This window comes from Nicotiana tabacum, chromosome 4 (assembly GCF_000715075.1).
Source record: "Nicotiana tabacum cultivar K326 chromosome 4, ASM71507v2, whole genome shotgun sequence".
Classification (NCBI taxonomy): Eukaryota; Viridiplantae; Streptophyta; class Magnoliopsida; order Solanales; family Solanaceae; genus Nicotiana; species Nicotiana tabacum.
The window spans coordinates 141676226-141748314 of record NC_134083.1 but is presented as its reverse complement, the minus strand read 5'-3'; the positions used below and the strand labels follow the sequence as shown (position 1 = coordinate 141748314).

The following is a 72089-nucleotide window of genomic DNA, read 5'->3' as shown; positions in this document are numbered from 1 at the left end:
ATGGGTGTTCAAATTTTGTAATTTTGGTCAGGTTCCGAGATGCGGGCCCTGTTTGACTTTTTGAGTTGACTTTATATTTTTTTGTAAAGATCATAACTTTATTGTTCGGAATAGTTTCCTATAGTTTATATTAATGGAATGAATTTATTTTGGCTAGATTCGAGCCGTTCGAAATTGGATAATCTAGGGAAAAGCTTACTAGTGGATTAAGTTAGCTTGTTTTGAGGTAAGTGTCTTGCTTAACTTTGTGTGGGGGAAACTTCCCCTTAGGATTGGTGTTGTTTTGCGTTAATTATGATATGTGAAAGCCGTGTATGCAAGGTGACGAGTGTGTACATACGCTAAATGTGGAAATTTATCTGTTTTAATTATGTAGTTTCCTTTCATGCCTTAATAGAGTTACCTTAACATGTTATAACCATAATCCTTAGTCTATCTTCACATGCTCTACTTGTCTTATCTCTTTCTTGTTAATTGCCTTTACATGATTAGTTGAAGTATTGTTTCCTCGATTCCTTATTCATTATTTAATCGTTGGGTTCCTTACTTGAAGTTGTTATTTTTGGAATATCTTGTTGTTGAAATTGGTATTGAGTTATAAAGGCCGTGATTTACATTGAGAAAAAGTTGTAAAGTTGTGAAATATTATTCTTGTTGAGTTATTCACTTCCAGTTGTTATTGTGAGACTCTTGTGCATATTGTGGTTGAGCCATGGGCTATTTGTTGTGAAAACACTATTATTGTTGGTTTCTTGGCAAGTTGTGATATTGGGTACTTGAGGTGCGCTTTGTGATACTTTGTGATATTGATACGCATGCGGTGGTATAAGGCTTGGTGTTGAAACGCATGCGGTGAAATAAGGTGGGCTTGATACGCATGTTGCTAGTAGGGAAACTATTGAAGTCACGCGGTGTGATAAGGTGAGCTAAACGCGGGAAGTTATTTCGAAAAAATTAATTTTCAAAACTAAATGCAAGGCTCCCGCGGTGATATAAAGAAAGATTGTGAAATGTTTTGTTATTTGAGACTACGAGGCGGTACCTCAGTAGTGATTCTTGTTGATACATTTCTATTACTTCACTTGTGTTTTGTTGCTTTGTTCCGTGTCATAGCATTCCTTGTTTTTCTTTTGTGATGCATTATTTGCCTTAGTTCAGTGTAGCTAATCTCGGTGTGTTTCTTTATCGTCTCATTTCTATTGTTATCATTATTTTATTGTTATATACCTGTTCAGTTTCTTATTTATTCTAGTAGGGCCTTGACCTGACCTCGTCACTACTCTACCGAGGTTAGGCTTGGTAATTACTGGGTACCGTTGTGGTGTACTCATGCTACACTTTTGTACATCGTTTTGTGCATATCCAAGTAACTCCTACCAATCCAGGCACCAGTGAGACGAGCCCAGTTTCAGAGATTCAAGGTATACCTACCGGCGTCCGCAAGCCTCGGAGTCACCCTCTATCTAGTCTATTTTTCTTTTCTTGTCCTTTATAGACACTGAGGTATAGGAATGCTCAGTATCATCTTATAGAGCTTGTGACTTGTTATCACCATATTTTGGGAAGTTTGCTTATGGTTAGTTGCAAAGTTTTCCTTATAATAGTTGTTGAGTATTTGAGAGTTTTATCGTTATTTCAGTTATATTCCGCAATCATGTTAGGATTACCTAGTCTTAGAGACTAGGTACCATCACGACATCCTACAGAGGAAAATTGGGATCGTGATAAATTGGTATCAGAACTCTAAGTTCATAGGTGTTATAAGTCACAAGCAAGTTTAGTAGAGTCTCGCGGATTAGTACGGAGATGTCTGTACTTATCTTTGAGAGGTTATGGAACTGTTAGGAAGAGCTTCACTTCTTTGATTCCTTATCGTGCGAATTTGTTGACTTCGAAATTCTAAATCTCTATCTTTCTATTCTCTCACAGATGGTGAGGATACGCTAAACTGGATTTGATGATCAAACACCCGTGCCCCTGCTAGAGCCGCGAGAGGCCGGGGCTGGGGCCGGGACCGGGACCGGGGCAGAGGCCAAGGATGGGCCTGTGGTGCAACCAGAGCACCTGCTCGAGCTACGACAGAGGAGCCACCAGTAGCTCCAATTGAGGGCAGACACCTGAGATGCCTGTTACTGCCCCTACACTTCAGGAGACCCTCGCCCGATATTTGAGCATGTTTGGCACTCCAACTCAGGTGGGGTTGATTTCACTTGCTCCTGCCACATCTCAGGCCGGGGGAGGAGCACAGACTCTCATAGCCTGTACCCCAGAGCAACGGGTCCAGGTTGACTAGGTCTTAGAGGTCATACCAGTGCAGCTAGTTGTCCCAGTACAACTTGAGATTAGGGCAGCAACTTCGGAGGGGGAGCAGTTCTGGCTCGAGAGGTATAAGAAGTATCACCCTCCTACTTTCAGCGGTTTGGCTTCAGAGGATGCTCAAGGTTTTCTTGAGGAGTGCCACCGTATTCTCCGTACTATGGGCATTGTGGAGATGAGTGGAGTTGCTTTCACTATGTTCCAGCTTAAGGGAGCGGCTTATCAGTGGTGGCGAGCGTACAAGTTGGGTAGCCTAGACGAGGTAGCTTCGCTCATATGGTCTCCCTTTTCAGAGATGTTTATGAGAGAGTTTGTTCCCCACAACCTTCGTGATGCATGGCACGTGGAGTTTGAGCAGTCATACTAGGGTGCTATGACCGTGTCAGAGTATGCTGTCAGGTTGAGCGAGTTGTCCAGATATGCACCAGCCTTAGTCTCCACAGTCAAGGAGCGAGTCTGTCGATTTATCGAAGGGCTCAACCACAATATTAGATTCAGCATGGCTCGAGAGTTGTAGAGTGATACCCCATACCAGCAGGTTGTGGAGATCGCTCAGAGATTGGAGGGTATGTGGGGCCGGGAGAGAGAGGAGAGGGAGGCCAAGAGGCCTCGAGATTCTGGCATATATAGTGGTCCTTGTGCCCCAATTTCAGTATGTCATGGCAGAGGCTACGTGAGTCGTCCTGTTCATTCAGCACTCCCAGCTTCTAGTGGTATTTCGGCCACTTCGAGGTCTCAAGTTTCCCATTATGCACCGCCACTTTCTAGTGCACCTCCTGCACGGGGTGCTTTCAGCGGTCAGTCCAGCAGACCAGGCCCGAGCTAGTCTCAGCAGCCACATCCTCCGAAAGCTTGTTTTGAGTATGCTGACACTCTTCATATGGTGAGTGACTTCCCCAGACTCAGGAGGGGTGCACCTCCACAGGCTACTCAGGATCCGTGTATTCCACAGGAGCCCCAGCTTATCAAGCTGTGGTTATCGCACCAATTGTCACTCCACTTGCCCAACCGGCTAGAGGTGGAGGTCAGGTGAGTAGGGGTCACCCTAGAGAGGGAGGTCAAGCCATATGTTATGCTCTTCCGACTAAGAGGGACATAGTTGCATCTTACTCAGTTATCTCATGTATTGTTCCTGTTTGTCATAAAGATGTATCAGTCTTATTTGATCCAGGCTCCACTTATTTCTATGTATTATCTTACTTTGCTCTATATTTGGGTATATCCTGTGATTCGTTGAGTTCTCCTGTTTATATGTCCACGCATGTGGGAGATTCTATTATTGTTGTCCGTGTATATCAGTCATGTTTAGTTGTTCTTGGTCGTTTCGAGACCAGAGCTGATCTATTGTTGCTTAACATGGTAGACTTTGATTTTATTTTAGGCATGGACTGGTTGTCGCCCTATCATGCTATTCTCGATTGTCACGCTAAGATGGTAATGTTGGCTATGCTAGGTTTGCCGCGGTTGGAGTGGAGGGGTACTTTGAATTATATTCCTAGCAGGGTGGTGTCCTTCCTTAAGGAACAACGATGGTTGGGAAGGGATGTGATGCATATCTAGCCTATGTGAGGGATGTTAGTGTTGATACTCCTACCGTTGAGTCAGCTCGGTAGTGAGAGAGTATCTAGATGTATTTCCAGCAGATCTTCTGAGCATTCCGCTCGATAAGGATATCGATTTTAGTATTAACTTATTGTCGTGCACTCAGCCCATTTCTATTCCACCATGCCGTATGGACCCAGTGGAGTTGAAGGAGTTAAATGAGCAGTTACAATAGTTGCTTGATAAGGGCTTCATTCGGCCTAGTGTATCACCTTGGGGTGCTCTGGTCTTGTTTGTAAAGAAGAAGGATGGTTCTATGCACATGTCTATTAATTATCGACAGTTAAATAAGGTTATAATGAAGAACAGGTATCCATTGCCACGCATTGATGACCTATTTGATCAGCTACATGATTCTAGAGTGTTTTCAAAGATTTATTTATGGTCAGGCTATCATCAGTTGAAGATTCGTGATCCGGATATTTCAAAGTCTGCCTTCAGGATTCGGTATGGTCATTATGAGTTTCTTGTGATGTCATGCGGAATGCCCCAGCAACATTCATGCACATGATAAATAATGTATTCTAGCGCTATCTTGATCATTCATCATTGTGTTTATTGACGACATATTGGTGTACTCCCAGAGCCGGGAAGATCACGAGCATCACCTAAGGATCGTGCTTCAGACCTTGAGGGAAAAGAAGTTGTATGCAAAATTTCAAAGTATGAATTCTATCTTGATTCGGTTGCATTTTTGGGCCATATAGTTTCGTGCGAGAGGATCAAGGTAGATCCGAAAAAGATTGAAGCAGTGCATAATTGGCCCAGATAGTCTTTAGCTACTAAGATCTGGAGTTTTCTTGGTTTGGCAAGGTATTATCATCGATTCGTTGAGGGTTTCGCATCTATTGCTGCACCTATGACCAGATTGACCCAGAAGGATGCTCCGTTCAGGTGGACCGAGGAGTGTGAGGAGAGCTTTTAAAAGATCAAGACTGCTTTGATTTCAGCCCCAGTATTAGTGTTGCCTATGGGGTCAGGGTCTTACACTACGTACTGTGATGCGTCACGTGTTGGCCTCAAGTCAGTGTTGATGCAAGACGGTAGGGTGATTGCCTACATATCTAGACAGTTGAAGGTACATGAGAAGAACTATCTTGTCCACGACCTTGAGTTAGCAGCTATTGTTCATGCCTTGAAGATTTGGCGGTACTATTTGTACGGTGTCCCTTGTGAGGTCTATACCGATCACTAAAGTTTGCAGCATCTGTTCAAACAGAAGGATCTTAACTTGCGGTAGCAGAGATGGTTAAGTTGCTTAAGGACTATTATATCACCATCCTATATCATCTCGGGAAGGATAATATGGTGGCCGATGCCTTGAGTCGTAAGGTAGAGAGCTTGGGAAGTTTAGAATATCTACCGGCAGCGGAGAGGACATTAGCATTGGATGTTCAGGCCTTGGCCAACCAGTGTTAGATTGGATATTTCGGAGCCGAGTCGAGTTTTGACTTGTATGGTGTCTCGGTCTTCCCTATATGATCGTATCATAGAGCGTCAGTATGAAGACCCACATTTGCTTATCCTCAAGGACATAAATCAGCACGGCGATGCCAAGGAGGTTACTATTGGGGATGATAGTGTTTTACGGATGCAGGGTCGGCTATGTGTACCCAACGTTGATGGTTTGCGCAAGTTGATTCTTCAGGAGGCCCATAGCTCGCGGTACTCCATTCATTCGGGTTCCGCCAAGATGTATCAGGACTTGAGGCAACACTATTGGTGGAAGAGAATGAAGAAAGACATAGTGGAGTAAGTAGCTCGGTGCAAAAATTGTCAACAGGTAAAGTATGAGCATCAGCGGCCAGATGGATTGCTTCAGAGGCTAGAGATTCCTGAGTGGAAATGGGAGTGAGTTACCACAGATTTTGTTGTTGGGCTCCCATGAACTCAGAAGAAATTTGAAGCAGTATGGGTGATTGTTGATAGGTTGACTAAGTCGGCTCATTTCATTCCAGTGGTAACTACTTATTCTTCATAGTAGCTGGCTCAGGTCTATATTCGCGAGATTGACCGACTTCATGTCGTGCCGGTATTCATCATCTCTGATCGGGGTACGCAGTTTACATCGCGATTATGGAAGACCGTATAGCTATAGTTGGGCACACGGGTTGAGTTGAGTAGATCATTCAACGCTCAGATGGACGGACAATCTGAACACACTACTCAGATATTGAAGGATATGCTTCGTTCATGTGTGATGGAGTTCGGGGTTTCTTGGGATTAGTTCTTGCCGCTTGCGGAGTTTGTTTACAACAACATCTACCAATCAAGAATTTAGATGGCTCCGTATGAGGCCTTGTATGGGAGGCGGTGTCAGTTTCCGGGAGGTTGGTTTGAGCTGGGCGAGGCTAGGCTATTAGGTACTGACCTGGTTCAGGATACTTTGGAAAAGGTTAAATTGATTCAAGATCGGCTTCACACAGCCCAATCTAGGAAGAAGAGTTATGTGGATCGGAAGGTTCGCGACATTGCATTCATGGTTGGGGAGCGGGTCTTGCTCCGGGTTTCGCCCATCAAGGGTGTTATGAGGTTCGGGAAGAAGGGCAAGTTGAGCACTAAGTATATCAAACTTTTTGAGATTCTTGAGAGGATTGGAGAGGTGGCCTACAAGCTTGCACTTCCACCTAGTCTAGCTGCAGTTCATCTAGTATTCCATATTTCTATGCTCCGGAAGTATCACTGTGATCCGTCTCATGTGTTGGATTTCAGCTCGGTCCAATTGGACAAGGATTTGTCTTATGTTGAGGAGCTGGTGGCCATTTTGGAGCAGGTCCGAAAGTTGAGGTCGAAGAACATTGCTTTAGTGAAGGTTCAGTGGAGGGGTCAACCACTCTAGGAGATGACTTGGGAGACCGAGCATGATATGAGTAGCCGTTATCCTCATCTTTTCACGACTTCAGGTATGTCTCTATACTCGTTTGAGGACGGACGTTTGTTTTAAGAGGGGAGGATATAACGACCCGACTGGTTGATTTGAGTATTTTAGCCCGGATTCCCTATTTATTACCTCCTCTATATTGTATTATGGTTATGTGACTTGCCATGGGTGTTTGGTTTTGGTTTCGGGTGAGTTTCAAGGTGAAATGGGGCACTTAGTCCCTAAGTTGGAGCCTTAAGCTGAAAGAGTTGACCGTAGTGTGACTTTTGTGTAGACGACTTCAGAATAGAGTTTTGATGGTTCCAATAGCTATGTATGGTGATTTGGGACTTATGAGCGTGTCCGTATGTTGATTTGGAGGTCCGTAGGTCGTTTCGTATTGAATTGGCGAAAGTTAGAAAGTTGAAGGTTTGGAAGGTTGGAAAGTTTGACCTAGAGTTGACTTTATTGATATCAGGGTAAGATTCTGATTCCGGAAGTTGGAATAGGTCTGTCATGTCATTTATGACTCATGTGCAAAATTTGAGGTCAATCGAAGTTGGTTCGGTATGAATCGACATTAGTTTTGGAATTAGGAAGTTCATAGTTTCAATATGCTTGAATTAGTTTGCGATTCGTATAATCGATGTTGTTTGATGTGATTTTTGGCCTCGAGTAGGTCCATTATGTTTACTGGAACTTGTTGGTATGTTCAGATGGGGTCTCGGGGGCTCCGGATGTGATTCGAGTTGAATCCGGAACAATTTTGCACTGAATGCATTGTTGAAGCACTGTTGTTCTGGTGTCATCGAACCTGCAGAGGGTTTGGCCACAGGTGCGGATATGCAAATGCGAGAGGCTGATCGCAGAAGCGAATTGTGGCTTGCCCAGCTGGGACCACATATGCGGTTAGAGTTCCGCAGAAGCGGACTTGCAGGAGCGAGTGAGGGAGCGTAAAAGCAGATATGGCTCGCCAAGCCTGGGGTGGTTACAGAAACGAAGCGCGAGAGCGCAGATGCGCCCATGTTCCACAGGAGCAGATGCGCAGGTGCGTGATTTGGTCCGCAGAAGCGGAGGATGCTGGGTTTAGTGAAAACCACACCTGCAATGGAAATTCTGCTGGTGCAAAGCCGCAAATGCAGCTGTGGGTTCGCATATGCGGCTATGGGTTCGCAGATGCAAATTCACTTGGCAGAAAAGTGCTAAGTTCGAGGGTTTGATTTCATTATTCATTTTAGGACCTAGAGAGCTCGGTTTGTGGAGATATTTCGAGAGATTTTCAAGAAATTCATTGTGGTAAGAGATTCTAACTCGATTTGTTGATTATATTACACGAATCCACTGTTATTTTTATCATTTAATTAGTGATTTGAGTTGGAAATTTGGGAACAATTTGTGAAAACTTCTTAGGCTAAAGTTTTGGGATTTGAAAGGTGGTTTGAGGTCGGATTTGAGTAATTCTTGTATGGTGGACTCGTTATTGAATGAGTGTTCGGATTTTGCAATTTTGGCCGAGTTCCGAGACGCGGGCTCGGGTTGTCATTTTGAGTTGACTTTTTGTTTCTTTGTAAAGATCGTAACTTTATTGTTCGGAATAATTTTCTATAGTTTATATTTAGGGAATGAATTTGTTTTGGATATATTCAAGCCATTCAGAATTGAATAATCGATGGAAAGGCTTACTAGTGGATTGAATTAGCATGTTTTGAGGTAGTGTCTTGCCTAACTTTATGTGGGGAAAACTTTCCCTTAGGATTGGTATTGTTTTGCATTAATTGTGATATGTGAAAACTGTGTACGCAAGGTGACGAGTGTGTACACGGGTTAAATGTGAAAATATATTGGTTTTAGTTATGTAGTTTTCTTTCATGCCTTAATAGAGTTACCTTAACATGTTATAACCATCATCTTTAGTCTATCTTCACATGCTCTACTTGTCTTATCTTTTACTTGTTAATTGCCTTTACATGATTAGTTGAAGTATTGTTTCCTCTATTCTTTATTCATTATTTAACCGTTAAGTTCCTTACTGAAGTTGTTATTTTTGGAATTCTTTATTTAGTATTGTTTACATTGAGGCACAATTATAAAGTTGTGAAATACTATTCTTGTTGAGTTGTTCACTTCCGGTTGTTATTGTGATATTCGTGTGCATATTGTGGTTGAGCCATGGGCTATTTATTGTGAAAACACTATTGTTATTGGTTTCTTGGCAAGTTATGATATTGGACACTTGAGGTGCGATTTTTGATACATTGTAATAATTGATACGCATGCGGTGGTATAAGGCTTGGGTTGAAATGCATGCGGTAAGATAAGGTCGGCATGATATGCATGTTGCTAGTATGGGAACTACTTGAAGCCACGCGGTGTGATAAGGTGGGCTAAAACACGGGAAGCTATTTTGGGAAAAATAATTTTCAAAACTAAATGCAAGGCTCCCGCGGCGATATAAGAAAAGATTGTGAAATGTTTGGTGATTTGAGACTACGAGGCGGTACCTCAGTAGTGATTATTGTTAATACATTTCTGTTACTTCACTTGTGTTTTGTTGCTTTGTTCCGTGTCATTGCATTCCTTGTTTTTCTTCTGTGATGCATTATTTGCCTTACTTCAGTGTAGAAAATCTAGGTGTATTTCGTTATTGTCTCATTTCTATTGTTATCATTATTTCATTGCTATATACCTGTTCAGTTTCTTATTTATTCCAGTAGGGCCTTGACCTGACCTCGTCACTGCTCTACCGAGGTTAGGCTTGGTACGTACTGGGTAGCTGTAACGACTCGACCGGTCGTTTTGAGCATTTACGTTCCTTTCAAATATTTGAAGTCTTTAATAACTTCCTACGAGGTATTATGAATTGTGTGAATTATCGGTTTTGGTTTAAAGGTATTTCAGAGTTAGCTTGGAAGAATGAATTTTCATGTTGGAAGCTTAAGTTGAAATAGTTGACCGGATATTGACTTATGTGTAAACGACCTCGAAATTTAATTTTGATGATTTCAATAGCTCCGTATGGTGATTTTGGACTTAGGAGCATGTCTGAAATTGTTTTTGGAATTCCGTAGTTAAACTAGGCTTGAAATGGCTAAAATAGAAATTTAAATTGGAAGTTTGACCGAAAAGTTAACTTTTTGATATCGGGACCGGAATCCGATTCTGAAAATTAAAATACCTCCATTATGTCATTTATGACTTGTGTGTAAAATTAGAGGTCAATCAGACTTGAATTGCTAGGTTTCGGCATCGAATGTAGAATGTTCCGATGTCGTTTCTTCGAGAATAAGTGATATCAAATTAAGCAAATGAGCACTAAATTCATATTTTATTGAAACATTAGACATGTATTGAAATTTCGGAGCCATAGCAAAAAGAATCGTTGAATTCGGACATCGTATGAGAGAGTTATGCCCATTTCCGTGTCGGAAACAATTTCCCATCGCCGCGAGCGCCCAGGGTAGCGTGACGCTGGGAATTTTTGGGATACTAGAAATGGCACCAAAGGCAGCGCCCCACGCTACCTGTGGCGCTCGAAAACGTTAGAGGCTCTATAAATGGGTTTTTTGGCCATTTTTAACAGAAAAATAGTTGGGGAGCTCGGTTTGAGCGATTTTCAGAGGCAAACTTCACAAATTGGACTGGGGTAAGTGATCTTAACTTGATTTTGTCCATTATTCATGAATCTAATATTATTTCCAGCACTTATTTCATGATATGAGGGATTATAATAGAAATTTTCCAAAACTTGATTTGAAGGTTTGAAGGCCGAATCGAAGTCGGAATTTAGAAAATTTTATATGGTTGGACTCGTGGTTGAATGGGCGTTCATATTTTATAACTTTTGTCGGGTTCCGATACATGGGCCCCACTGTTATTTTTGAGTTAATTTCGGATTTATTTGTAAAATTTAGCATTTTCATATGGAATTGATTCCTACACCTCGTGTTGATTGTATCGAATTATTTTGACTAAGATTCGAGGCGTTTGGAGGACGAATCCCGAGGAAAAGGCTTATTGGAATAAAGAATTGCTCGGATTGATGTAAGTAACACTTCTAAACTTGGTTCTGAGGGTATGAATCCCCGAATTTGGTATGATATAAATTGTTTGGAGGTGACACACTCGATATGTGACGAGCATGTGGACGTGCACCATATAAATTGTGTCTTGAATAAATTATGTGTAGTTGTAAGATTAATGAATCATGTTATTATCTGAACATTCTCTACGTGCTAGAGAAATTGAGCCGAGGCTCCTATTAAAAATCATATTTAGGCTATGTGTAAATATTTTGGGACCCATGGGGTCGTGTTGCTGTTGAATTAATTGTTCAAAAATATATATTTCACACTCAGTAATATTTGTCCACTGTGAGGATATTTATGAGATTGAGTTGCGCGACGCAGCAGACCATAATGGCTTTATACATTACTATTTTATGGATTGGGGTTGCCAGCCTGCAGCAGGCCTTATTGGCTTTATTATTAAATGGATCGGGGCTGCCCGCCTGCAGCAGGCCTTATTGGCTTTATTATTATACGGATCGGGACTGCCCACCTGCAGTAGGCCATATCGACTTTATATAGCGCTTGGGCTGAAGGAGTCCCTCCAGAATCTGTACACCCCCAGTGAGCGTAGATAATTATATATATTCGGGATGAACTTTCTAGGGTATGGACTTGCCTTATATATATATATATATATATATATATATATATATATATATATATATATATATATATATATATATATATATATATATAGAGAGAGAGAGGGCATGGACTTGCCTTACTTATTTGTATTGTAATGAGTTTACCTGGACATGGATCTTGTCTGTATCAGTTATATTTAGGGATAAAATTATCCGAGGGCTGGATTGGTCTTATACGGTACTGGGTGACTGACTGTCAGTCGATGTGTATTTATATACGGGTTGGAACACCCCTGGGCTGGATTGGCCATAAACAGTACCGAGTGACCGGATAATTTGTGACCAGTATTTACATGAGGTCTTTCTATTGAGATGTCATATTCCTCATATCATGCAGTATTGATCTGTTTCACTTGTATTGAGTTTAACTGTTGAACTTGAAAGCATGCCTACATTTTTGTATAATTTTTATACTGGACTGTACCTGCGGAGCTCGTCACTACTTTCAGCCCAGAGGTTAGTTTTGTTACTTATTGAGTTAGTTGTACTCATACTACACTCTGCACCTCGTGTGCAGATCCAGGTGCTTCCGGACACGGCGGCTGACGAGGTACTCTCCACCATCACAGGACTGTTCTCAGACAAAATCATAGTACTCTGTTCTGAGGGTCCTGAGGTTTGGAGAAGAACCCCTTCTTGCAAGACACGATCAATGAACCTCTTATACTCTACAATAGTAGCAAAACCTTTTCCTCTGATTTCTGATCTGGGGTTCTTCTTAATCGCACAGATTACAAACTCTTTTGCTTCTTTAGATTTCAACTCCTGAAGAAGAGAGTCAGCCAAGAAATACTCCATCATCAACCAGCGGCTATTCAAAGAGGAGTCTTTCTTGTGTTTGTAACTCAAGCTTCTTTTATACCTGTAGGATATTGGGTTTTAAGTTACGGGTCGCTCATCTGGACTGACCCAATCCGTTTAGAAAGAGGATAAGTTTGGAAGGTTACAGGGAAGTTACTCTGGCAGTTTAAACCAATACAACCACTATTAGTAGTGGGATAATTAACGTACAGAGGTGTGGGAAAAATCTAAAAATGATTGTTCTCTCAATCTGTCCAAGAAGTAACGTACTTCTTCTCCTTCTTGAAGGAACTTCTCTTCTTCTTTCTTCTCCAAATAAAAATACACACACAGATAAAGAGGCATTTAGTTTGTGAGAATACACTTTATTTTTTAGTGATTCAAAGATTGATTTGGGGCAATTCTTTCAGTGGTGAGTTCAACAATTCTTCCGCTGCATTGACAGGTACACTAATATTGTTCTCGCCCCGCGATTATTAAAGTATCATTGGCATTAGAGCCAGCGTTGTTTCTTGTCTCTTTAAACATGGAATAATAGAAAACTCTGTTAAAAACATTTTCGCCTCCAATCATTGTTTGTCGCTATTTGTTCCAAAGCAATTTTTTTTCAGAAAAGGAATTGCACTATGTTGTAGTAATTTTATTCTAAAGAGAATATTTGTTTCTGATAAAACTTAATTAAAAATTGGTTGCTCCACTAATCTTCTTCATTGCCTTAATTTCCACTTCTTACTAGTTTTCTATTTCTGGTATTTGCTTATGAAGTGATTATGGCAATTGGGGTCTTAATTTTCACTTTCTGCTATAAACTTCCTTAGAAATTAGCAGAATATCTCAGGATTGGAGGTTATTTTAGCAGACGAGGTGTATGTATGCCGAATCTCTTTGTTAAAAGTTATAATAATTTTAAAAGTATTCTGCATTGAAACTGTTTTTAATGTTGTAATCTGCTAATGCTGGAATGCAAATTTTACTGTGCTAAAGGAGAGATTCAAGATTGAGATATTTTGTCAAACTGAGCCAATTAGTAGTTGTTTTAATTACTTATTGGCTACTAATGCTCTACAATTTGATATTTAGATTAGACAATCTTAATAGCACCAAAGTCACACGTAACATGTGTTTCTGGTTCATAAGCATTCTGTTTTCATAATATGCTTTCACTTGTTGAAACTGGAAAAGTGAGTTTTTATCTACGTAATATAGAAAATTAGTTTAGCATTAATCCCTTATATTGATATACTTCTACGAGTTATTGTGACATATGTTGTCACATTGGATGGTTCTAGCCATTCTTATTATTTTCTTGGTCCTATTTCAGATATGGCTGAACAATGGCAAGTTCCAATTACTCCAAGTGAGAGTTCTCGAAGTCAAGGAAGGATACAACGTAGAAGGGTATGTCGTCACATGACTTATTTCTATAATGATTTAGACTCGGAGCATGAAGTCATCAGGAATGTCCCAAGGGCGAGACAAAATGAGTTAAGAGATCGAAGGGCAGAACGAAGGGAAAAAGAAAAGAAATTTAGGGAGTTTAAGGAATTTAAAATGGGCCCTGATGTTTCCATAACTGAACATGTACACCTTTTTCAGTTAAAAAGAGTTGAATTGGCGAATTACGTAGAAATTACTGATTGGGAAGCATTAGCTATTTTAGTGGACTCTCTTCGAGAGCCTTGGGGTAAAATTTTAACTGAGATTTATCATGATATTTGGCCCAGTGCACCTTTTAGTGTGTATGTATAAGAGTTAGTGTTCAATTGGTACATGTATGTCCTAGCAAACATGTCAATTGTTATTATGTGTTTTATCTTAATAAAATTTAAATTATGTTACTTGTCTCACCAGTTACATACATTGTTTATCATATTTTTTTTGTAATACACTGAAATAAAGTATATACTAAGAAGTGATTTTAATATTAATTAAAATATTTACATATAGATGATGAATGGAAACGTAGTGACCGTTCGATTCTATACTAAATGTAGAATTAATATTATAATTAATTTACTTGAGTATGTAATCACATGCATAAATTGACTGAAGTATATATTGATGAGTTAAACTTGTAATATTGTCTCTAATAACAGACATGACATCGAAAAGTATTATTGCCGACTTGAACAAGGGTGACAAACTGAATGGTGAAAATTACGATATCTGGAGTCATAAGATGTGGTATGTACTCGAAGAGCAAGATACTCTTAAAAGTATTAACCATGCTATGAGTCACCCAGAGGAGGGTAACACTGCTCAACACAGGAGGGATCTGAAAACTTACAATATTTGGAAGAAAAAAGATTCCACTGCACGTGGAATTATTGTAAGTTCAGTTGCTGATGATCTCATCGACGAATGTGAACAATATCCTACTGCTCAAGCCATGTGGGCACATTTAAGAGAGGCATATGGGGGTACAACTGTGACTCGCCTTCGACAGCTGACAATCAAGTGTGACATTTACAAAAAGTGTCATGATCACAGTGTCAAACAACATCTAAGGGTGATGTCAAATATGATTTCTCAACTCAAAAGTGCTGGCCATGTTCTCTCTGATGAGCAGCAGCTTCAGGCAGTGATTCAGTCTTTTCCCAATAATTGGGAACATCCGAAGGTTAACTTGACCCACAATGATAACATCAAAACTTTTGCTGATGTTGCCCATCATGTGGAGCTTGAAGACAAGCAACTTGGTGCTGTTAAAGCTGTACCTAATGCCTTTGTGGCAGAATCAAGTGGTACAAAGAAATCAAGCTTCAAGCGCAAGAGAAATTGGAAAAATGACGGAAAGGGTAAGGAGACCGGAGAAGGATCCTGCAAGAAAAGAAACAAACCAAATTCTAAGAAAGAAAAACGGTTCTACAAGAAGAAAGACAAGAGTAAGATGAAGTGCTACAATTGCCAAGTTCCAGGAAATTTTTCTCGTGAGTGCACTGAGCCGAAAAAGGTAGTATTTCAAAATGTATCTCTTAGTGCTATATATATTTCTAGCACTGTTTTACTAACTGAATCTTATCCTTGTGGATTGTAGACTCAGGGGCCACCGACCATGTGAGCCGTGATAGAGAAGCGTTCATAGAGTTTCGTCGAGTTTCACCTGGATCGAAGCATGTATATATGGGAAATAATGCAAAGCTTGAAGTCAAAGGGATAGACACTTGCAGAATAGACATGCGTGATGGTCGATCTTTGATGTTGCATGACGTCCTGTATGTTCCAGAGATTAGACGAAACTTGGTTTTTGTGTCTGTTCTTCTAGATTTAGATTTCTATCTCAACTTTAGTCGCAATGGTCTTAGAATTACTCAAGACAATGTTTTTTTTGATTTTGGACATCGTTATGATGATTTTATTGTGTTAGATTGTAATCCTTCTACGTATAACGTTTATGTTGACAGTTGTGTTATGGCATGTTATTCTAGTAATAATGATGTTGATATTATTACATGGCATGCAAGATTATATCACATAGGGAAGGATCGAATGAATAGATTGGCTAAGGAAGGACATCTAGGTTCTTTCTCCAAAATTGAAATGCCAACTTGTAAAAATTGTCTTGACGGAAAGATTACACGTAAACCATTTGGAAAGGCTAAGAGAGCTAATTTTCTATTGAAGTTAATCTATTATGATATCTGTGGTCCAATGAATGTGAGGGCTAGGTCTGGTGCTTTATATTTTATTATATTCATTGATGGTTTCACACGCTTTGGTTATGTCTATTTGATTTCTCATAAATCTGAAGCACTTGAATGCTTTAAGAAATATTTGAATGAAGTTGAGAATCAATTAGACAAAAGGATTAAGACTTTAAGAACCGATAGAGGGCGTGAATATCTTTCAAAAGAATTTGAAGAATTGTGCAATGAAAAGGGAATCACCACACAGTTAACTATTTCTTGCACACATCAACAAAATGGTGTAGCAGAATGGAGGAATATAATACTATTGGACATGATAAGGTCCATGATGGCGCATGCAAATTTATCTATCTCCTTTTGGGGAGATGCGTTATTGACTGCAACTTACATATTGAACAAAGTGCCTTCTAAATCAGTTTTTTCCACTCCTTATGAGCTATGGACTGGTCATAAACCAAACTTAAAGGATTTACGACTTTGGGGTTGTGCTGCATATGTATAAGATTCTTTTAGCAAGTTTGGAAAATTAGGTCCAAAAGGCAAGAAATGTATCTTTATAAGATATTCAGAACACTCTAAAGGGTATGTGTTCATTGGTGAATTAGAGGATGGAAGTGTTACTGAGATTGAATCGCGAGACATCATATTTTTGGAAAATGATTTTCCAAAGAAGGGCGAGGTAAAGAATGGAGAACCTCTTTATGAAATGTTAAACTCAGATAGTCAGCAAGTGTCTTCTGACACAGTTAATAATCAAATTGATCAAGATCTTATTCTTGATCCGAGTGGGAGTGTGAACTCTCAATCCCAAAATCTTTTTGACGAACCTGAATTTCAACTACGAAAGAGTGCTAGGAAAAATATACCCAAACATACTTATGACATTGAAGATTATGTTTTCTTGGTATCTCCCACAGAAATGGATGAGCCAAAGTCTGTGACTGAGGCTTTATCGAGCCCTGGAAAAGATGAGTGGATGAAAGCAATAAAAGAAGAATTAGAGTCCATGAAAACCAACACAGTCTAGGATCTAGTTGACCTTCCGCCTGGGCATAGAGCCATTGGGAATAAATGGGTTCTCAAAGTTAGATACAAAGCGGATGGGTCAATAGAAAGATACAAGGCACGATTGGTGGCAAAAGGCTTTACTCAAGAAGCCGGAATAGATTATGAGAAAACATTTTCACCAGTTGTGAAGTTTACCTCAATTCACTTACTTTTGGCTGTTGTTGCATGTTTGGATTTGGAATTACATCAAACGGACGTTAAGATAGCTTTTCTAAATGGAGAACTAAATGAAAAAATCTACATGGAATAACCTGTAGGCTTCATCGTCAAAGGCCAAGAAAAAAAGGTCTGTAAATTGAAAAGATCTATTTATGGCCTGAAACAATCTTCAAGGCAATGGTATTTGAGATTTTACAAGGAGGTGATCTCATATAATTTCACCATGATCAATGAAGATCATTTCATTTATGTGAAGAAATCCAATGGGATGTTTGTAATTCTTTCTCTTTATGTGAACGATATTTTATTGGCCGAAAATAATTTGGAGTATTTGAAAACTATCAAGTCATGGCTTTCAAAGTCATTTGACATGAAAGATATGGGCGAGGCAGACTATATCCTTGGAGTTAATATCCAAAGAGACCGTTCCAAAAAGTTATTGAGTCTCTCTCAAGAAACTTATATAAAGAAAATTTTGGAGCATTTTCGCATGAATAGTTGCAAATCCATGGATACTCCTATAGCGAGAGGTGAAACTTTAAGCCTTGAAATGTGTCCCAAGATTGAAAATGAAAAGGAATACATGTCTCGAGTTCCATATTCAAGTTCTGTCGGGAGCTTGCTGTATGCTATAATGTGTACTCTCCCAGACATTTGTTATGCCGTAGGTCTGGTTAGAAGGTATCAATCCAATCCTGGAAGAGATCATTGGAAAGTTATGAAGAGAATTTTCAGATACCTGAAGGGAACTGTAGATTATTCACTATGTTATAGTGGAAATGATTTATACTTAAGAGGATATACAGATGCTGATTGGGCTGGTGACCAGAATGATAGAAAATCAACATTCGGTTATGCCTTCTTACTTAATGGTGGTGCTATATCATGGAAAAGTAAGAAACAAACCTGCACATCCCTTTCAACAATGGAAGATGAGTTCGTGGCTTTTGCGTCTGCAGTACAAGAAGTTGTTTGGTTGAAGAGATTCTTTGAGCATTTGGATATTACAAAGAACTCTCAGGATCCCATGACTCTATATTCTGATAGTCAAGCGGCTATTGCATATACAAAAGATCCTAAGTATCACAGCAAGACCAAACACATTGGCATCAAGTATAACTTTGTGAGAGACATGGTAGCAAGTGGAGGGATAAATTTACAGTACATTCCTACGCGAAGCATGATAGCTGATCCTTTTACAAAGGCGATATCTAGAGACCTGTTTGAAAAATATGTAATGGCTCTAGGTTTGCGAAGGATATGAATATATATTTATGTATTGTAAAATGACTTGATTATTTTAATATGCTCATCAATATTTGACTCTTGAATTTATGCTTATATCTCATATGCATGTGATAAATGTTTTACTGCTAAAGTGTGTCGCAAAAATCGCGAGATTGGCTCTCTCACACTAGCAATCGCCTCTTATGTTAAGAATCGTGAAGAGATGAGACCTTATAGAACCTTGAATAATGTGATGTTATATTTACTTGTAGAGGTCGGACTTGAAAACTAATCAGACTTACGAATTTCACTATTCGATTATGACTTATTTTGTAAGCCAGATGGAAGTTTCTCTAAGAAGATGGTTTGAGGATTATTGAAGTGAGATACTCGGGTTAGACATTTGGAGGTATCTAGACCAAGATCTGTACGGTGTTGAATGATTAAAAGAATAAGATACACACACCGATATAAGGTGAGAACACCGTAACATGTATTTCATACCATGTTTGCTATCGACCATGGGATAATGGAGGAATGAATCCCTGCTTCTTCATTGTGTGAGATCCCAAAAAAGTTAGAGTAACTTTTATTGAAATACCCTTTGACCTTTTACTGTCTCTTGAAGTGCCAATCAGTGTTGCTACTTTAGCATGCCACTAATAGCCATGAGTGATTCGGCAATGCAGTACATGTCTAGGAAAGCAGTTGATTTGGAATGGAAAGATTCAAGTAGAAAGGGAAGGCAACTAAAAATTTAGTAATTTAACTTGTATTCATAGGTCGACCATTACACTTATCATGAGTGTATCAAATGTAATTATGAATACAAAGTTAAATATAAACTCGAGCTCACTTCTTTCGAGGATGAGGGATCGGATAACTAGCTACTGGAGTAGCGGGTAATGTCTGGGGTATAGCGAGTAATACGATCCTCATGTTAGTAGTAAATCCTTTCCGCATGTAACTGGTTTATTACATTGAGCTATTAAGAAACCTTAAAGGGTTTAAGAATATTATAGCTCTTAATGCTCGCAGGTCACACGAACTATTTGCTAGTATGAATTACGTGTGTTATTGCCATGGTACTGGCTTGAATCTAGTCCACCATGTGCGAAGTGGGAGATGTAGGATATTGGGTTTTAAGTTACGGGTCGCCCATATGGACTGACCCGATCTGTTTAGAAAGAGGATAAGATTGGAAGGTTATATGGAAGTTACCCTGGCAGTTTAAACCAATACAGCCACTATAAGTAGTGGAGTAATTAACGTACAGAGGTGTGGGAAAAATCTAAAAAAGTTTGTTCTCTCAATCTGCCCAAGAAGTAACGTACTTCTTCTACTTCTTGAAGGAACTTCTCTTCTTCTTTCTTCTCCAAATAAAAATACATACACAGATAAAGAGGCATTTAGTTTGTGGGAATACACTTTGTTTTCTAATGATTCAAAGGTTGATTTGGGGCAATTCTTTCGATTGTGAATTCAATAATTCTTCCGCTGTGTTGACAGGTATGCTAATATTGTTCTCGCCCCGCGATTATTAAACTATCAATACCCAATAATCAGACTATCATCTTCATCAAGAATTTTCTTGCCTTTATTCTGCTGTGTCCAAGTCTCATTACCAGTAGTTCTGTTGAATCTGGCATCAGCGGGCTTCTTCTACTTCAATTGGGTGAGGAAGTAATGGGTTTTCTTGGAACTCATGTCTCCAATTAATTGCCATGGCTCATTGCTGTAAACATCTGCAAAGCCAATCAATCCTTCAGTTGGTAAGCATTTTCCAGCCAAAAACTTTAGCAATTGCCTTATCAGTTCAGTGTCAGAGGGACAAAATTGAGTGTCCTTCTCCATGGATTCTTACTCTGAAGAACAAACAACAGGAAGATTGAAGAAAGAAGTATCTGATAATAAGTTTCAGGAGGCGAAGGTGGGATTTCTTATATAGATGGATTCTTGATTCAATATTTGGGAAATACGCGATATAAACAGGTGTGAAACTAATACTCCTAGCAACGTTAATTTTAGTCGTTCCTTTGATTTCTTCCGACCAAACCATCTTTCTCAAATTTGGAAACGTTGAAATAACAAGAACAAAATTTGTCTTTTTTAGCATTAAAAATTGCTAGAATGTCTATATTGCAATTTTCTAATTGGCCATAATTTTCATGATTTTTTTTATTTGATTGAAGAAGTTATTACTATTAGGCAAATTTTAAATTTGGAAAGCTAGAAATTTGTAGAATTTTAATGGGTTTATTTTGTGAACCTAATGAAATTGTAAACAAAGCACTTTTTGATTTTCATGAATATGAAAATACTATGCTTACTATTTCTTCTCCTTCCCGCACATCTGACTGTTCTGATAATAAAAATATTATTGTGGTAAAAGATGGTGTTGTTAAGTTTGCAGATGCTGGGTTACAATTGGAAAAGAAGATGGCAATTATTGGCAAGCATTGACATGGCAGCTATAGATTGTTGGGGTCATTTGCTTCTAGCCTTTGGCACCCCAAAGCCATTACTACTGAAGCACTAGCAATTCGTGATGCTTCAGAAAAAGCTATAGAAAATGAATGGTGAAAGGTGCATATTCTATCAGATGTCAAAAATGTGGTGGATATAATAAGAAAAAGGATGTTGGTCTCATAGAAGATTGAGACTACTTGTGAAGATATATGGAAGATGATGAATTCCTTTGAAAATATAAATATTGCATATATCCGAGATCTTGGAATGTTTTAGCACATAATTTAGCCAAGTTTTCTATCTCGCTATTACATAGAAATATTTGGGTTTCTACTTTCCCTAGTTGGATTGCAAACGATGTTGTTGCATCCTTTGACTCTTCGAGAGCTATTATTATCTAATATAGTAAAATTGTTTGCTAGAAAAACATATTATGGTATAAATACATCTCAATTAACGATTCACAAGTGGTAAAGCTTGCATAAAAAATACATATCATTCACTTATTAATTTAATAAATGCAAGAATGTGAATAAGTGTTTTTTGTATATCAATTTTAATATTTTTTAAAAAAAATGAATAGTTCATCATTATCAGCACAAGTTGTGATTTCCTCTCTTTATTTTAAAAATGAAGAGAGTATGCCACAATCTAATTTTGCCCTCCACATCTATATGGGCTATCGTGTATTAAAAATTATTTGATGTTATGACTCATTTTATTCTATTTGATTTAGAATTAGTTGATGTTTGACCTCATTTTATTATCCTATTTGATTTTGGAGATCAATTGTTTGCAATGAAAACTAACATATTATGTGAAAAGATTATAGTTGAATCGTACCTCTATGTGAAAGCCTAGTACAAGGAACACTTATATTGCGAAGACAAGAGACAAAAGACCGAGAAAATTAGAAGAATGAAAAAACCAACAGAAATCAAAATATAGATTTCTTTTGTATTAACAAAAATCGACAAAAATAAGGAAATGAAAATTTTATATGATGGTGTAAATTTTATTTATTTATTAAAAACAACTCAAATCGAACCCTGTACACGAGCATGAAAAGAGTTTAAACTTACACAATTCCAATCTTGGATTATGTATAGTTAAATTTCTTTTTTATTCTTTTTATTTTTGGACTAAGCGTAAATTTTCATTCAGAGTAACTTCCTGATCCATTTTAAAATTAGCACGAGGTTATTTTGATTACACAAAATCTTTTATTGGAGTTTGCATTAGCTCACTAATATTGTGTTTAGTGTAATACTTGCAAAAAATATGTAGTGAAAAATCTAGACTTGATAGTAGGTAAGTGCTTGTAACATAGAGTTACAGAATAAACTAAAAAGTTTTTATTTAACCAAGTAATTGATATGTACTAGTTGACTCTTTTGGACTCAAGAGTCACACCTCACAATTGAAATCCTCTCTATAAAACTTGATCCTATACATGATAACTATTTAAGCTCTTAAAGTGTGGAAGTACAAGAGAGGGGAGTGAATTGCGATCGATTAAAACTTGGTTGACTAAGTGTGAGTTTAGTCGACTAGGTTTCGCACAGCGAACAGTTAAAGTAGAAATGAATCAAGCAAACTGAAAGACAAACAAGACACAATAGTTTTTATACTGGTTCAGTACCGGTGTGGTACTTACATCCAGTTTTCTTGGGTCACAAGGGTTCTCTTAGATCTTTGATAAAAGGTTACAATAGTGATGGTTTTAGTTTGTTCACCATCAACGATATTCAGCAACAATAGTTTTTGTAATGTTGACACAACTCTCTTTTTGTGTTCTAACTCTTCCTATCTTTTATGATACTTGTAGGCTCAAGAATACAGTATTTGTACTAAGAACTAAAAAGGTTTAGAAACAGTTTGTGTAGTTGCGTGATTTTCAATGTTCTTCTGCTTCTTCCTTTATAGCTTCATGAGTCTTCTGCTTCCTTGTCTTGTGGGATTGTATTGCAGCAATTCTAGAAATCCTTTCCTTTTGAGGCATGTACATCTAAGAGAAAGATCCAAGGGTTTCCTCATGAATCTAGCTTGAAATGGTAGCTAGATTCATCTTTCCTTCCTTACGAATTGCTTCCTTCATTTTTCCTTGATTTGAGATAATCTTGGCTGATTGCTTACTTCACTTCATTCTTGGCGGATTTTTTTCTTCATTCCTTCTTGACTTGAGCTTCTGCTGAATCTTACGGATTTGACCGTTGTCCGTGATTTTCTCCATTCTTGCACACTTGAGGATCTTGGTTAACACTGATTGGTCTGTCTGTGATTTTTTCCATTCTTGCGCACTTGAAAATCTTGTTCAATATTGATTGATTCTCTTCTTCTTAGGCTAACTGATGTATTTGCCATGTAAAGCAATGGTTCAAGATGCGTAGCCGTTGAGTAGATCTTCTTTCCTTTTGGCAATGCTGTTGCTTACCAAAATCTGCATACAATAATATATCATTACTCAAAGCTTCTTTAAGGTTTTTGATCATTAATAAAATTCTAAACTTAACAATCTCCTCCTTTTTGATGATGACAATAATCTAAAAAGAGTTTGACTAATTTATGGATTCTTCCCTTTTTTTAAGTGTGCTCCCCCTGTTTTCAAGCTGGTTCTTGGGTGTTGGCTTTGAACTTTCTTGATCCTTTGAACCTGCACTCTTTTTCTTTCTTCTCCCCCTTTGACATCAATCAAAAAGAGCAAGAGAAATAATTTAGAGTAATAGTACTAACTAAGTAGGCAAAAATAATTTACAACTAAGCAGTTATAGTGAGCATAGTCGACTGATGCTCATCCCAGACACAACCAAAAGAAACAGTCTTAAACTACCACATAAAACGGAAAAAGTAAAAAGATTGTCTTAAGCATCCCAAACATTCAACTCCTTCCAAGGAAGTATTTCACGGTGCTGATCACTTTAGTGCAGAAGCTTTCATAAGAGGCATCAATGTCTTTGTTGACTTTGGTCAGCCTCTCAGTGACATCCTGCATGGCCCTGATTCCTTGCCTCCTTGTGGCTTGTAGAGTGATCCTTAACTTAGCCACGTCTGCTCCAGTTTCCTTGGTTACTTCTCTGATCTTGTCCACCTGCTCCTGCATAGAGGTTAGTAATTCCTTGATACCTGCAATGTTTTGTCATCATCGGCTGGTCTGAGGAAGAGGATTTGTTGGCTTCAGATTTGATTCCCCCACTGCTTTCAGTAGGGATGAACTCTAGTACTTTCTTCTTCTTAAACCAAGTTCTCTCAATCAAGGTATACGCCATCATGGCAAAGGCAGTCTTGTCATAGGTGCTGGAGATAGTCTTAGAAGCATAGAGAGATAAGTCCACTTTCATGACTTTCAGGATGTGAGAGATTAGTAAGCCATAGGTGCCACGACCCAATTCTCCCTCCGTAAGACGTCGTGACGTCACCTAGTCTCTACGACTAGGTAAGCCTAATAAAATGCTGAAATAACAAAAATGAAAGTAAAACTTAACAACTATCTGCAACATGTAACTAAATGACTGGTAACAATACCGCTTGGCATATACAATAGCCATCACACCAGTAATACATAATATTTCCAAAACCCGGAACAATAAAAAGTCACAAGCTATAGAAGGAAACTAGTATCTCTATACACCAGAGTCTAATAACAGAAGTAAGGAAAGTAAATGACATAGGAAGGAATACAGGAGGGACTCCGAGGTCTGCGGACGTGGCAGAAATACTTTGAAGTCTCCGTATAGCAGCAAGCACTCTCAGCTAGTAGCGGGGATGATAAGAAGCACCTGGATCTACACACAAAATATGTGCAGAAGAGTAGCATGAGTACATAGAAAATAACAACGGGGGATCTCCCAGGATACCGTCCCGTAATCCCAAACGTAAATGTGCAAAACAGGGGGGATCTACCGGAATACCGTTCTGTAGTCCCAAAGTAAATATGCAAAGCAGGGGGGATCTACCAGAATACCGTTCCATAGTCTCAAAGTAAATATGCAGAGCAGGGGAATCTACCGAAATACCGTTCCGTAGTCCCAAAGTCAATATGCGGAGCAAGGGGATCTACCGTAATACCGTTCCGTAGTCCCAAAGTAAATATGCAGAGCACGGAGATCTACCGGAATACCGTTCCATTGTCCCAAAGTAAATATGAAGCGCAAACCATAGAAATACAACTACATCACGAAATCTTACGATTTAAACTAAGTACCAGTCAAGGAAGAGGCAGGAAATTCACTAAGCATGCTGCACAGAGTTCACATAAGCAATTAAGACACGTAGACATGTTGTTCTAGACTAAACAGGATAAATTCATATGCTAGTGTAGCTCAGTTAAAGGAAGACAAGTATTTTACTTAATGAAAACGGAGTTTTGCAACAATAGCCCGTGTACGCACTCGTCAACTCACGTACACGACGCTCATATATCAAAAACAGTACCAAATCCTAAGGGGAGTTCCCCCACACAAGGTTAGGCAAGCCACTTACCTCGAACTAAGCTCAATCAATCGGTAACAATGTCTTTTCCATGAATATCCGACTCTGAATGGCCCAAATCTAGCAAAAAACAATCACATATCATAAATACAACTATAATAGACTAATCTAATTAATGAAATCAAGATTTTAATAAAAATTCCGAAATCCGTCTTAAAAGGTCGATTCAGGCCCACGTCTCGGAATCGGGTAAAAGTCAAAAAATACGAACACCCATTCACTCACGAGTTCACCCGTACCAAAATTAACCAAATTCGATGCTTAAATCCCAATCAAAACTCCGCAATTCGGCTAGGGAACTTTTCCCCCATTTTCCCAACTTTTCACTCCAAATCCGAAATTAAATGGAGAAAATAACTATAGATTAATGAAATAGAACCAAAAACGAGTTAGGAATCGTTACCCCAAAGCTCTCTCTGAAAATCCCTCAAAGAATCACCAATTTCCGAGCTCCCAAGTCCAAAAATGGAGAAATGAATCAAACCCTCGATTTATCCCCTTTTCTGCCAGTTAAACCGCACCTGCGGTTACTTAACCGCTTCTGCGGCTAGAGCTCCGCACCTGCGGAAATCACTTACTCTAACTTCCTCTGCTTCTGCGACCATTGACCGCATCTGTGCGTGTCGCAGGTGCGGAAACTACCTCGCACCTGCAGACCCATGCTCGCACCTGCGCCCTGCTCTCCGCTTCTACGACCATCGCAAGTGCGGGAAAATTTTTGCACCGGCGGACTCTGCTCCACTCACCTCAAGTCGCTCCTGCGATCCAAGTCCCGCTTCTGCAGGCTCGCACATGCAGACTTCCCACCGCAGGTGCGGAAACACCAGAACCAGCAACTTTAGATTTTTGCTCATGTCCAAATTTTCATCCGTTAAGAACCCGAAACTCACCCGAGGCCCCCTGGGACCTCGACCAAACATACCAACCAATCTTAAAATACCATACGAACTTAGTCGATCCCTCAAACGATCTCAAACACCGCTAAAATCATGAATCATCCTCCGATTCAAACTTAAAGAACTTAGAATTTTCCATGTTCGACAACCGATGCCGAAACCTATCAAACCACGTCCGATTGACCCCAAATTTTGCACACAAGTCATATTCAATATTACGGACCTATTCCAACTTCCAGAATTGAAATCCGACCCCGATATCAAAATTTCCACTACCGGTCCAAATCTCAAAAAATTCGACTTTTGTCATTTCAAGCCTAAATAGTCTACGGACCTCTAAAACACAATCCGGACACGCTCCTAAGTCCAAAATCACCTAACGGAGCTAACGGAACCGACGAAACTCCATTTTGGAGTCATATTAACACAGTTCCGACTACGGTCAAAATTCTAAGACTTAAGCTTCCATTTTAGGGACTAAGTGTCCCGAAACACTCCGAAACCAAAAACAAAACCTCCCGGCAAGTCACATAAGCAGAAAATGGTACGGGGGAAACAGTAAATAGGTGATTGGGACTATTACTCTTAAAACGACCGGCCGTGGGTCGTTACATATTCCCCCTCTTAAAACAATTATTCCTCCTCGAACGAGCATAGAGACATACCTGAAGTGGTGAAAAGATGAGGATAACAGTTGCGCATATCCTGCTCGGTCTCCCAAGTCGCCTCCTCGACTGGCTGTCCCCTCCACTAAACCTTCACAGAAGCAATGTTCTTTGACCTTAGCTTTCTGACCTGCCTGTCTAAAATAGCCACTGACTCCTCAACATAAGATAGTTCTTTGTCCAACTGGACTGAGCTGAAATCCAATACATGAGCCGGATCACCGTGATATTTCCGGAGCATCGAAACATGAAATATCGGATGAAATCCTGCTAGGCTGGGAGGTAAGGCAAGCTCATAAGCAACCTCCCCAACATGCCGCAACACCTCAAAAGGACCAATGAATCTTGGGCTCAGCTTGCCCTTCTTTCCGAACCTCATAACACCCTTCATAGGTGAAACCCGGAGCAAGACCCGCTCTCCAACCATGAATGCAACATCGCGAACCTTTCGGTCCGTGTAACTCTTCTGTCTGGACTGGGCTGTGTGAAGTCTATCGTGAATCACCTTAACCTTTTCCAAGGCTTCCTGGACCAAGTCCGTACCCAATAATCTGCCCTCGCCAGGTTCGAACCAACCCACTGGGGACCGACACCGCCTACCATACAGAGCCTCATACAATGCCACCTGAATGCTGGATTGATAACTGTTATTGTAAGCAAACTCCATAAGTGGCAAGAAATGGTCCCAAGCACTACCCAAAATCTATCATACAAGCGCGGAGCATATCCTCCAATATATGAATAGTGCGCTCGGACTGTCCGTCCGTATGAGGGTAAAATGCTGTGCTCAGCTCCACTCTAGTACCCAACTCCTGTTGTACGACTCTCCAGAATCGTGATGTAAATTGCGTACCCCGGTAAGAGATGATAGATACCGGTACGCCATGAAGCCTGACAATCTCGCAGATATAAATTCGAGCCAACTGCTCGGAAGAATAGGTAGTCATCATAGGAATGAAATGAGCTGACTTGGTCAGCCTATCTACAATTACCCAAACTGCATCAAACTTCCGTTGAGTCCGTAGAAGCCCAACTACAAAATCCATCATGATCCGTTCCCATTTCCACTCCAGAATCTCTAACTTTTGAAGAAACCCACATGGCCGTTGATGCTCATACTTCACCTGCTGGCAATTTAGACATCATGCCACATACTCTACTATGTCCTTCTTCATCCTCCTCCACCAGTAATGTTATCTCAAGTCCTGATACATCTTTGCGGCACCCGGGTGAATAGAGTACCGTGAACTGTGAGCCTCCTGGAGAATCAACTCACGCAAACCATTTGGGCACACATAGCCTGCCATGCATCCTCAATGCACCATCATCTCCAATAGTGACCTCCTTAGCATCACTGTGCTGGACCGTTTCCTTAAGAACAAATAGATGGGGGTCATCATAATGACACTCCCTGATACGATCATAAAGAGAAGACCAAGAGACCACACAAGCCAATACTCGACTCGGCTCAGAAATATCTAATCTCACAAACTGGCCGGCTAAGGCCTGAACATCCAAAGCCATGGGCCTCTCTGCTACTGGTAGATATGCTAAGCTCCCCAAACTCTCTGCCCGGCGACTCAAAGCATCGGCCACCATATTGGCCTTACCAGGCTGGTACAAAATGGTAATATCATAATCCTTAAGCAGCTCCAACCACCTCCTCTGACGCAAATTAAGATCCTTCTGCTTGAACAGATGCTGCAAACTCCAGTGATCGGTGTAAATTTCACAAAGAAACACCGTACAAATAATGCCGCCAAATCTTCAAGGCATGAACAATAGCTGCTAACTCAAGGTCGTGGACAAGATATTTCTTTTCGTGCACCTTCAGCTATGTGGATGCGTAGGCAATCACCCTACGGTCCTGCATCAATACCGCGCCGAGGCCAACTCGCGACGTATCACAATAAACTGTATAAGACCCCGAACCTGAAGGCAATACCAATACTGGGGCTATAGTCAAAGCTGTCTTGAGCTTCTTAAAGATCTCCTCACACTCCTTTGTCCACCTGAACGGAGCACCCTTCTGGGTCAGCCTGGTCATAGGAGTTGCAATAGTTGAGAAACCCTCTACAAATCGACGCTAATACCCTGCCAAACTAAGAAAACTCCGAATATCTATAGCTGAGGATGGTCTGGGCCAACTCTGCACTGCTTCAATCTTCTTCAGATCCACCTGGATCCCCTCACTCGATATTATATGACCCAAGAATGCCACTGAGTCTAGCCAAAACTCACACTTTGAAAATTTTTCATATAACTTCTTTTCTCTCAAGGTCTGAAGCGCAGTCCTCAGGTGCTGCTCATGATCCTCTAGAGTCCAGGAGTACACCAGAATGTCGTCAATAAACACAATGATGAATGAGTCAAGATAAGGCCGGAACGCACTGTGCATCAAGTGCATAAAAGCTTCTGGAGCATTGGTCAGCCCAAAAGACATAACAAGAAACTCATAATGACCATATCTGGTCCTGAAAGTAGTCTTCGGGATATCTGGCTCCCGAACCTTCAACTGATGATATCCTGAACGTAAGTCAATCTTGGAAAATACTCTGGCACCCTGTAACTGATCAAATAAGTCATCAATATGAGGCAATGGATACCTGTTCTTCATTGTGACTTTGTTCAACTGGCGGTAATCAATACACATCCGCATAAAACCATCCTTCTTCTTCACAAATAAGACAGGAGCACCCAAGGTGACACACTGGGCCGAATGAAGCCCTTATTAAGCAACTCCTGCAACTTCTCTTTTAACTCCTTCAACTCAGGAGGAACCATACGGTACAGAGGAATAGAGATGGGCTGAGTGCCCGGCAACAAATCAATGCCAAAATCAATATCTCTATCGGGCGGCATGCCCGGAAGATTAGCTGGAAACACATCTGGAAAGTCCCTCACTACTGGAACTGACTCAACTGTAGGGGTATCAATATTGAAGTCTCTCACATAAGCTAGATACACGTCACACCCCTTCTCAACCATTCGTTGAGCTTTAAGAAATGAAATAACTCTGCTGGAAATATACTCTAAGGTACCTCTCCACTCTAATCGCGGAAATCCTGGCATAGCCAGCGTCACGGTCTTAGCGTGACAATCAAGAATAGCATAATGGGGCGATAACCAGTCCTTGCCTAAAATATTATCAAAGTCCACCATGCTGAGTAATAATAAATCAGCTCTGGTCTCAAAACCACTAAGAGCAATCAAACATGACCGATACACACGGTCCACAACAAGAGAATCTCCCACAGGCATAGACATATAAACAGGGGAACTCAAAGAGTCCCGCGATATGCCCAAATGTGGGGCAAAATAAGAGGACACATAGGAATATGTAGAGCCTGGGTCAAATAATAGCGACGCATCTCCATGACAGATCGGGACAATACCTGTAATGACAGAATCAGAAGCGACTGCCTCTGTACGAGTAGGAAGGGCATAATATCTGACCTGACCTCCCCGACCTCCACCTCGGGCTAGCTGAGCAGGTGGGGTGGCAGCTGGTGCTGTAATCATAGCCTGAGGACCCGGTAGAGCACGCTGTGGCTGAGAAGTCTGTGGAGGTGCACCCCTTCTAAATCTGGGGCAATCCCTCACCATATGGCGAGTGTCGCCATACTCAAAACAAGCTCTAGGAGGGCGTGGCTGCTGTGAATGGCTCGGGCCAGGTCTGCTGGACTGGCCGCTAGGTACACCCTATGCAGGAGGCACACTAGATACTGGCAGTGCATAATAAGGATCCCGGGGCCTAGAAGGGGATGGAACATCACTGGCGGCTGGAAGAGCTGAATGAACGGGGCGGCTCACATAACCCCTACCATGGCGAGCTGCTAGGACACGATCTCCAGAATAATAACAAGTCTCTCGAAACCTCTTGGCCTCCCTCTCCTCTCTATCCGAGGAAAGCATGCCCTCCAATCTCCTAGCAATACTCACCACCTACTGATAAGAAATATCCATCTCCAACTCCCTGGCCAAATCACTAAAACAGATTGCATACTCTGACATAGTCATAGATCCCTAGCGCAACTGCTCAAAATCCACGCTCCATGAGTCCCGGAGGCTCTAAGGGACATACTCTCTCAAAAACATGTCCGAGAACTGAGTCCATGTAACTGAAACTGCCTCATTCGGACTACTCAGCTCATAAGCACGCCACCACTGATAAACTGCTCCTCTAAGCTGGAATGTAGTAAAAGAAACCGCGCTCGTCTTCGCTATGCCCATAGTACGAAGAATACGATGACACTCCTCCAGAAAACCCTAAGCATCATCTATAGCCAATTCGCTGAAGGTAGGTGGGTGGTACTTCTTGTACCTCTCAAGTCTAAGCTGCTCCACCTCAGAAGCTGCTGCCCTAACCTCGGGCTAAGCTGGAGCTACCTGCTGCATTGGTACAATCTCTGGAACCTGGTCGACCTGAACCCGCTGCTTTGGAGTACCGACGACGGGAGTCTGTGCTCCTCCCCCAGCCTGAGATATGGCAGGAGCAAGTGGAATCAATCCAGCCTGAGCTAAGGTGCTGAACATGCTCAGAAACTGCGCTAGAGTCTCCTGGAGGGTTGGTGCAAAAACAAGTACCTCAGGTATCTGCCCTCCAGCTGGAGCTACTCGGGGCTCCTCTGTAGCAGCTCATGCGGGTGCTCTGGCTGCACCACGTGGACGTCCTCGGCCCCTACCCTGGCCCTGGCTTCTCGCAGCTCTAGCAGGGGGAGTGGGTGCCTCATCAGATCTGCCTGTACGTGTCCTCACCATCTGTGAAAGAATAGAATACAGAAGCTTAGAATTTCGAAGTCAACAATTTCTCACGACAAGGAATCAAAGAAGTGAAATTTTTCCTAACAGTTCCATAGCCTCCTGAAGATAAGTACAGACGTCTCCGTACTGATTCATGAGACTCTAATAAACCGGCTTGTGACTCATGATACCTATGAACCTAGAGCTATGATACCAACTAGTCACGACCCAATTCTCCCTCCGTAAGACGTCGTGACGGCACCTAGTCTCTACGACTAGGTAAGCCTAACGAAATGCAGAAATAACAAAAATGGAAGTAAAACTTAACAACTATATGCAACAGGTAACTAAATGACTGGTAACAATACCGCTTGGCATATACAATAGCCATCACTCCAGTAATACACAATATTCCCAAAACCCGGAACATCATAAGTCACAAGCTATAGAAGGAAACTAGTATCTCTATATACCAGAGTCTAATAACATAAGTAAGGAAGGTAAATGACATAGGAGGGAATAGAGAGGGACTCCGAGGTCTGCGGACACGGCAGAAATACCTTGAATTATTCGTACAGTAGCAAGCACTCTCAGCTAGTAGTGGGGATGATAAGAATTACCTGGATCTGCACACAAAACATGTGCAGAAGAGTAGCATGAATACATAGAAAATAACAACGGGGGATCTCCCAGGATACCGTCCCGTAGTCCCAAACGTAAATGTGCAAAACAGGGGGGATCTACCGGAATACTGTTCTGTAGTCCCAAAGTAAATATGCAAAGTAGGGGGGGTCTACCGGAATACCGTTCTGTAGTCCCAAAGTAAATATGCAGAGTAGGGGGATCTACCGAAATACCATTCCGTAGTCCCAAAGTAATTATGCAGAGCAGGGGGATCTACCAAAATACCGTTCCGTAGTCCCAAAGTAAATATGCATAGCAGGGGGATCTACCGGAATACCGTTCTGTAGTCCCAAAGTAAATATGCAGTGCAAACCATAGAAAAACAACTACATCACGAAATCTTACGATTTAGACTAAGTACCAGTCAAGGAAGAAGCAGGAAATTCACTAAGCATGGTGCATAGAGTTCACATAAGTAATTAAGACAGTAGACATGTTGTTCTAGACTAAACAGGATAAATTCATATGCTAGTGTAGCTCAGTTAAATGAGGACAAATATTTTACTTAATGAAAATGAAGTTTTGCAACAATAGCCCATGTACGCACTCGTCACCTCACGTACGCGACGCTCATATATAAAAAACAGTATCAAATCATAAGGAGAGTTCCCCCACACAAGGTTAGGCAAGTCACTTACCTCGAACCAAGCTCAATCAATCGGTAACAATACCTTTTCCACGAATATACGACTCCAAATGGCCCAAATCTAGCCAAAAACAATCACAAATCATAAATACAACTATAATAGACTAATCTAATTAATGAAATCAAGATTTTAATAAAAATTCCGAAATTCGCCCTAAAAAGTCCACCCGGGCCCATGTCTCGGAATAGGGTAAAAGTCACAAAATACGAACACCCATTCACTCACGAGTTCACTCGTACCAAAATTAACCAAATCCGATGCCTAAATCCCAATCAAAACTCAGAAATTCGGCTAGGGAACTTTTCCCCCATTTTCCCAACTTTTCACTCCAAATCCGAAATTAAATTTAGAAAACAACTATAGATTAATGAAATAGAACCAAAAATGAGTTAGGAATTGTTACCCCAAAGCTCTCTCTGAAAATCCCTCAAAGAATCACCAATTTCTAAGCTCCCAAGTCCAAAAATGGAGAAATGAATCAAACCCTTGATTTAGCCCCTTTTCTGCCAGTTAAACCGCACCTGCGATTACTTAACCGCTTCTACGGCTAGAGATCCGCACTTGCGGAAATCACTTACTCCAAGTTCCTTCGCTTCTGTGACCATTGACTGCATTTGAACGTGTCGCATGTGCGGAAACTACCTTGCACTTGCGGACCCATGCTCGCACCTGCGCCCTACTCTCCGCTTCTGCGACCATCGCATGTGCGGGAAAATCTTCGCGCCGGAGAATTCTGCTCCACTCACCTCAAGTCGCTTCTACGATCCAAGTCCCACTTCTACGGGCTCGCACCTGCGGACTTCCCACCTCATGTGCGGAAACACCAGAACCAGCAACTTCAGATTTTTGCTCAAGTCCAAATTTTCATCCGTTAAGAACCCGAAACTCACCTGAGGCCCCCCAGGACCTCGACCAAACATACCAACCAATCCTAAAATACCATACGAACTTAGTCGAGCCCTCAAACGACCTCAATCATCCTCCGATTCAAACTTAAAGAACTTAGAATTTTCCAAATTCGACAACCGATGCCGAAACCTATCAAACCACGTCCGATTGACCCCAAATTTTGCACACAAGTCATATTCAACATTACGGACCTACTCCAACTTTCGTAATCGGAATCCGACCCCGATATAAAAATTTCCACTACCGGTCCAAATCTCAAAAAATTCGACTTTCACCATTTCAAGCCTAAATGGGCTACGGACCTCCAAAACACAATCCGGACACGCTCCTAAGTCCAAAATCACCCAACGGAGCTAACAGAACCGACAAAACTCTATTTCTGAGTCGTATTCACACTGTTCTGACTACGGTCAAAATCCTAAGACTTAAGCTCCCGTTTTAGGGACTAAGTGTCCTAAATACTCCGAAATCAAAAAAAAAACCTCCCAGAAAGTCACATAAGCAGAAAAAGGTACGGGGGAAATAGTAAATAAGGTATCGGGGATATTACTCTCAAAACGACCGGCCGGGTCGTTACAATAGGGCAAGCTGCTCATAGAAGATGAAACATCCCTGATACTTTCAAGAATATATTGGCGTACCCGGGAAAACCAGTTAATAGCTTTACCATTTACCAAACAATATAGAACAAATATATCTCTAAGAGACAGAGTACTCAGAGAACCAGTACGGGGTAGCAAGGTGGTTGCAATAATATGGGCTAGAACACGATGTTCAAATTTCAAGTTCTTAGGACTTATATCAGGGGGTTTTCCGACAATACACTTTTGGCCTCGTCAAAAGATACTTCATTATTATCTGGCGAGGAATGTTGCACAAAATAATTATATCCAACAAACTTTGTAGCAAAGATTTTTTCAAACTGATAAGAATCAAGGATAATACAAGTTCCTAAGATCATGGATTCTAGATCATCTTTATCATTCACAAATAGATTTGCATAAAACATATGCACATGCTCTTCATAGACAGTATCACCAACAATAGCAAATAGAGAGACGAGTTTCTGAGTTTCGAAAACAGACAAAACATCATAGTGAGAGTTTTGCATAGAATTTAAACTTACAGTGCGGCCAAAAGCAATCTACCTCCCTTTTAAGGCGACAAACCTAGCCTTCTCCTCAGGACCATATGAAATCATCTTGTCTTCAGAACCAAACTCTATACTTTCAGTTTTTCCCTTTTTCTGAGAGGATTGTTTGGGGATGGACACCATTGGTCATTTTCCCGCCCTCTTTCAGGAGATGAGAATGTCTTCTTGAGATCTACTCGAATCTTCTTCTGTCAGTAAGTGATCTGTGCTTTCGTCAATATGGTCATCTTTTGTTTTCTTGAACCGGTGGCTTCTTCTAGGTATGGAAGAGGAAGGAGAGGGTTTGGTTTTAGCCATGAGTAGAAGAAGACAGAGAGATAAGAGTTTTGGTATCTTTGAGAGAATGAGAGATATAATCAAGGGAGGAGGGGTTAAAAATGATTAGAGAGGTCGCCTCGATTCCCGGAGAGATGTATGGAAGGCAACTGAAAAGTTGCCTTATGCAAAACCCATCGTCAGTTCATAATAAATGCATGTGTAGACTAATCAAGTACCTAAAAGATTTTTTGGGCGAAAATAACAAGATATACGGAAATAAACAAAAGTAATTATGGAAAACATTAAACACAATTATGAGGGAATTGTACAGATACCAATTAATCTTTCTTCAAGTAAAGGTTTTGTAAAAATATCCACTAACTGATTTTCAGTATTAACAAATTCTAACACGATATCTTCTTTACCAACATGATCACGTATAAAATGAAGCTTAATCTCAATATGCTTAGCCCTAGAATGATGCACGGGATTTTTTGATAAACAAATTGTACTGGTATTATCACATTATAGGAACAGAATTAAGACATAAATCATAATCTAACAGTTGATGCATGATCCATAGTACTTATGTGCAGCAGTTTCCTACTGCCAAATATTCCGCCTCTGTGGTAGATAGGGCCACACAACTTTGTTTCTTGCTGTGCCAGGATATAAGATATTTTACAAGTAATTGGCATGTTCCACTTGTGCTTTTTCTATCAAGTTTATCTCCTACAAAATCTGCATCTGAAAAGCCTTTGAGGTCAAAATTTTCCAAACTTTCATACCATAAACCATAGTCGACTGTCCCCATCAAATATCTGATAATATGTTTAACATCAGTTAAGCGAGATTCTTTAGGAGCTGACTGGTATCTAGCACATTTGTAAACGCTAAACATAATATCTGGTCGACTAGCTGTAAGATAGAGTAATGAACCAATCATACATCGATACATTGTTTCATCAACTCTCTTACCATTTTTTTCTTCATTCAAAGTACTTGAAGGACTCATAGGTGTTCATATGGCCTTTGCATTAGACATACCAAACTTTTTGATGAGTTCTTTCGTGTACTTTGTTTGACTAATAAAGATCCCTTTCTATACTTGCTTGATTTGAAGTCCAAGGAAGAAAGTCAGTTCTCCCATCATACTCATTTCAAATTCTCCTTTCATGATGTTTGAGAAATCCCTGCACAAAACAGAGTTAGTACTTCTAAAAATAATATCATCTACATAAATTTGTACAATTAAGTTACCTAGAGAAGATCGTTTGATGAAAAGATGTCACGACCCAAATCCCACCACAGGCGTTGTGATGGCACTTAGTCTCTTAGACTAAGTTAGCCGATTACAATTACAATTCAAGCCCCCTTTTTTTAAAAATAGATAATCGAAACCCACAACAAAAATAATTATAACAACCTCCCAAGACTAGTAATAAAGAGTCACGAACTCTAACTGAATACATGGAGTTATCTCGAGTGTCGAATATACAATATTGTTCGAATAAGAAATTAACAGTACAATAAAATGGAAAGACTCCAAGGGACTGCGACAACCAAGCAGTCTTACCTTGAATCCTTGCGATCATACTTTAATCTCTGTCCGAATTCGATATCTCCAATACCTGGCTCTGCACAAAAAATATGCAGAAGTATAGTATGAGTACACCACGGTCGGTACCTAGTAAGTATCAAGACTAACCTCAGTAGAGTAGTGACGAGGTACAATCAAGATACTCACTAGTCAAATAACCTGTGCAATATAGCATACAAAATAATAAAAAGCAAATAGCAGTGATAGCAATACCAATCAACTATTGATTTAAACATCAAGGCAGCAAGAACACCATAAATATTGCTCAAACGAATAATAAACACAAGTACAACCAATTAATCAAGTCCTTCAAAATATACATCTTTTATCTATAAGTTTTTTAAATAAAAATCTTTAGAATGTAATCCGTATAATTAAATATATCCCGAATATACTTCCTTCAAATAAATATCTTACGAATATATTTCTTTCAAATAAATATCTTCCAAATATAATTCTTTCAAGTAAATATCTTTCGAATATAATTCTTTCGAGTAAATACCTTTCGAATATAATTCTTTCAAGTAAACGTCATCATGTGACACCTCATTTAACTTTCCTGGTGTGAGAAATATATTCAATATATCTCATTGAATGGCACGGTAATACCTTCGTGCACTTGTCTCATTCTTATATATACATACATACATATATATATATATATATATATATATATATATATATATATATATATATATATATATATATATATATATATATATATAGACGGCAACACCCTTCGTACATTTATCTCTTTCTCACCGAGCATACATATAACAGTACCAACTAGGTGGGAGAAATGCCAATAACCAATAACAATAAAAGAAATAAAGTGGGAGGCACACAGGAAGCAACAATGACTATAAGTCACATAGAAAATATAGGTGCACAATAACATCCCATGATAAAGGCATGAATGTATACACAACGAAAAGATATCACAATATAATGTATGTCTCTTGTCCTCGCCTGCACGGAAACACCCTTCGTGCCATGAACATATGATAATATAAAAATAATGGTACGATATCACCCTTCGTGCTTTTACTCTCATCCTCACGTGATAATATAATTGAAATGGTACGGCATCACCCTTCGTGCTTTATACTCTTCCTTACCAAGCATATGTATATATTATTAACAAGTAAGGTAGGAAGCATAAATAACATCAAGGAAAATGTTTAGACGACAACACAATACAACAATTCACATCACAATTTGCCCACCGGCCACAACTAACTCCAAAGATACAACAAAAATCAATTAATTTCACAGCAAATAGTCCAAGGCTCCACACAACGTATATAAAACCTCAAAAACAATAACAGAGATGGAAAAGTAACTCAACATAGGATAACACCTTCTTTAATCCAAATTTTTGATAAATATATAAATGCCTCTTTTTAAGCTTATTTAATTAATTATTTACAAATGGAAAATCCATAATGAAATTAATTCCAAGAGATATCAAATCAAAAAATACACGGAATTCACATAAAAATCCAAGTGGCAATCATCCCAAATTATCATATAAAATACAAACTCCACAAACAAGGAATGAGAGATGACAAATACATGATTTAATAAGTACCAACAATTTCCAATTTAATACATAAGGGTGTCTACGAAGTTTAACCGATATAATTTACACATTTAAGCCAAGTACGTACTCGTCACTCGCGTACATGGTTTTCAATTACACAATTTACACATAAAACTCAATGCCTAAGGGATAATTTCCCCCACTCAAGGTTAGGCAAGATATTTACCTTTTTTACGTTATGCCGATATTTCAAAATAGCTTTCTTGCTTGAATTGACCCCCGAACAGGTCAAATCTATCCAAATTGATTGTATAAATTTATTAAAATTCATCGAAAATAATTTCGGATAATAAAACATCAACTTACAATTTTACATTAAAAAGTCAACCCAAAATTCAACGCGGAGCCCACCTCTCGGAACACGATAGAATTTTCATAAAATCCGAACACCCATTCCGATACGAGTTCAACCATACCAAATTTACCAAATTTCAATAATGAATCGACTTCCAAATCTTAAATTTTTGTTTTTGAAAGATTTTGCAAAAATCCCATTTTCTTCCAATTGATTCACTAATAAAAGATGAAAATAATCATGAAATATAATGAAAATCGAGTAGGAAACACTTACCCAATCCATTTGGTGAAAGTCCTCTCAGACATTGCCCAAATCCGAGTTTCCTAGCTCCAAAAATGTTAAAATGAGCTAAAAATGAAACTGCTCAATAAAAACCCATTCCCCGTCATTAAAAGTCCATTTTTCGTTACTAAAAGTCTATTTCCCGTCACTAAAGGTCCACACCAGAACCTGCTTGCACCAACAATTTAATATTTCACTAAAAAGGCACTAACTCCTTCATACGAACTCGAAATTCGACGATTCTTGTTCCTATGAGTCACAAATAATAATAAAAACTTAGTAGTTCAATCGAAACTCAATTTGGAGCTCATTTGCTCAATCCGATACCAATTTCGCTCGTTAAACAATTAACTTATGTTTCGCGCTAAAAACTCAATCACGACTTGATGAAATTAGACCAAGCATTCCAGATCATTCCTATAATTCATTATCAAACATTTGGAAGACTCGAAATCAAATTTCGATCTCTAGAACTAAAAATGGACCTTTGGATCATTACATGCTTATGCTCAAAAAACCAAACTCTTCCAAAAACTTTCCCAAATAGCCTGTAGTTTATCAACCATAACCTTTTGTACCCAGCTCTAACTGCCAAACGGTTTATATTTCTGGAAACTAGACTCAAAGGACTACAACTTTTATGTTTTTCTCATCATCCAACTCTTTATAGATTGCAAGATATAAGCTTCCAAAGTTAGCTATGTGCAGCAGAAATTTCTGGCGATGCATACTGCTATAGCCAAAATCTGTAGTACCAGCCTTCAGTCAATCGATCATAACTTTCTGTACAAATGGTTAAAAGATAAATAATTTATCATTCTGGAAACTAGAATCAAAGGACTATAACTTTAATGTTTGATAATTTCCATATTCCATATAGATTTTGAGATATAAGCTTCCAAATTCAGCTCTGCGCATCAGAAATTTCTGTCAAAAACCAGCAGTTAAAAATGATCCGATACCACTCCGAAACTCACCCGAGCCCCTCGGAACCCCGTACGAACACACAAAAAAAATTTCCAAACATATTATGGACTTAGTCAAGGTCTCAAATCATATCAAACAACTCTAAAAACACGAATCACACCCCAGTTCAAGCCTAATAAAAATTAACGAATTCCAAATTTTACATTCGATGCCGAAACCTATCAAATCAATCCGGAATGACCCCAAATTTTGCATGTAAGTCATAAATGAAATAATGGATATGTTCCAATTTCCAGAATTGAATTTCGACCCCGATATCAAAAAAGTTAACTCCTGGTCAAACTTTCCAAAATTCTTCTATTTTCCAAATTTTGCCAAAATGCGCCGAATTGTCCTACGGACATCCAAATCCAAATACGGACATGCGCCTAAGTCTGAAATCACCATACAAAATTATTTAAATCATCAAAATTCTATTCTGGAATCGTTTGCTCAAAAGTCACATCTTCGGTCAAACTTTAGAAATTCAAGCTTTATAAAATCAAACCTTTTGTTTGTTTTTCAAAAACTAACGGAAAGCGTGCCTACACACCTCAGAATAACTTTAAATTTTGTACATAAGTCATAAATATTGTTACAAAACTTATCAAACTCTCAAAATCCAAATCGAGACCCGGTATCAACAAAAATATAATTATGGTCAAATTTAGAAATTCTTTAAACCTTTAAATTTCTAGTTTTCGTCAAATGGCGATAATTCAAGCTAGGGACTTCTAAAATTGATTTCGGGTATATGCCCAAGTCCTAAATCACAATACGGACCCACTGGAACTGTCAAAATACTAATCCAAGTTCGTTTACTCAAAATATTAACCGGAGTCAACTTAAATGAGTTTTAAAGGCAATATTTCACATTTTCTTTGATTTTTCACATTAAAACTTTTCCAGAAAAAGATACGGACTGCGCATGCAAATCAAGGAAGGTTGAATGGAGATATTCGAGGTCTCGGAATACATCAATGATGGTTAAAATTAAAAATGACTTATTGGATCATCACAAAAGAGTAGTATCAATATTACCTCTATCGAACCCATGTTCAACTAAAAATGAACTTAGCCTTTCATACCAAGCTCTAGTGTCTTGCTTTAGGCCGTACAATGCTTTGGACAATTTATAGACATGATTAGGAAAGGTTGCTTAACAAAGACTTCCTCAGAGATGAATCCATTCAAGAAGGCACTTTTCACATCCATTTGAAATAGTTTGAAACATTTATGAGCAACATAGGCTAATAGAATACGAATTGATTCTAACCAGGCAACATGGGTGAAGGTCTCCTCATAATCGATTCCGTCTTGCTGTGAATAACCTTGTGCTACTAGTCTGGCTTTATTCGCACGACTTGTCCAGATTCATTCAACTTATTTCTGAATTCCCATTTTGTTCCAACAATGGATGCATTCGGTGGATTAGGGATGAGTTCCCATACCTTTTTTTTCTCAAATTGATCAGTTCTTCCTTCAATTCAGTTATCCAGCTTTTGTCCCCAAGTGCCTCGTCCACCTTTTTTGGTTCAAACTGGGATATGAGAGCAATATTTGATGTCTGCTTTAGAGATCTTCTAGTTTTCATTCCTTCCCGAGGGTCTCCAATGATATACTTATGTGGAAATCCAGGTTCACTTTTCCATTCATTTGGGACAACTAGTGCCAGATCTTTTTCAACAGAATTTGTTGGATCGATTGTAGTAGACTCCTAATTTTCTATAAGATTCTTAGTCGACTGATCTTGCTGATCAGTCATTTCTTCTGGAGCGATTTCACATGTATTGATAGACTTTGACACTATGGAAATTTCTTCATCTTCAGAAAGTTGATCATTCTTCAAATGAGGGTTAGTATCCACAAAAATAACATGTATAGATTCTTCAATGGATAAAGTACGCTTATTAAAAACTATATATGCTCTACTAGAGGGAGAGTATTCAAGAAAAATACCTTCATCGCTTTTGGGACCAAACTTACCAAGATTATTTTTCCATTGTTGTGAATAAAGCATTTACACCCAAAAGGATGGAAATAACTGATGTTGGGTCATTTTACTCTCCATAGTTCATATAGAGTCTTATTGAGTATTGGTCGAATTAGGCATCTGTTGATGATGTGACATGTTGTACTTACAGCTTCTTCCCAAAAGTAGTGTGGAAGAGAATTTTTCACAATCATGGTTCTTGCCATGTCTTGCAAGGTTCGGTTTTTATGTTCCACCACTCCATTTTGTTGTGAGGATCTTGGAGATGAGAAATTGTGAGAGATCCCTTGATCATTGTAGAAGTTCTCAAATGCTTTGCTTTCAAATTCTCCTCCATGATCACTTCTTATGGAGGAAATGTAGTAACCTTTTTCCCGCTGTACTTTCTTGCAAAAGACTTCAAAGTTTCTTAATACCTCATCCTTGTGACTTAGAAAAATAACCCAGGTAAATAGAGAAAAATCATCTACTATAACGAAAGCATACTTTCTACCACCTATGCTAGTAGTTCTAGTAGGCCTAAAAAGATCCATATGCAGTAGATGAAGAGGCTTTGTAGTGGAAACAATGTTTTTGACTTTAAAAGAGGACCTGGTTTGTTTTCCTAGTTGACATGCATCACAAATTTGATCTTTTGAAAAATCTAGTTTTGGAAGACCAATGACAAGATCATTTTTAGAAAGTTTATGAATAGTATGCATGTTGGTATGACCAAGTTTTCTATGCCATACCCAAGGGTCATCAAGTATAGAATCTAGACAAATTTGATTACCAAAACTGTCTAAGTTACTGATGGTATAGACATTTTGGTCCCTATTTCCAGAGAGAATAACTTTACATGATTCATCTTCAATGAACCAACCATGTTTTTTGAAACGAACCTCGTAGTCATTGTGATATAGTTGACTAATACTGAGAAGATTATAACCAAGTTTATCAACCAAATACACTTCATCTACATCACATGTTGAGCTGAGAGGAATCTTTCCAACTCCAATTACGATTCCTTTTGATTTAACTCTAAAGGTAACTGTTCCTCCATCTAGTTTGGTGACCTTTTTCAATAATCGTTTGTCACCAGTCATATGTAACACGTGCTGTCAAGATACTATTTTCCTTTTCGATTCTTCTTGCTGTGCTCCTGTAAAACAAAATTACTTGTTTTTAGGTACCCAAGCCTGCTTGGGTCCTGAATGGTTTTGTGAGTGTTAGCTTGACTAGAGAATTTAGGTCGCCAGACCCATCTTCTGTTGTCCTTGAACCTGCAATGGTTAGAAGTGTGACCAAATTTTTTGCAATAAAAACAAGACGTATTATTGGGATTTTCAGAGCCTCTTTCTGCTCTAATTATATTCCTGCATTGGTTAGTGTTGTGACCATTTTTACCGCAATAAGAGCATGCATGGGAATTTCTAGTTCTAATCAAAGATATATGAGGAACAATCTCATTTGATTTGACAGAACCATGACTGGTGGATTTTCGCAATCCATTCAGTTGAAGTTGAAGTTTATTAACTTCATCTTGAAGCATATCATGCTCAATTTCATAGACTTCCAGCTTCAAGGCCCAGTCTTTCTTTTCTCTTTGAATTTTTCTGAGTTCATTTAGAACTCTCTCAATATCTGCAAGAGCAATTTCAATAAATTCTTGGAGTTCATAACAGTTGGGACATGTAGGAAGACGTACCTCACTGGTTCCCTCGTCTGCCATAAGACCAAGTTCACTTGAGTCCTCTTCTTCATTTGTTCCTTCATCTGCCATGAGCCCAAGTTCATATGAGTCCTCATTGCTATCTTCTTTTATGGCCATGAAACACATATTTGCAATTTCTTCATGGTCAGATTCTTCTTCATCACTCCAGGCTCCAAAGGACTTCTTCTTTTGAAAGTTCCTGCTGAGCTTCTTCTTCAGTTCGGGACAATCAACTTGAATGTGTCCATTCTTTCCACATTCATAGCATCCTCCATCATTTTTATCATTTTCATTATTCATCCTTCCTTTTTTGAAGTTTGATTTTCCTTTCCTGTTATTTCTGTTTTTCCTCATCATGCTTGTTACAACTTGAGAGAGCATGGCTATGTTTTTATCCTGTTCTCCTCCTTCCTCTTCCTCTTCATTTTCTGGTTCAGCCACAGTTTCTTTAAAAGCAACCGTTTTCTTCTTTTCTTGTTGAATCTGCCTGTCCAAGTGAGTTTTCTCAAAGGCAATCAGATCACCTCTAAGTTCATCATAGGGCATTTTGTCAAGGTCCTGACATTCCAGAGCAATAATCTTGGGCTGCCAAATCACGGGAATACTTCTAAGAGTTTTTTTGACATGTTCTCCACTTTTTATTGGTCTACCAAAAGACTTTATATATCCAAAGATTTTGCTGAACCTGGAGAACATTTCCTCTACTGATTCTCCATCATTCATTTGAAATAGCTCATAGTCCCGAACTAGAAGATTGATTCTTATTTCTTTCACCTTGTTGGTTCCTTCATACGTGACCTCCAATATATCCCACATTTCTTTAGCAGTTTTACAGCTTGAAATCTTTTAATATTCTTCTCCACTGATAGCATTATACAACACATGTTTTGCTTTGGCATTCACTGTTATGACAGGTGATTGTCCATCAGTGTAATCATCTAAGTCAAGTGGATCAGTTGATACTATGACTTGACTATTTTTGTCTTTCTTTGGCGGAATTGGAAGATTTTCCTTTTTGATCATGTGCCAAACTTTAATGTCATATGATAGTGTATATGTTTACATACATACTTTCCAGTGAGAAAAGTGTTGCCCGTTGAAATATGGAGGTCGTACCTGAGATGTTCCTTCTTGAAATAGTGCTCCGACGACTGTGTTTGATCCCATGATCTTTTCCTCACGAAGCAAAGTTTGTGAGCCTTGCTCTGATACCAATTGAAAGTACAAGGGGGGATAAATTGTGGTCGATTAAAACTTGGTTGACTAAGTATGAGTTTAGTCGACTAGGTTTCGCATAACGAACATTTAAAGTAGAAATGAACCAAGCAAACTGAAAGACAAACAAGACAACCATTTTTATACTGGTTCAGTACCGGTGTGGTACTTGCGTCCAGTTTCCCTTGGGTCACAAGGGTTCTCTTAGATCTTTGATAAAAGGTTACAATAGTGATGGCTTTAGTTTGTTCACCATCAATGATATTCAACAACAGTATTTTTTGTAATGTTGACACAGCTCTCTTTTTGTGTTCTAACTCTTTCTATCTTTTATGACACTTGTGGGCTCAAGAATACAGTGTTTGTACTAAGAACTAGAAAGGTTTAGAAACAGTTTGTGTAGTTGCGTGATTTTCAATGTTCTTATGCTTTTTCCTTTATAGCTTCATGAGTCTTCTGCTTCCTTGTCTTGTGGGATTGTATTGCAGCAATTCTAGGAATCCTTTCCTTGTGAGGCATGTACATCTAAGAGAAAGATCCAAGGGCTGCCTTATGAATCTAGCTTGAAATGGTAGCTAGATTCATCTTTCTGTCCTTACGAATTTCTTCCTTCATTCTTCCTTGATTTGAGATAATCTTGGTTGATTGCTTACTTCACTTCAATCTTGACGGATTACTTTATTCATTCCTTCTTGACTCGAGCTTCTGCTGAATCTTACGGATTTGATCGTTGTCCGTGATTTGCTCTATTCTCGCACACTTGAGGATCTTGATTAACACTGATTGGTCTGTCCGTGATTTGTTCCATTCTTGCGCACTTGAAAATCTTGTTCAATATTGATTGATTCCCTTCTAGTTAGGCTAACTGATTTATTTGCCATGTAAAGCAATGGTTCAAGATGCATAGCCGTTGAGTAGATCTTCTTTCCTTTTAGCAATGTTGTTACTCACCAGAATCTACATATAATAATATATCATAGTCAAAGCTTCTTTAGGGTTATTGATCATTATTAAAATTCTAAACTTAACAAAGTATGTCTTCCATTTACATTTTTTCTGTCCTATTGTATGAAGCTAAAGTATAATTTCTCTAATTCTTGCATTGTTTAACCCAAAAAATTATTTTCAAGGTTAAAGTAATAAATTTTATATGACGGGCCACAAGCAACCGATTCGATCTGAAAGATATAAATTTTTGTTAGTACAGCATGATAGAGAAGTGTAAAATAAATTCAATGATAGATAATATAATAAATATAAAGTAGAGAAGAAATAATTCTTATTGAATGATCCTTGATAGAATAATGAGCCAAACACAGCTTGAAGGGCCGAACTATGGCTAACTTGGGAGCAAGATGCTATGAATTACAATGTATAGAATTGTGGAAAAAAAAATTAGATTCCCTTGATGGTGATAAAAGTATGTCTATTTATAGGGCTAAATCTAAGTAACTATTCTTCTTGAATTATGAGTCCATTATGAGCATTTACTCATTCCATCCGTTACTTTTGGAAGACTTGTAACAACTGTGTAAATGTTGGAATTCCGTAACTGATGAGTTAATTCCGTAACTGATGAGTTAATTCCATAACTGATGAGTCAATCCCGTGCCTGATGAGTCAATCCCGTGCCTGTTGAGTCAATCTCGTGCCTGATGAGTCAATCTCGTACCTGTTGAGTCAATCTCATGCACGTTGAGTCAATCTCGTAATTGATTGATTCCTTTCTCATTTGTAATTATGAGATATTCTCCAGCACCTGATCCGGGCTATTTTATGATTTCCGAGGTAACAGGCACGTCACGAGTATGTTCGGTCCCGGGGGTGTTTCATATATCATCTTTACATGTCATTCTTCACTTTTCTCCAACCCTTGCTGACACATGTCGCCATTTAATAGACCCACATGACGAGTCTATTTTTTACTAATACAGAGAGTCCCCCCACTTTCCGGTTACTCACTGTGATGTGACTGGGAAGTGGAAGATTTTATCTTTTCCACCCTTGCCTCTTCCTCATTAAAAACCTTGCCGAAAAATCCAATATGGACAAAAATCGGGCGAAGGAAAAAAGAGTGCAGAACTTAGAGATTCATATGAGAACTCCACCGCTTATGTTCCTTTCGTCAATAATCGGTTGGTGATGAAAACGTACTACTACCACAGAAAGCTTGATCTCGGATTTTTAGTGTTCATCCGGAACTTTTAATCTTTGAGTTTTGACTCTTGGATTTTTAGTTTTACCCAAAAACTTTATAATCTCACACCCTTAGAGACCGGGGATGTTAATCACCAGAAAATTTGTACTTAGCCATTTGATTCGATGACTTTACGATCGGGACATCCGACCGTTAGCCATTTGATTCGATGACTTTACGATCGGGACATCCGACCGTTAGCCATTTGATTCGATGACTTTAGAAGAAGAGTACTATGGGTACTGATTTGGAGAGTGTCTTTGCACGTATTCCAAATAAAATATTTTACACGGGGAGGAAAGAGCTTCCGAGGATAGTCAGAGTAATCCCGAACGAATCCTCAACCTACTGAGTTTCGTCTCCAAGCTAGATGATATTTCCATTATCATGGCGGATTATAGAGAGAATTCTCTGATTTAAGAAATATATAAGTACTGCAAATTTAAGTACTGTAATCACGTTTGTCTAGACATCATTTAGTACTTTAGGGAATTTATCCGAGTACTAATTTTTCTTGGCACGTTATAAATTTATTTGAGTGCTCATACTTAGTCTTATTGTCACGGCCCAAAATCAACTGTCATGATGGCGCCTATTGTGGAACTAGGCAAGCCGCTACTCAACATCTCAACACAGTAAAAACTTTGAAAATAAAGACGGAAGCAATTAATATTTAAGAAAAGCCCCTTTTGAAATAGAAATAATCCGAAATATGACACAATTTATCCCAAAACCGGGGTGTCACCGAGTACATGAGCATCTATGCCAGAATAAAGTCTATTATAATGTCTAAGAGTAAGAACTGAAATACAGATAAAGATAATGAAGGAGAGTCAAGGCCTGCGAACCCTATGCAGATACCTCGATAGTCTCTGAAATCCTGTCTCCTCAATCAGCAGCCATCGTGACCGAAAGCACCTAGATCTACACACAAGTGTAACGTGAGTACAACCAACTCAGTAAGTAACAAATCCAACCTTTGGACTGAAAGGTAGTGACGAACTCAACCAACACAGTATAATATAGAAATAACAGTACAGAAATGTAGGCATGCTTTCAAGTTCCATAGATAACTCCAAAAGTAAAATAGATCAAATCTGAGCGATATGAAGCATAAAATTCCTTTACTTCTACATGTCAATGCACATGTTGTATGTGATGCACCATGAAGACATCCTCATGGGCTCACGCTCTCAAATGCTCAATCACTCAGTATTGTATATGGCCTAACGGCCTATGGAAGATCCATCCCGGCAAATATACATCACTGACCAACAGTCACCCAGTACCGAGTAGGGCCGATCCAGCCCATGGAGAAGATCCATCTCCAGGTATATATAGTGCTTCAGACAAGATCCATGTCCAGGGAAGATCCATCCCTCAATAATATCAACCGCGCTCACTGGGGGTGTGTGCAAACTCCGGAGGGGCTCCTTCAATCCAAGCGCTATCATAAATCAGTATAATCACTGCGGCGTGCAGCCCGATCCCATAATTGTCACTCATAATCAGGCTCTCGGCCTCACGTAGTCATCAATCTCTCCATTCTCACTCACGGGCTCACAATGTCATGAAACTAGCCCGAAAACAATGATATGATGTATCTACAAATAACCACAGAGACTGAGATATGATATGAAATGCATGAATATGACTTAGTACAAAATATCAATGAAATCAGTAAGATGCCAGCAAGAAACGACCACTATAGGTCCCAACAGTACCAGCATAAAGCCTAAACATGATATCTAGCATGGTTGACAGCTCAGTTACTTTATCACACGATGAAAACACGGATATCAATAAGATAGAACTACTATACAGTGCCATGGAATCGACGAGGTCATAATTCTCACGGTGCACGCCCGCACGCCCATCACTTGGCATGTGAATCACCTCAATACCAATCACATAACACATAATTCAGGGTTTCGAACCCTCAGAACCAAGTTTGAAAGTGTTACTTACCTCAATCCAGGCAAAACTCTACTCCAAAATGCCTTTGCCTCTCAATTGGTCTTCAAACATCCCGAATATAGCCACAAGCAGTACAATACAATTAATATAGGCTAAAGGGATCAATTCCACAAGAAAAATATTAATTATAGCCAAAAATACGGAATCGGCTCAAACCCGCCCCCGGGCCCACGTCTCGACATTCGACAAAAGTTATAAAACCCGAAAACTCATTCACTCATGAGTCTAACCATATCAAATTTACTAAAATTGACACCAAATGGTCCTTCAAATCCTCAAAATTCACTCTCCAAATCCCTAGCCTCAAACCCCCAAATTTCACCTCAAAAATACACAAACTAGGTCGAAAATCAGTGGGGAAACATCATTATTGAAGAAAAATGAACACAAGGTGCTTACCTCAGTAATCTCTTCAAAAACCCTCTCAAAAACCTCCAAAGTCCGAGCTCAAAATGATGGAAATGGTGAAAAACCTCGAAGTCTTGCTTAAATAGGTTCTGCCCAGGCATTTTCGCACCTGCGGAGCCTGGGCTCGCACCTGCGCGCCAGCTTGTGCGGAAAAATAAGAGCTTCTGCGCAAACCACTTAATCCTAGCTGCCTCCGCACCTGCGACCTCTGATTCGCATCTGCGATATCGCTGGTGCGAGAAAAACATCGCACCTGCGGACTCTGCTGATCTCCCTTACTACCGCACCTGCGGTACACCTGCCGCACCTGCGGCATCGTACCTGCAGCCAAAACCCTCGCAGGTGTAATTATACCAGCTTACTCCAAACTTCAGCAGTGCGTCAAATCAAACTGCGAGTTCGCTAACCACCTGGAATCAACCCGAGGCCTCCGGGACCTCAACCAAATGTGCCAACAAGTCTTATATCCCAATGCGACTTAGTCGCACCCTCAAATCACCTTAAACAACATCAAAAATACAAATTACACACGGATTCAAGCCTAATGAACTTTGAAATTCCCAAATTCTACAAACGACGCTGAAACCTATCAAATCACGTCCGATTGACCTCAAAGTTTGCACACAAGTCATAAATGACACCATGAACCTAATCCAACTTCCAAAAATTCAACCCGACCCCGATATCAATAAGTTCACTCCCGGTCAAACTTTCCTAAATTCCAACTTTCGCCATTTCAAGCCTAATTCTACTACAAACTTTGAATTCAAAATCCGGATACACTCCTAAGTCCAGAATCACCCAAAAGAGCTAACAGAACCATCAAAATTCAAATCCGAGGTCGTTTACACATAAGTCGACATCCGGTTGACTTTTTCAACTTAAGCTTTCAATTAAGAGACTAAGTGTCTCAATTCACTTTGAATCCTCTCCGGACCCGAACCAACTAACCCGATAAGTCATAAAACAACAGTGAAGTACAAAAATGAGTAAAAAGGGGGGAACGAAGCTACAACTCTCAAAATGATCGGCCGGGTCGTTACATCCTCCCCTCTTAAACAAACGTTCGTCCTCAATCGGGTCTATAAACATACCTGGAGTTTCAAATAGGTGTGGATATCTGCTCCGCATCTCCCTCTCGGTCTCCCAAGTAGCATCCTCAACCGGCTGACCTCTACACTGCACCTTTACTGAACCTATATCCTTTGACCTCAACTTCCAAACCTGCCGACCCAAAATAGCCACCGGCTCCACATCATAAGTCAAATCACCATCCAATTGAACCGTGCTGAAATCCAAAATATGAGACTGGTCGCCAACATACTTCCGGAACATAGAAGCATGAAATACTGGATGCACACTCGACAAGCTAGGTGGCAAGGGAAGCTTGTAAGCCACCTCCCCAATCCTCTGAAGTACCTCAAACGGCCCAATGAATCGAGGGCTCAACTTGGCCTTCTTCCCGAACCGCATAACACCCTTCATGGGTAAAACCTTCAGCAGAACCTTCTCCCCAACTATGTAAGACACATCACAGACCTCCTGTCGGCATAGCTCTTCTGTCTAGACTGCACCCTGCGAAACCGCTCCCGAATCAATTTAACCTTGTCCAATGCATCCTGAACCAAGTCTGTACCCAAAAGCCTAGCCTCGCCGGTCTCAAACCAACCCACCGGACATCTACACTGCCTCCCATACAAAGCCTCATATGGGGCCATCTGGATGCTCGACCGATAGCTTTTGTTATAAGCAAACTCTGCAAGTGGCAGAAACTGGTCCCATGGACCCCCAAAATCAATGACACACGCATGTAGCATATCCTCCAATATCTGAATAGTGCGCTTGGACTGCCCGTCTGTCTGAGGATGAAATGTTGTACTCAACTCCACCTAAGTGCCCAACTCTCACTACACGGCTCTCCAAAACTGCGATGTGAACGGCGTGCCTTTATCTAAAATGATGGAAACCGACACACCGTGAAGGTGAACAATCTATCTGATGTAAATCTTAGCCAGCCGCTCTGAAGAATAAGTAATGCCCACTGGAATGAAGTGCGCGGACTTGGTCAGCCGATCCACAATCACCCAAATAGAATCTATCTTCCTCGAAGTCCGTGGGAGCCCAACTACGAAATCTATGGTGATCCGCTCCCACTTCCACTCTGGAATCTCTATCCTATGAAGCAAGCCACCCGGTCTCTGATGCTTATACTTCACCTGATAACAGTAAAGGCACCGAGCTACAAACCCCACTATGTCTTTCTTCATCCTCCTCCACCAATAGTGCTGCCTCAAATCCTGATACATCTTTGCGGCACCCGGATGAATGGAATACCGCAAACTGTAGGCCTCCTCAAGAATCAACTCACGTAGACCATCCACATTGGGCATAAAAATCTGACCCTACATCCTTAATACCCCATCATCCCCAATAGTCATATCCCTGGCGTCACCGTGCTGAACCCTATCCTTAAGGACAAGCAAGTGAGGATCATCATATTGGCTCTCTCTGATGCGATCAAATAAGGAAGACCAAGAAACCACACAAGCGAGAACCCAAATGGGCTCCGAAATATCCAATCTCACAAACCGGTTGGCCAAAGCCTGAACATCAACTGCAAGAGGTATGTCTCCAACGGGAAGAAAAGCAAGACTACCCATACTCACCGCCTTTCTACTCAAGGCATCGGCTACCACATTGGCCTTTCCTGGATGATACAGAATAGGGATGTCATAGTCCTTTAGCAGCTCCAACCATCTCCGCTGCCTCAAATTGAGATCCTTCTATTTGAACAAGTGCTGGATGCTCCGATGATCCGTAAATACCTCATAAGACAAACCATAGAGATAGTGCCTCCAAATCTTCAACGCATGAACAATGGCAGCCAACTCTAAATCATGAACATGGTAGTTCTTCTCATGGGGCTTCAACTGGTGCGAAGCATAAGTAATCACTCTACCCTCCTACACCAAAACACACCCAATACCGATCCGAGAAGCATCACAATATACTGTATAAGAACCAAAAGCTGATGGTAGAACTAGAACTGGAGTTATGGTCAAGGCAGTCTTGAGCTTCTGAAAGCTCTCCTCGCACTCATCCGACCACCTGAAAGGGGCACCCTTTTGGGTCAATTTGGTCAAGGGCGATGCAATAGATGAGAAACCCTCCACGAAACGATGGTAACAACCAACCAAACCAAGAAAGCTCTGAATCTCCATGAGGACAGTCTGGGCCAACTATGAACCGCCTCTATCTTCTTTGGATCCACCTGAATACTTTCACTGGACACCACGTGCCCCAAGAACGCCACTGAACTGAGCCAAAACTCACACTTGGAGAACTTTGCATAAAGCTTCTCCTCCCTCAACCGCTGCAACACAATCCTCAGATGCTTGGCATGCTCCTCCCGACTACGAGAGTACACCAGGATATCATCAATGAATACAATGACAAACGAGTCAAGATAAGGCTGAAATACATTGTTCATCAGATGCATGAACGCTGCTGGGGCGTTAGTCAGCCTAAAATACATCAAAAGGAACTCATAATGGCCATAACGGGTCCTGAAAGCTATCTTAAGAATATCCAAGTCCCGAATCTTCAACTGGTGATACCCTGACCTCAAATCAATCTTGGAGAACAACCTCGCTCCTTGAAGCTGGTCAAATAGATCATCACTACGCGGAAAAGGATACTTGTTCTTGATTGTGACTTTGTTCAACTACCTATAATCAATGCACATCATAGTACCATCCTTCTTCTTCACAAATAGGACTGGTGCGCCGCAAGGTGACACGCTAGGCCGAATAAACCCCTTATCAAGGAGTTCCTGAAGTTGCTCCTTCAATTCCTTCAACTCAGTTGGTGCCATACGATACAGTGGAATAGAAATAGGCTGAGTTCCCGGCACCAAGTCAATACCAAAGTCAATATCCCTGTCAGGCGACATGCCCGGTAGGTCTGCAGGAAACACATTCGGAAAATCTCGCACCACCGGAACAACATCAATAGTAGGGGTCTCTGCACTAACATCCCTCACAAAGGCCAAATAATATAGATAACCCTTCTCAACCATCCGATTAGCCTTCAAGTATGAAATCACTCTACTGGGAACATAGTCTAGAGAACCTTGGCACTCTATCCGTGGCAACCCCGGCATCGCCAACGTCACGGTCTTGGCGTGACAATCCAGAACAGCATGACATGGAGACAACCAGTCCATACCCAAGATCACATTGAAATCAACCATACTAAGAAACAAGAGATCCACTCTAGTCTCCAATCCCCTAACAGTCACTACATACGACCGGTATACACGGTTCACAACAATAGTATCGCCCACCGGCGTAGATACATGAACAAATGAATCTAGAGACTTACGGGGTATATCCAGATAATGATTAAAATACTAGGACACATATGAATAAGTGGAACCAGGTTCAAATAATATAGAGGCGTCCCTATGGAAACTGAGACAATACCTGTGATCACAGCATCTGAAGCAATGGCATTTGGTCTAGCGGGAAGAATATAGAATTGGTCCTGGATGCCACCTGATCGGCCTCCCCCTCTAGGGCGACCCCTAGCTGACTGAGCTCCACCCCGAGCTGGCTGGGCGGGTGGTGAAGTAACGGGTGCTGAAGTCGTAGGTTGACTCCTCTACTGAGCTGGACCTCCCAAAAGGAGGGGACAATACCTCTTGATGTGACCCATATCTCCACACTTAAAACAACCCCTCCCTGCGAATGGCGGTAGGGACTGAAGGGATCCCCGAGCACTGAGATAACTACTAGAAGGACCCATATAGATGAACCCTGAGCTGATGGTGCATGAGACGAACTCTGAGCTGGAAGGGCACTGAAAGATGAGTGAACCTGCTGAGAACTGTGTGAACCATGGCCAAATGATGCACTATAGTGAACTGGGTGAGCCGTTTGAGAATGCCTATAAGGACGACCCCTGCCGTGGTAGAACTGACACCCAGAAGGAACACCGTTGAATATACCCTATCCATGAAGCCTCTTGGCCTCCCTCTCAACCCGCTCCTAGCTGCGGACCATATCTATCTAACGAGCAATGTCGACAACCTCACCAAAATTATCACCAGACACTCTCTCTCTAGTCATAAGCAATCGTAACTGAAATGTGAGGCCATCAATGAATCTCCTGATCCTCTCCCTATCTATGGGAACCTACCAAACAGCATGATGGGCCAATTCAGAAAATCTCATCTCGTATTGCATCACAGACATATCACTCTGACAAAGAGAATGGAGAACTCCTGCCAGGCAAGAGGTGCTATGCCGACCGGTCTACGCCTCTCATAAGCCTCCCACCAAAGAAGAGCAGCCCCAGAGAAATGAAAACTAGTGAACGAGACCCCACTGGTCTCCAGAATACCGGTTGTACGGAGAATCCTCTAACACTTGTCCAATAAACCCTAGGCATCCTCCGCCTCTGTACCACTAAAAGATGGAGGCTGGAGTCTCTCAAATCTCTTCAATCTCCGCTATTGGTCATCAGCCATAACAGGAACCACATGGGTTTGAGCAGCTGCAAACAGCTGGGCTGGTAGTGCCCCCGGTGTCTGGAGTCCCTGTACCATCTGCTCTAGTGTGCGGGTGGCGGGAGTATGAGCACCTCCCCCGGCCTAAGAAGTGGTTGCTGCGGCCGGAACTAAGACCTCCTTAGCAAGACTGGTGCACACGGTTAGAATCTGAGCTAAAGCCTCTTGAAGGCCTGGAATCACAATAGGCACGGATGGTGCCTGAGCTGGCCCCACTAGCTCACCCGCAATTGGAACCTGCTCCAGGACTGGGGCAACTGGTGGATCTGCAGGTGCTGCTCTAGTTGCTGTGTGAGCTGCTCTAGCTGCTGTGTGAGCTGCACCTCTGCCCCTACCGCGACCTCGGCCTCTCGCGGCCCTGACTGATGGTGCTGGTGGATGTCCATCATGTCCAGTAGTACATGTCCTCACCATCTATGAGAGAATAGAATAACAAAAGTTAGTTACCAGAATCAAAAGATTCGCACAACAAGAATTCAAGAATATTTGAAACAAATAGGACTGGTGCACCCCAAGGTGACACGCTAGGCCAAATAAACCCCTTATCAAGGAGTTCCTGAAGTTGCTCCTTCAATTACTTCAACTCAGTTGGTTCCATACAATACGGTGGAATAGAAATGGGCTGAATGCCCGGCACCAAGTCAATACCAAAGTCAATATCCCTGTCAGGCGGCATGCGTGGCAGGTATGCAGGAAACACATCGGGAAAATCTCGCACCACTAGAACAACATCAATAGTAGGGGTCTCTGCACTAACATTCCTCACAAAGGCCAAAGAAGATAGATAACCCTTCTCAACCATCCTCTGAGCCTTCAAGTATGAAATCACTCTACTGGGAACATAGTCTAGAGAACCTCACCACTCTATCCGTGGCAACCCCAACATCGCCAACGTCACAGTCTTGGCGTGACAATCCATAACAGCATGACATGGAGACAACCAGTCCATACCCAAGATCACATCGAAATCAACCATACTAAGCAACAAGAGATCCACTCTAGTCTCCAATCCCCTAACAGTCACTGCACACGATCGGTATACATGGTCCATAATAATAGTGTCGCCCATCGGCATAGATACATGAACATATGAAACTAGAGACTCACAGAGCATATCCAGATAATGAGCAAAATAGGAGGACACATATGAATAAGTGGAACCAGGGTTAAATAATATAGAGGCATCCCTGTGGCAAACTGAGACAGTGCCTGTGATCACAGCATTCCAAGCAATGGCATCTGATCTGGCGGGAAGAACAAAGAATCGATCCTGGCTTCCACCTGACCGGCCTCCCCCTCTAGGGAGACCCCTAGCTGATTGAGCTCCACCCCGAGCTGGCTGGGCGGGTGGTGAAATAACGGGTGTTGAAGTCGTAGGCTGACTCCTCTGCTAAGTTGGACCTAGGCTGACTCATCTGCTGAGCTGGACTTCCCAAAAGGTGGGGACAATACCTCTTGATGTGACCCATATCTCCATACTCAAAACAACCCCTCCCTGCGAATGGCGGTGGGGACTGAAGGGAGCCATGAGCACCGGGATAACTGCTAGAAGGGCCTGACATAGATGAACCCTGAGTTGATGGTGCATGAGACGAACTCTGAGCTGGAAGGGCACTGAAAGATGAGTGACCCTGCTGAGAATTATGTGAACCATGGCCAAATGATGAACCCGGTGAACTAGGCAAGCCGTATGAGAATGCCTGTAAGGACGACCCCTATCGTGGTAGAACTGACCCCCAGAAGGAACACCGCTGAATCCACCCTGTCCACGAGGCCTCTTGGCCTCCCTCTCAACCCGCTCCTGGCTGCGGACCATATCTATCTGACGAGCAGTGTCGACAACCTCATCAAAAGTAGCACCAGACACTCTCTCTCTAGTCACAAGCAATCGCAGCTGAAATGTGAGGCCATCAATGAACCTCGTGATCCTCTCCCTATCTGTGGGAACCATCCAGATAGCATGATGGGCCAACTCAGAAAATCTCATCTCGTACAGCGTCACCGACATATCACCCTGACGAAGCTGCTCGAACTTCCTGCACAGCTCCTCTTTGTGGGACTGAGGCACGGACTTCTCTAAGAAGAGAACAAAGAACTCCTGCCATGTAAGAGGTGCTGCACCGACCGGCCTACGCCTCTCATAAGCTTCCCACCAACAAAGAGCAGCCCCAGAGAACTAAAAAGTAGTGAACGAGACCCCATTGGTCTCCAGAATACCTGTTGTACGGAGAATCCTATAACACTTGTCCAATAAACCCTGGGCATCCTCCACCTCTGTACCACTGAAAGATGGAGGTTGGAGTCTCCCAAACCTCTCCAATCACCGCTGCTCATCATCAGACATAACAGGAACCACATGGGTCTGAGCAGCTGCAACCGGTTGAGCTGGTAGTGCCCCGGGTATTTGGAGTCCCTGTACCACCTGCTCTGGTGTGCGGGTGGCGGGAGTTTGAGCACCTCCCCCAGCTTAAGAAGTGGCTGATACGGCCGGAACAGAGACCTCCTGAGCAAGACTGGTGCACACGGTCAGAATCTGAGCTAAGGCCTCCTAAAGGCCTAGAATCAAAATAGGCACAGTTGGTGCCTAAGATGGCCCCACTGGCTTACCCGCAACTGGAACCTGCTCCGGGACTGGGGCAACTGTTCGATCTGCAGGTGCTGCCCTAGCTGTTGTGTGAGTTGCACCTCTGCCCATACCGCGGCCTCTACCCCGACCTCAGCCTCTCGCGGCCCTGACTTGTGGTACTGGTGGCTTTCCATCCTGTCCAGTAGTACGTGTCCTCACCATTTGTGAGAGAATAGAATAATAGAAGTTTAGTTACCAGAATCAACAGATTCGCATGACAAGAATTCAAGAATGTGAAGTTTCCTAAGGGTTCGGCCGCCTCTCGAAGATAAGTACAGACGTCTCCGTACTGATCCGCAAGACTCTACTAAACCGGCTCTACTCGTGGGACCTATGTAACCTAGGCTCTGATACCAACTTGTCACAATCCAAAACCAACCGTCGTGATGGAGCCTATCGTGGAACTAGGCAAGCCGCTACTCAACATCTCAACACAGTAAAAACTTTGAAAATAAAGACGGAAGCAATTAATATTTAAGAAAAGCCCTTTTTGAAACAGAAATAATCCGAAATACGACACAATCTATCCCAAAATTGGGGTGTTACCGAGTACATGAGCATCTATGCCAGAATACAGTCTACTACAATGTCTAAGAGTAAGAACTGAAATATAGATAAAGATAATGAATGAGAGTCAAGGTATGCGAATGCCATGCATCTACCTTGATAGTCTCCGAGATCATGTCTCCTCAATCAGCAGCTGTCATGACCCAAAGCACCTGGATTTGCACACGAGGTGCAGGGTGTAACGTGAGTACAACCAACTCAGTAAGTAACAAATCCAACATTTTCACTGAAAGGTAGTGACGAACTCAACCAACATAGTATAATATAGAAATAATAGTGCGGAAACATAGGCATGCTTTCAAGTTCAATAGATAACTCCAACAGTAAAATAGATCAAATTTGAGCGAGATATGAAGCATAAAATTCCTCTACTTCTACATGTCAATGCACATGCTATATGTGATGCACCATGCCAACAGCCTCATGGGCTCATGCTCTCAAATGCTCAATCACTCGGTACTATATATGGCCTAACGACCCAGGAAAGATCCATCCCAGAATATATACATCACTGACCAACAGTCACCCAGTACCGAGTAGGGCCAATCCATCCCGTGGAGAAGATCCATCTCCAGGTATATATAGTGCTTCGGACAAGATCCATGTCCAGGGAAGATCCATCCCTCAATAATATCAACCGCGCTCACTGGGGTGTGTTACAGACCCCGGAGGGACTCCTACAGCCCAAGCGCTATCATAACATCAGTATAACCACTGCGGCGTGCAGCCCGATCCCATAATTGTCACTCATAATCAGGCTCTCGGCCTCACTCAGTCATCAATCTCTTCAGTCTCACTCACGGGCTCACAATATCATGAAACTAGCCCGAAAACAATGATATGATGTATCAATAAATAACCACCGAGATTGATATATGATATGAAATGCTTGAATATGACTGAGTACGAAATATCAATGAAATCAGTAAGATGAAAGCAAAAAATGACCACTATGGGTCCCAATAGTACCAGCATAAAGCCTAAACATGATATCTAGCATGGTCGACAACTCAGTTACTTTATCACATGATGCAAACACGGATATAAACAAGATAGAACTACTATACAGTACCATGGAATTGACCAGGTCACAATTCTCACGGTGCACGCCCGTCACTTGGCATGTGTGTCACCTCAATACCAATCACATAACACATAATTTGGGATTTCGAACCCTCAGCACCAAGTTTGAAAGTGCTACTTACCTCAATCCGGGCAAAACTCTACTCTAAAATGCCTTTGCCTTTCCAATCGGTCTCCAAACGTCCCGAATCTAGCCACAAGCAGTACAATACAATTAATATAGGCTAAAGGGATCAATTTCACAAGAAAAATATTAAATTATAGCCAAAATTCTGAAATCGGCTCAAACCTGGCCACCGGGTCCACTCTCGAAATCCGACAAAAGTTACAAAATGCGAAAGCCCAATCACTCACGAGTCTAACCATATCAAATTTACTAAAATTCGATACCAAATTGTCCTTCAAATCCTCAAAATTCACTCTCCAAATCCCTAGCCTCAAACCCCCAAATTTTACCTCAAAAACACACCAACTAGGTAGAAAATCAGAGGGGAAACATCATTATTGAAGAAAAACGAACACAAGGAGCTTACCTCAGTAATCTCTTCAAAAAACCTCTCAAAAACCTCCAAAGTCCGAACTCAAAATGATGGAAATGGTGAAAAACCTCGAAGTCTCGCTTAAATAGGTTCTGCCCAGGCATTTCCGCACCTGCGGAGCCTGGGCTCGCACCTGCACGTTCGCTTGTGCGGAAAAATAAGCGCTTTTGCGCAAACCACTTAATCCTAGATGCCTCCGCACCTGCGACCTCTGATCCACATATACGCTATCGCAGGTGCGGGAAAAATATCGCACCTGCGGACTCTGCTGATCTCCCTCACTACCGCACCTACGGTCCACCTGCCGCATCTGCGGCCAAAACCCTCGCAGGTGCAATCACACCAGCTGAATCCAAACTTCAGCAGTCCCTCAAATCAAACTCCAAGTTTGCTAACCACGTGGAATTAACCCGAGGCCCCCGGGACCTCAACCAGACGTGCCAACAAGTCTTATATGCCAATACGAACTTAGTCGCACCTTCAAATCACCTAAAACAATATCAAAAATACAAATTACACACGGATTCAATCCTAATGAAATTTGAAATTCCCAAATTCTTCACACGATGCTGAAACCTATCAAATCACGTCCGATTGACCTCAAATTTTGCACATAAGTCATAAATGACACCATGAACCTACTTCAACTTCTGGAAATTCAATCTGACCCTGATATCAAAGAGTCCACTCCCGGTCAAACTTTTCAAAATTACAACTTTTACCATTTCAAGCCTAATTCTACTACGGACCTCCAATTCAAAATCCGGACATGCTCCTAAGTCCACAATCACCCAACAGAGCTAACAGAACTATCAAAATTCAAATCCGAGGTCATTTACACATAAGTCGAACCAACTTAACCCGATAAATCATAAAACATTAGTATAGTACAAAAATGAGCAGAAAAGAGGGAACGAGGTTACAACTCTCGAAATGACCGACCGGTTCGTTACACTTATAGAGTTAAAATATATATTCTTATGCATCGTTACATGTGCGATGTCTTTAAGTTGCACCTTTGGGTGTCTAAACTTTTAAATAAAAGAGGGCCCTTTTATATATTTTAAACTCTATGAAGAGGAAGTCTCATTTTCATTCAGGCGTAAAATAGGAATGATTGATAAGAGTAGACTTTTAGTGTGAGGGAGTATTAATCCCAGTAGGATTTGCAGGAGTATTAACCCCATTAAGATTTACGGGAGTATTGATCTCGGTAAGACATTGAGTCTGAGGGAATATTGATCCCAAATAAATATATATCTTAGTAGATTTGTCCTGAAGAGACATTTAATTTGATTGGATTTTGAATCCAAAGTGGAGTATATGAACATACTTCCAAGTAGAGAGGGACACATGTCCGAAATAATATTTGAGATTTTTATTTATATATACGGTATAATCGATCCGAGTCATAATACAATTAGCCATTAAGAAAGGCTTATATATTTAACTTGAATAGTCGTTGTTGGACTGAATATAAATCATGTGTTTGTTCAAAGTGAACTTTATTCTAGTGGCATATTTGCATATATTTATCTTGACTTGGATATAAAACTCTCATTTTTTATTGTGGGATTCTTGGCTCTAACATGGAGTTCTCGATCCATTTTGTGTACATGTAGTATATATATTTTTGAAGAACTCATTCAACACTGTTTGAAGTGTTTATGCTCGATATGAGCAAGACAACTAACTGATTTGAGATTGTGGTAAATAATGTCGGAATACTCTTAGGAATTCTATCTCCCAAGGCAATCGATTGTTTGTATCACTTCTTATGATGTCAGGTCAAATTGACTAATCTTCAAGTATAAGTAATCTCCCTAGTGTTCGAGTTTTGAGGTATGAGAACTCAAATACTAGAATCATAATTTAACAGTCCGCAGTTTAATAGTCCCTGATAGGATAGTTAGTTTTGATATTGATAGACTTTTAAATGGTCCAGTTCCAACATAGGGACGGTACCGAAGCTCTTTTTAACAAATATTTTGTACTCTGGCCTGGAACTACGGAGGTTCCAAAATATTGTCGAGGATAATTCCATATCTTGATTTCAGCTATTCATACTGACTTTGATGAGTTTTCGATTTAAAGCCTTATTACCGAAGTAATTTTCACTGTTTTCTTTATAAATTTCTCGCATCATATATTTTGTTTGTCTGGTCCATGTGGCATTTTAGCTTTTGGACCCTTGAATATTCTCACATATAATTCTCCTCCAACAAGGCAGTACGGGATGAGACGCACTCATAGTTGTCGAGAGCGTGCTTGTCTGTGGGTAAAGTCTAATTCTGCAAGTAATCAATGAATTTATTATGCCAAAATTAATTTAGCCGAGCTTACCTCGTTTTCATTCTAATTGATGATGGATCAGGGATCACCCAAAAAAAGATGACTCGATCCCAAAATTGTTTGATCCGGAAACGATATTTCTCAATAAGAGCCCGGAGTTGCTTCCGGAGTCAGTGATATCAGCAGTAGATCCGAGACTAGCACATCCGGCTCAATTTTCTTGGGATGCATAGTTTTCTTGGATTTGATCAATTTTTAAATTAATATTTTTACTCTGAGTCCCCTAGCTAATTCAAGCCATGTAGCATATGCTTCATACTCATCTTTGTTGTTAGTAATAAAATAACTTTTATGAGTTATCTAACTACTTTCCCTAATAGGCATTAAGCATTGTCCCTAACCCGGGACTTTTAATACTTGTGGACCTAATTGTGTAGAAGGTCCAGATCCTGAGAATTATCCCAAAAATAACACGTACTTTTTTTTCCAGCTTCAGGTAATATGTTCAAGCTAAGATTAATCATTAAATCTGCTAAACTTGTTATTTTATAGTCGTACGTGGCTGATAAATAATATCATATTCTCTAAGTTCGACTACTCATTTAGCTAGCCTTCCTGACTGTTCATGTTTATGCAAAATATTACGTAATGAAAATATAGTGGCTACGGGGAGACATTGAAAATAAAGCCTTAGATTTAGGACAGCTCCAATTAATGCCAACTTCTCAAAATGTAGATATGTAGTTTTCATGTCTAAGAGCATTTTATAATAGATAGGAGAATGTGTACATTTATCTTCTTGAATTAAGATTGCATTTACCGAGACATCCGAGACAATTTGGTATACCATCAATCATGCATCTTTCTCCTCGGAATTTTGAAAGTAATGATGGGTTGATGTTAGCTAGCGATTCCGAATGATTCGACTTTTCGGACTATACTGGCCTTTCGAAGTTTTGTAACTTTATCTTTTATTATTTGACTCTAGTTTCTTCTTTTGCTTGATCGGATTATACCGCGGGGTCAATATTGAGCATATAAAAAATTATATCCGGTGGTATACCTTTAAATTCTGTGTCGAGTCTCGACCAACGTAAACCTTCCTATTTGGGAAGTCAATGATAGTTACTAGTTCTTCAGCATTTGACCTCGTGACTTTTGATTCTTTTGGTTCAATGATTGTTTCCGGAAATATTTGTCTAATTATCCATAGTTATTAATGAACCCTCTTTCTCGTAGTCTTTAATTATTCATCCTCCACCTATCTTTTCTTTTCTAATTGCCAGGTGCGGTATCTTTGTAAGCAATTCCGTGGGTGTTTTACCCATGCTTTTCCTAACCTTCATTTTCTGCCTATGGAATTTTGCAATTTAGCAAGGTGATTCCTTACTTGTTCGGGAAGGTCCGGATCTTTTTCAGCCCGTGAAGAAAATCCCGTATCTCTTTGCTCAGACCTTTTTTTTTGGATTTCTCCGTATAGATTCGGATCACCCAAGAGCCACCTACATTTGGTTTTGGATTTCTATTTTTGACTTTCGATTGAACCTCTGTGCCTTTCTCTATTTGAAGCCCGGGGCTGTAACAGTTATGCATATCATTCTCGTGGGATAGTTGGATATTTTCGGAGGCGTTCTATCCTCTCGTTCTGTTTCTTGATCTGTATCTGTAAAGTTAGAACTAAATTTTGCAAATTAAAATTACCTCATGTATTTGAACCTCATGTTTCGGTACTGTTTGGCGCAGATTCATTTTAATCAATTCCGGTACTAATAGTTGCGGTACCAATATACCGATGTAAATTCTCCATTTTTATCTGTTTGTTGCTTACTTATCATTATCATGGCTATTATAGCCTTTTTATTTTTTATGATAAAGCCATCTCCACCTTGGTTGTCCTCAACTGTGTTGATTGACAAATTTTGGCTATGATGAAGGTTTAAAAGTAAAAACAAGCAAATATTAACAAAAATTGTTAGTATCTTTGGATGAATAGCAAATTTGCTTGAGTTCCCGGCAACGGAACTAAACTGTTTAACCCAAAAAATGATTTTCAAGGTCAAAGTATAAATTTTCATTAATACAGCATGGTAGAGAAGTGAAAAATAAATTCAATGATAGATAATATAATAAATATAAAGTAGAGAAGATATAATTCTTATTGAATGATCCTTGATAGGATGATGAGCCAAACAGAGCTTGAAATTCCGAACTATGGCTAACTTGGGATCAAGATGCTATGAATTACAATGTATAGAATTGTGGAGAAGAAAAATTAGATTCCCTTGATGGTGATAAAAGTATGTCTATTTATAGGGCTAAATCTAAGTAACTATTCTCCTTGAATTATGGGTCCATTATGAGCATTTACTCATTCCATCCGTTACTTTTGGAAGACTTGTAACAGTTGTGTAAATGTTGGAATTCCGTAACTGATGAGTTAATTCCATAACTGATGAGTCAATCCCGTGCCTGTTGAGTCAATCTCGTACTTTTTGAGTCAATCTCATGCATGTTGAGTCAATCTCGTGCCTGTTGAGTCAATCTCGTAATTGATTGCTTTGTTCTAACCGTTAGAATCATTTATTGAATTTATTGTAATATACATAATTAATTTGTAACTGATGGTGTAATGATGGTAAATCCCATATAATCCGGGATTAATTGATTCCTTCCTCATTTATAATTATGAGATATTCTCCCACACCTGATCTAGGCTATTTTATGATGATCAGTTCCGAGGCTAACAGGCACGGTACGAGTATATTCGGTCCCGGAGATGTTTCCCATATCATCTTTACATGTCATTCTTCACTTTTCTCCGAACTTTGCTGACACGTGTCGCCATTTAATAGACCCACGAGGCAAGTCTATTTTTCACTAATACACAGATATGGTATAAACAGATGCTGCAAAGAAAAAACATAGAATGCCTGCTCGCGGCCTGCTGTTGTTCACCTTCCTAAATATCCAAGTGACCTCATTGTCCCAGCAGCCAATATTCCTTCTCACTCCTATCCAATGTAGGAGATCTAAACTCCCAAATATGCCTCTGAGTTGTACTGCAAAGAACATAGTCCTGTAGCTATTCTTTTCTGGCTAACCACAATATAAATTGATGTCTGTGCATAGGTACTTTGTAGTCCAACACCTGATTCTGGCTACTATTCTATCCACAAGAGGTAGACATTGATGCACTGTTAGCTTTCTAGAAGAGAGTGAAATTCCCAGGTATATATTTGAAAGGCAACACTATAGGTGAAAATTGCAATTCCTGTATAAGCTGCTCTTTGAACTCAGGTGTCTAGATTAAACTTTAGCCTAGAAACCTCAGAGAAACTCTATCAAAGTTAGGCCTTTTAACTCGACGGCCAAGGAGAATATTGTAGTGTCCTGGAATTATGTGATTTCTGAGTATCTAAAGATAGTGATGTAAATTTGCAGCATTTTTTAAATTAGCAACTAAGAAATGAGAACACTGTTTCTTATTCTCCCTTAACATTTGTCAGTGTCGTCAATGAAACACTTCAAAGCAGAACAAGCCAAAAGAAAGCTAAGTAGCAGTTGGCCTTTCATTAAAAACTAAAATGAATGTAGTACTTCTTACTCGCAGCATTTAAACATAAGAACGTCAAAATTCTTCATGAGTTATGACTGAACAAGAAAAATGGGGACAAAAAGAAATGCTTCACTTTCATTTCATAGAGATTGATCACTGGAATGGCAAACAATTGGGAGCGTACTAAGAAAATTAATGTCATTCCACTAATGCGAATAAGCTATAATATACCAGTATATTAATAAATACTCAATCATCTATTACAAAAGATTTATACAGCTTGTTGAAAAATATCAATGTATATAGGTTGCATTTAAAGCTTAAATGCTTAGTTTGGTTACAACATCTACCCCTATCTTCCAATTCCATCGTAGACAACCAGAAGTTGCTGGGTCAGCCGTTGCAGCACAACCTTGTCGTCATCTATTGTTGTTGATCTTCTTCAGCATCCATTTGGACAACACTCAGATACATCTTCTAATATCCGATTTAACTCATCCGAGTTCATTATATCCCATGGATCCAAGCCGAGCACATCTTCGGGCACCTTCTTCGAATTTATTTGAGACATATAAGTCATGTGATCAGCCACTTCAGAGTAATTGCTGCGCATATCAGGCAGCACCGACTGATCAAAATTGAGCATGGTCGTGGCTTCGACAGAATGTTGCCCACAAGTATAAGCAGCCTTTGTAGGTTCCGCTGCTGCTGCTAATGGCTTGACAATATCGACTGCTACATCAACCTCGGGTACACCATCCAATATCTGATTTAATTCGTCTAATTCCTTTCCACCCCATTGATACAAGTCATCAGGCGCATATGGTTCGGCCACTACTTGTAATGGTGCAACAACACTATTATTCATCACCATTGATTCTTGAAAAGTCATCGTTTCAGAGTGTTCCAAATTCTTGCACATATTATAATAATTCTTGCAATTGTTAGTAGCTAATAAGCCATCAACAGAACTCGTTACCTCATCAGTTCCATCGGAAATATTATTCAACGTCGTGATTGTGGATGTTTCGGATGAACTATTAACGTGCTTCAGCTTCTTGATGGCGCAGAAAACATAATCTCTACAGTCTTGGTCGAACTTGTAAAGAATAACCTTAGAAAGCTCGTACTCCTTCATGAGACAATGTCCATCTTTCTAATCTTCAGGGTAAAACACTTTATTCTTGTAAGACAAATTTGTCTTGGATCCAATATTAACCACTGAAGATGCGTTTCCCATATTTATGTAGTGAACTGGTTTGCCCTTGTTGTCCTGTTTCCAAGTACCCTTGTTTTTCCTCTTCAGCTTTGTGATGAAATAGCGATAACTGGTGCTGTCCTCATCATCACCACAGGGTACTCCGTTGTCGTAAATTTCCCAAGGTTCTTGTTTGCCATATACATCAACGTTAGTGGTAGTAAATCCAGAATCATGCATCTCTTGTCCAACGACGAATCTCAACAAGAACATAAGTCCTTCTGAATCGGTGGGACGGAAACGAAAACCCTCTTGACCAAGCTGTTGTATCTGCTCCATAAGAACGTAACTTTCTTTTGAAGAAGTTGAATATCTTGCAACCTTTATATGAAAATAACGTAATGTAATAAGTTGAAGAGAGCGAATGAGGTTTGAGAGTATTTATAGATATAAGTGCCTCCGTTTAGGAAATTATTATTTAGGCAACAATTAAGTAGGGCTTACGTTGGTTAATTATTTCTTCCACCCAAAGTAACTTATGGAAACTTTTCTTTTCCCAGTCATATATGGAAAACTTCTGTTTTTTCATATTCATGTTCGTATCTCCTATTTGTATATATATTCTTTTCTATGATTAAAGGGAGTTATTATAATATTATTACTATAATTTTAAACATTTATATGTACTTACTTCGTAATATAAAGAGCCAATGCCAAATCGTCATGCCCTAATTAGATTTCAATCTATTTTTCTTTATACTATAAGCTAATTTAACGTATTTGGTGTTTGAGACTTTTTTTCCCAACCAAATAAGCTATCCATGGCCCCAGGGACGGACGCATGACATATAAAGAAGTGAAAAAGTTCATATTAAAAAATACACAATTCATATCATATTAATAAAATTAAATTCAAGTTCTTGTTTTTTTTCACATTTTCGCTTCCGCTCTTCAATTTTTTGCTCAACTCATTAATTCTATTTTTTTTTTCTATTCTCTATACTCCACTATTTTTATGCTAATTTTTTTTTCTAATTAAAATCATATGCCTCTGCATTATGTAAGGGGTGTACTTTAGTTGCTTCGGCTTTCACCCGTTAAACTCGTTGATCTTTTCTCATGTTTAGCAAATAATCAACTTACATGCATTTGTCTGAATCTTAATTCAACTATCTTCCGGCACCACTCATTAGCTTGTTTCTCCATATAATTAATGAAAAGATTGTTCTTTTCGTCAAAATAGCAGCTTAAAGGTATCTTGGAAGTGGAGAATACGAGAAGGAGAACTTATGTAAGTGACTTAACTTTAGAGCATTCAAATTGTTTAGTAAGGTGTGACACTAATCTAGCATAGTACTCTCTCGGCCATCAATGGTTGCAATTTAGTTGTTTGCCAAGGTGTGATACATGAATATATATTTTTCTCAGATGACAAAATCCCAACTTTGTGGAACAATAATGTTTGATATCGAGCCGTTATAGAAAACTAACCATAGCATAATCGTCTGATAGATCTTTTGAAAAACTGATTAATCGAACGAGAATAAAGATGGAGCCCCATTTTACATGTCAATACCAGCAAGAATCAAATTTATAGTAAGATAAAATCCGTCGACTTTAAATATCGTAAGGGTTCAAGTCCCTCTATCCCCAAAAAGACTATTTCACTCCCCAACTATTTATCCGGCCCCCTTTCTAAATTTTATATCTTTCTCATGCATTCTATTCTTTTAGAAATGGATTTTAGCCTCTTATTACAAGTCTTGTGATATATACGATACACATAGAAAAGAACATCTTTGAGTAAGAAATCCCTAGTTGAATGATTTCCTATCAATATCATTACTTATACTGAAACTTACGAAGTAATCTTTTTGAAGATCGAAGAAAATCCTTGGCTTTGATAAAAAAAATCTAGCTACTTTTGTCCTTTTAATTGACATAGACCACAATTATCTAATAAAATGAGGATATTATATTGGGAATAGCCCGAATAGCTCAATTGGTAGAGCAGAGGACAAAATATCCTCGTGTGACCAGTTCAAATTTGGTTCCTAGCACATGATTAATTTGTATGGGTCTTTCTTTTCCCGAATTAACTGATATAAGTCAACATTCATATTCTTTTAGAGGCTTGATTAGAATAGTAGCTTTATACAGTTTGACGAGATATACCCCATCTATGTTATAGATGGGTAGAGTTTCTTATATAAAAGTATCTAAAGAAATTGAATTATATCTCCTATTCCTTTTCTCCTCTCGTTCAAATGAATTTGAATACATAATACATGTTCGAAAGGTTAAATTGGTTAATTGTTAAAAGGCTAAAAAATCGAATCCGAATCTAGGGGGATTAAAATAGACAAGATTCAGCTCAGATCCAAGGAAAGATTATTCTCAAATAGTAAAGAATCAATGACTATTTTATTTTTGGATCTTCGTGCTTGTTGAACATTAGTGTTATTTAACATTCGTTGACCAATTTTCGGTCACTCTCTTTCTCATTTATATTCTCAAATATTTTCTTTATTATTCTAATTGTTGAGTTTAGTATCAAAATATTTACCTAATCTATAATCTATATATATATATATATATATATATATATATATATATATATATATATATATATATATAGTTTCACTCATATTCGTTGCACGTGTATGCCAAGTCATGTAGTATAACTGAAATAATAAAGTATAAGCTTATGTAATGATAAGTGTGGATTGTCGTATGGTGATTTTTCGCCCTCTTCACTAATACTATTGCTGATTTATCTAGTTTCTCAACTAAGTTGCATCAATATCTTCAAGTTCATGTATCTCTTGAATAACTAACTCCTTCATGTTTTCTTTTTTCTTATCAATCTTGACAAGAATAGTGAATTATTAATATTTACTCTCTTGTAGCATTGGCAAGACGAATACCATTGCTCATCTTTAACCTATAATATGAATCATATACATAAAAATTAAATTCAAGCATAATGCTAAATATTACTCTTTCCTTCATAATACACTTGATGCATTTTAATTGGGCATGGAATTTAACAAAGAATATTTTTTTTGAAACTTGTGATTTAACAAGGAATAAATATTTGTATGGCTATGCTTGTGATTTAACAAGCAATAAATATTTGTGTGGCTATGCCTATAAATCATTTAATTAAGGGTAAAATTAATTTTTTAAAGTAATATTATTTCTATATATATATAATGTGCATCACATAAATTGGGACAAAAGGAGTAATAGATTATACTTCTCTCTCAAGAGGCACCAAATTCACAAAAGGTCATCAATTTTAGAATAATATATAAATATAAACATTATTTAATCTCATAATGCTAAAACAATAAATCAAGTTTCAAGTATAGATATGATTCTTCCGAATAAAATATTTATCATCCCTCGATTTGAAATAAGCATGATCTTTTTAACATAGTTACAATAGCTTTTTGATTGTTTTTATTTGGTTGGGAGATAAGCATACCAAAGATGTCATCCCTATATTTAGCATGAATCTCAAGATAATCACACAGTGGATTTTCAACATAAACCATCCCTTTGACAAGTTATGAGAAGTTGTAACAATTCTTGTCTTCTTATTTTTATTCAATAGTCTATTATATTTTTCACGCCATGAAATAAACTAGTGAGGAAAATATTTGGACTATTATTCTCGATTTTGCGACGGAAACATTTCATGAGACAGAGATTGCCCCCATATTTGATCTCTGTTTATAAAACCAACTTCATTTAATTTTCAAGTCCAAAGACAAAATTGTAGCCATTGGAATCGTTATAGGTATTTCAAAGCACTGACAACAACACATAACACCATGATCACATAACTTATCTTTATAACTTTAGAATGAGTATGCGATCGAAGCCAGTATGTTTCTTCTGTAGTCTCAGTCATATATATCTACTATCCTAACATGTATTTCATTTCTTCAAAATTACAAATGATGGAGGACGATTAAAAATAAGTAAGAATAGAAGAAACAGAACCCGATTTTGTCTCATTCTTCTTCTTCACTTTGAAATTTTTGATGTCATCTCTTTGACTATCCAATATTGTAATACAGTAATTCATATGTTGAGAGGTGGGATATTTTCATTTTGGTAAGCTAACTTTGAAGCCATCATATAGAAGTCCATAAGGGCTTTGCGTCCTATTCCGAGTTGAACTTTCTTTTTGGCAGAAATCAGATTCTCTAATTTCCTTGGTCAATGTCTCACTTTGGTACAGGTTTAATTTGTATAATCATCTAAATATCCAATAGCACTTATGAATACAAGAAAATACTAAGAAGAAAAGGGTGTCATTTTTGACACGTAAACGATATAATAATATTTGTCAATGCTTTTTAAAGTCGTACAACCTTGCCAAATTTTCAAGGTCTTTACAATTTGCATGATTTTAACACCTAATTTATGTCTTACTAAGTTGAAAATATTCTTCCACATATTCCATCAATGCTACCAAACTATATAGAAATTAATCAATCTTCATTTGGTAAAAGGAATAAAAAATACTACCTTCAAATATATGCTATTCCCAATCATGACAAGTAAATAAATTCGAATATATTTTCAGATCGTCACATAAGAACACATATACTAAAAGTTAAATTTCATAAATCACTAAGAATAAGAAATAATAAATAAATTAAAATTGAGAGAGAAAATAAAGCATATTTTTGTTGTCACCAAACTGTTGTAATCTCTTTAAAGAATGGCGTAGCCTAGCAAATATCCTGTTAAATTGTGCCAATTTCAAATCAACATACTTTAGTTGCGCCTTTCTTTGTCATGTTCACATTTTCTTCGAACCAGTACCAACATAAATTTTCATTCTCCTAGGAAATCTTCAAAAGTTGGTTATTACAGAAAATTTAAAATAGTAAAATAAAGTGAGAATTGCTAAAAATGATCAAACAAGAAGATAAGAAAGGTATGTATATTCCTTCCGTCATAGCCGCCGACAACACGATTATGCTTGTAAAATTTGATCGTTGACTTTTAAGTCATTTCGCGTACGTGTATAATATAACAAAAATGATGACAACAAGGTTCAAAAACACAAGAGAAAGATGATTATTTGAAGTAGAAAAGAAAATA

At 39.6% G+C, this 72089-nt stretch overlaps 1 pseudogene; it reads right to left on the bottom strand.

Annotated features, from left to right (window-relative positions):
- Positions 1 to 12150: 12150 nt before the first annotated feature.
- LOC107790841 (NAC domain-containing protein 20-like) lies at positions 12151 to 20245 on the bottom strand (annotated as a pseudogene).
- Positions 20246 to 72089: the final 51844 nt, after the last annotated feature.